This window comes from Cygnus atratus, unplaced genomic scaffold (genome assembly GCF_013377495.2).
Source record: "Cygnus atratus isolate AKBS03 ecotype Queensland, Australia unplaced genomic scaffold, CAtr_DNAZoo_HiC_assembly HiC_scaffold_53, whole genome shotgun sequence".
In the NCBI taxonomy this organism is placed as follows: domain Eukaryota; kingdom Metazoa; phylum Chordata; class Aves; order Anseriformes; family Anatidae; genus Cygnus; species Cygnus atratus.
The window spans coordinates 1-53,076 of record NW_026110139.1 but is presented as its reverse complement, the minus strand read 5'-3'; the positions used below and the strand labels follow the sequence as shown (position 1 = coordinate 53,076).

Here is a 53,076-nt window from a genome sequence, read left to right as displayed (position 1 = left end):
AGGCACACCCACGTGCTTGTGCATGCGCAGCCCTCCCCCCCCCCCAGCAGACGCCCTCTCCCCAGCTCCCAGGCACATCCCCTGCCCCTCCCAGCCCTTCCCAGTGCCCCCATTACCCCCCAGCCCCATCTGCCTGCCCGGTGGTGGCACAGCGCATTCCAGTCCCCGCCCAGCCCCATGGCACTGCCAGCACCATCGGGGTTAGGGGACCCCAGGGCCACCCCCACGTCCACCCCCCAGCTCCCTACCGCTGTGTGTGTCCGGTGGCTGCTGCCCGTCCTCGTCCCCGTCCTCGTCCTGGTCCCTGCTGGCCGCTGTCCCCCAGCAGGCGCCGGGCGCTGCTTCGGGCCCCTCCCGCGGCCCCACTGTAAGGCAAAGCTCTTGGACCGTGAGCCCCCGCTGCCGACGGGGACACAGCCCCACAGCACCGCGTGGCACGGCACGGCACCCACCCGTCCCGCTGCCTGCCCATGGCCTCCCCCTGCGCCGGGCAGGGCACGGGCGCTCCGGCCGTGATTACGTGCAGCACCCGGCAGGGGAGAAGGGGGCGATTCCCTCGCTGAGAGCACGGACAAAGGGCCTCATTCAGCACCACGCTCAGCCCCGCGGGCCCCTCGGGACAAAGGTCCCTCACGCTTGGCACCAGCAGCACCAGGCTCCCCCCGCTCAAGGCCGATGGCCGGCAGGGCCCCATGGGGCACAGCAGGGTTGGAAGGGGGCCCCCAGCCCCACGCGGGACAGGGTGCAGAGCCCCCAGCCCAGCTGCATTTTGGCACCCCGGGGCCGGGCTCCTACCTGTGAGGCTGCCGGCGGCGGCGCGCTTCCCGACCGCTTCCCTGCAGGAGCAAAGCGGGAGCAAGCGGCTCGGTGCTGGCACGTGAGGAGTGCCCCAGCGCCGCTCCCCGCCCCGGATCCCGGCACCCGCCCTGCCCGGCCGGAGCTGGGCACTGGCAGCGCTTCCACGTGCGGATGCGACGCCTGCCCTGGGTCGTGCCCAGGAGGAGCTGGTGCCAGGTACTGGCGCTGGCGGCGCGGGCACGCTCTCGTTCACGCTGCCGGTTGTGCCCACGGTGCCGTGCCCAAGCAGACAGCCCCACCGCCTGTCCCCGGCATGCGCTGTGGGCACGGCTCCGTGGGTTCACCCCAGCACAACCCAGAGGTGCCCTCGCGTGGGAGCCACCCTCCCCCTGCCCACACCGCGGGGTCCCATGGGGTGTGGGGGGGGGTTCAGCAGCCCCCTGGTGCCGCTCACCCTGTGGGGACAGGGAGGGCCAAAAGCCGGGGGCTCCTACAGGAAGGGGCCGCCGTAGGATCGGCGCAATGGGAACGGGGCTCGCCCTGGCGCCGCCGTGCCCCTCGCCCCCGCTGCCGCTCCCCAGCTGGAATCCGGCCCCAGGGAGCTGGGAGGAAAATCCCACGGCCCCGTGCTGCCAGGGGCCGGCTGGGGGCGGCCCCGCGGGGCCATCGTGCCTGTGCCGCCTCCCGCCACGTGTCACTGTGTCCCCATGCGTCCTACCCGGGGGGCGCGGGCACCGCAGCACGAAGAGCGCCCAGAGGCAGAGGGGGCCCAGCACCGAGGCCAGCACCCAAAGTGCCCGCAGCCACGCGGGGTCCCCCGGCGTCCCCGGGCTCGGCGGGGCCATGCGCGAGCCCCGGGAATTCGCGGCCCCGTCCGGCTGCTGCAGGACGGATCCAGATGTGCGGCCTCTCCCCGCTGACTCACTGCGGCCGGCGGGGACGCCTCCAGCTCTGCCGCGGAGCCTTAACCCTCGCGGGGGCCGCGTTGGGGATCCCCCAGCTGCAGGCACTCCCCCGGCCCCTGCGCTCCCTCACCTCTGAATGCCCTCCGGGAAGGGGACCCCGTTTGTGGCTCGACTGCGTGGGGCTGGATCCTGGCACCGGGAGGGTGCGGTGCTGCCATCCCCTGGCCGTGCCCCCTGCGTACCCCCCCCAACATCCCCTGGGGCCCCCAGACCCCCTGTATCCCATGTCCAGCAGCCGCACCACATGGCCCCGTGTCCCCTACATTGCCCGTGTCCCCTACACCCCCTCTCACCCCCACCCCCGTGTCCCCTGCACCCACTGTCTGAAGGCAGCTCCAACGCGCAGCCCCATCCCCTGTATCCTTCATGGCCCCAGCACCCCGACATTGCTCATGTCCCCAGACCCCTCACGTCTTGCAAGGACCTCCCCACACCCCTGTCCACTGCACCCTCTTTGTCCCCTACACCCCCCCATGTCCCCTGCATTCCCCACGTTCCCTGCATCTCCTACACCCCCTGCACCCCCCATGTCCCCCGCATCCCCCATGTCCCCACCCCTGGCACTGCTCTGGGGTGCCCCCCGGACAAACACATCCCCAGGCAGTGGCTCCATGCCCGCAGCCCAGCTCCTGCCAGCTCCAGCAGTACCCGCGGCCCTGGCAGTCCCGGCCCTGTTTCAGCTCCCCCAGGACCCCCTGGTGCTGGGCTCTGGGGACTGGTGCCCCTTCAGTGGCACCCCCTGGGCAGGCAGCATGGGGGAGGGAGGCCCTGCCCCATAGCCAAAGGGACCCCCAATCCCCAAGGGTCCCCACTGCAGGCCAGCAGACACCCGTGCTGCCCAGTGCCTGGGGCTGTGCCCGCTGCTGGCACCATGCCAATGGGCTGGGGGTAGGCAGCAGAGCCCCCCTGAGACCCCCAGGGTGCCACGGGGCCCTGCTGGTGGGGCAAGTACAGGCAGCTGCAGCGCAGGCAGGAGACAGGCAGGGTGCAGGCAGGGTGCTCAGGGTGCAGGCAGGACACAGGCAGGGTGCAGGCAGGGTGCTCAGGGTGCAGGCAGGGTGCAGGCAGGGTGCAGGCAGGGTTAACCCCCCCGCACGGAGGCACTGCCCGCTCAGCCCCCGGGGCGCTGTGCCGGGGCCAAGCAGCGCCGCCGCTCCGGATCCGCCCGCGGCCCCCACGGGCCCCACGCGAGGGGGGAGCGGGGCCGGGGCCAGCCCAGCCCGGATGCCCCGGAGCTGCCGGTGCCAAGGTCCGGAAAACCCTGCTGAAATCCCCCGGGGTTGCGAAACGCCGAGCGGCGCCGCCCGGACCCGGCCCCCCTGGGGCCCCAGTGCCCGGCCCCCCCCCCCCGTGCCCCCGCCCGGTCCCTGGCACCGGGGGGGGCCGAGCCCCGGGACGCCCCCCCCCGTGCCCACGCGCGGGGCCGGGCCCCGTGGCCGTCCCCTCGCGGCTGCTGCCATCGTGCGGCCACGCGCGGCACCAGCGCCACGGGTGGCACCAGCACCACGGGTAACATCAGCGCCACGGGTGGCACCAGTGCCCAGGGCCACCCAGCTCCAACCCCACGGGCTCGGGCCCCCCCGGCCCACCCACGGAGCCCACCCTAGGGGTGGCACCTCCCGACTCCCCCCCCCCCCAACCCACAGATGCAGACAGGTGAGGGGGGGACCCCCTGGTCGCCCCCCACCCCAGCAGGGCCCCCCCAGGTTCCTGCCAGCCCCACACCCCCAAGGGGCCCGGTGAGCCCCCCAGCCCCCTCAGCCCCCCCAGTCTCAGCACACAAGGAGCCGTCCAGTCTTTATTCCAAATCCCGTATGCGTTGCACCCGCGTCCCTGCGCCCCGCACCTGTCCCTGCCCCCTGAGGCCAGCCCGGGGCCATCCCCACGTCCCCGACCCCCGCTGGGACCCCCCCGCAGCCAGTCCCGGGGGGCCGCCGGGCTCAGGCCCCCAGCTTGGAGCGGCGGCAGGTGATGAGGTACTGGGGGTAGGCCTGCGTGTCGTTGAAGATGACGAAGATGCTGGGCTCGGACAGGTTGTCCACGACGCTGTCGTAGCGCCGCGGGGCGCCCGCCGCCTCCCGCAGCGGAGGTGCCCGCATGTCCCGGCTGCCCAGCGTGTAGTCCCCCGTCAGCGCCTTGGCCACGAAGATGTACTTGTTGCCGTCCGTGCCGCAGGGCGAGTACTGCTCCTGCGCCGACACGGCCGCCTTGGCCGCGAAGTACACGCCGAGCCCATAGAGAGCAGCTGCGGCAGAGGGGTCAGCCGGCAGCGCCGGGGGCACGGGGCCGGCACCCAACACTGGCGCGTGGTGCTGCGCCCGTGGTCCTCCCCCCCACCCCGTGCTCACCGTTCTTGCCACAGAAGCTGCGGTTGAAGCCGTGCAGGCAGATCTCGCGGCTGGACTGCTCCGTGGTGCCGTGGAAGAGGACCCGCTCCACGGCCCGGCTGCGGCACGCCTTCTCCATGCTGGCCTTCTTCAGCTGGTACTGCTTGTAGAGCAGCGGGTGGATCAGCTTCTCCACCTGCCGACAGCGCGCAGCGTTCAGGCCCTGTGGCTCCAACCCCCCGGGACCCCCACCAGGACCCTGCTTCGGACCCCAGCCCCGCGCCACCCTGCAGGGACCCCACCTTCACGATGTGGATCTTGTTGTACAGCTCCTCCAGGGTGGCGTAGAAGAGCTGCACGGTGTCCCCAAACTCCTCCGAGTCCTCGGCCAGCGGCATCAGCCTCACCTCCTCGTCCAGCCCCGACGCCTCCGGCCCTGCGGAACAGACGCGGCACCGGTGAGGGGGGGGCAGCCCGTGGCGGTGCGGGACCCCCGTCCCTCTGCGGCACGCACCGAGCAGGTGCCAGGCGCTCTCGCTGGGGGGCTCGCTGCGCGAGATGGGCAGGGCAGAGGCAGTGCTGATGTCGTACTCCTCCATCTGCTCCAGGTCGACGATGACGGGCCGCCCGTCCAGCAGCACGTCCAGATGCCTCTCGCGGCGCTGCCAAGCCGCCTCCAGCAGCGCGGCGGTGGCGGGCTCGTAGGGCACGGCCGTGCCCGTGGGGTCCCAGCGCACCCAGCGTGCCGCCGCCCCGGGGGGCCCGTGCTCTGCTGGCCTCAGCCGCTGCAGCAGGACGGCGAGGTCGCGGGCGGCAGCGGCGGTGTAGCCGGCGAAGCCGTGCAGCGTGGCCGTGGAGTCACGCAGGCAGAGGCGCACGGCGTGCCGGCGCTGCAGCAGGGCCAGGCAGCGGCGGCAGCCGGCCGGCAGCGCCCGCAGCCCCGCGCTCTCCACCTGCTCCGTGCGCAGCCGAGCCTCCAGAGCCTGCTCCAGCTGCCGGGGCAGCGCGCTCACGTCCTGCTCGAAGGAGGCGTACAGCGTCACCCGTGCCGTGTCGGCTGCCGGCAGGGCCTCCTCCAGCGAGGCCTCCAGCGCGGCCAGGAGGCCAGCATCCTCCTCTTCCGAGGCGGGGCCGGGGCCAGCCCGCTGCTCCTCCTGGTAGGAGTGCAGGGACAGCGCGGTGGCGCGCTCCAGCTCCTCATCCTCGTGCCGCGTGCTGTCCATGGACTGCTGGATGGCCAGCAGCATCTGCGCCTCCTCTTCCTCTGCCTGGCCCTCCAGCTTGCCCAGGAGCACGTCCTCGGTGCCATAGCTGTCAGACATCTCCCAGAGCTCCTGATCCTTGCCGAGGAGCTTGAGCACATCGCTGGGGTCCAACTCTTCGCCAAAGCTGCCCTCGAGCTGCTCCAGAGCTGCCTCATGCAGGGCGGGCAAGGGGGAGCCTCTGCCCTCCTCATCCTTGTGGGCGCCGTCGGTGCGCAGTGCTGCCAGCAGCGCCTTGATCTCCTCTGCGAGGAGAAGTCGGCGTCAGCCAGACCTGACCCGGGGGTCACCACGCCCCCAGCACCCTCCTGCACCCCGCTCACCGATGTCGGGGGGCAGGCTGTCTCCTACAGTGCCGTCGGGCAACTCCGGGCGCTTGGAGCCGAGCGTGGTGGGCAGCGGCTGCCGGCGGCAGCTCGGGGGGAGCAGCTCCGCCAGCTCCAGCTGTGGGGACGGATGGGAGGCGCTGCACACGCAGGCAGCACAGAGCCGGTGCCGCTGGCACCCTCCTCCCGGCCTCCCCGGGCAGCATCAGAGCCAGCGCCGGCCGTACCTGGGGGTCCGGGGGGCTCCACTGGATGTTGCCCAGCTCGAGGACACACTGGAAGCGGCTCTCCAGCTGGCGCAGGATGCTCTGCCCACCCTTGTCCAGCAGGAAGCGGGCGACGCCAGGGTAGTGCAGCGTCACCGTCTGCGAGCTGACGGTGCCCAGGAGGCTCTGCAGGAACTCGGCGGCGGCCTGGCACCGCCCGGCCTCCCCGCTCACCTGTGGGACAGCACCGCGGGGTCAGCCCTGCCCACGGCAGCACCCCCCGGCCCCCCGCCGGCCCCACACTCACCCTGAAGCCGGCGACGTCGTCGCCTTCCAGCGGCAGCATGGAGACCTCGGGGATGCTGGCCAGCAGGTCCTGGTAGTGCCGCTGCAGGTAGCGCAGCGCGCCCCGCTCCATCGACACCAGCGTCTCGTCGGGCGCCGCGTCCCGCAGGAAGTCGCGCAGCTGCTGCCGGTTCTCCTGCTCCGTGCCGCGCAGCGCCAGGCCCTGCAGCCGCCCGGTGCCGGGGGCCAGCTGCATCTCGCAGCACCGCAGCCGCTCGCGCAGCTGGTGCCAGCGCGGCGAGCACAGCGCCAGCGCCTCGCGCGCCGACAGCTCCACGGTGAAGGGGCTGAGGGCGTCCTGCAGCAGGCGGGCGGCATCGCGGGCGGCCGCGGGGCTCCGTGCCGTCACCACCACCTCGCCCTCCGCCACGGCATAGCCGGCCGGTGCGGCGCAGCCGGCCAGGAGCTGCCCCAGGTGCGCGCGGACGTCCTCGCGGCGCAGGAAGAGCAGCGTCGGGGCCGGCAGTGCCAGGCGCTCCTGTGCCATCGCCTCCGTCACCGTCTGCAGCCGTGGCTCGGACTCAGCTGCTGACGGCACCGGGCTCGGCTCCAGTGGGAGCTCTGCCGGCTCCGGGCTGCTCTCCTCATGGCCAGGAGCAGGCGGCTCAGCGTCTGTGGGGTCCAGCTCCTCCGCCGGCTCCAGGAACTCGTAGTAGGGCGAGACGGCCAGCTCGCTGTCCTGCAGCTGGTGCGGCTGCTGCAGCACCCGCGCTGCCACTGCCGGGAGAGAGACGTGGTGCAGCCGGGGACCGTGCGCGCCCCCGCTGCGGGGACAGGGATGGGACAACCAGGATAAGCTGCAGGAGGGGGCAAAGTAGAAAGCGGGGCCCCCCCAGGCCATGCCAGCATGCGGCCGCTCACCTGCGGGCTCCTGGAAGGAGACGATGGCCGTTCGGCTCCCCGGCAGCACCCGCACGGTGCGCACGCAGCCGCCACCGCTGCGCCGGTTCTCGAAGTAGAGCTCCAGCAGGTCCCGGTGCAGCCCCGGCGCCCGCACCCGCACGCTGTCGGTCTGTGGCAGCCGCTGCACGGCCAGCACGGCCCCCTCCAGCCCGCGGCACCGCACCCGCTCCTCCACCGCCGCCAGCGCTGCCGGGGAGGCGGCGGTGACGCCGGGGCTGCATTGGGGCATGCACCAGCACCTCCCCGCCCAGCCCTCCCAGCGCCCACCAGTGCTCCCAGTCTCCCGCCGCTGGGATCAGGGGCTGCGGCACCCCCAGCACCACGGCGCCGGGCAGGGAGAGGGGGCAGCCAGCCCGGCACGGCCGCAGCGCCCCCAAACCGCCGCCACGGTGCCCTCACCAGCATCGTCGAGCGGCTCGTGCAGCCGCAGCAGCGCCCAGTCCCCGGTGCGGTGCAGGCTGTAGGTGCCGGGGGGCCGCTCCAGCACGTGCTCCACGTAGAGCTCCAGCAGCTCGGGGGGGGTCTGGGGGCTGACGCCCTGCAGCAGGAGCCCGGCCGGGTCCCAGGCAGGGGCCGGGCGCACCCGCAGCTCCGCGCCCTGCAGCCGGTGGGGGCCCCGGGCCAGGACGCCCTGGGCATCTGGGGAGGGCGAGCGTCACTGGGGGGCTGGGGGCAGCACCCACGACCCGCACCCTGCCCCATGCCGCACAGCCCCGACCTCGGGCTGGTGGTGCAGCTCACCAGTGCTCCCAGTTTGGACCAGGGCCCCCAGTGCCCAGCCCAGCGCTCCCAGTTTGGACCAGACCTCCCCCCCCACCCCCAGTGCTCCCAGTTTGGACCAGGGCCCCCTCACACCCCAACCCAGTGCTCCCAGTTTGGACCAGGGCCCCCAGTGCCCAGCCCAGCGCTCCCAGTTTGGACCAGGGCCCCCTGCACCCCAACCCACTGCTCCCAGTTTGGACCAGACCCCCCTCACACCCCAACCCAGTGCTCCCAGTTTGGACCAGGCCCCCCCAAACCCCAACCCAGTGCTCCCAGTTTGGACCAGGCCCCCTCACACCCCAACCCAGTGCTCCCAGTTTGGACCAGGCCCCCTCACACCCCAACCCAGTGCTCCCAGTTTGGACCAGGGCCCCCAGTGCCCAGCCCAGCGCTCCCAGTTTGGACCAGGGCCCCCTGCACCCCAACCCACTGCTCCCAGTTTGGACCAGACCCCCCTCACACCCCAACCCAGTGCTCCCAGTTTGGACCAGGCCCCCCCAAACCCCAACCCAGTGCTCCCAGTTTGGACCAGGTCCTCCAATGCCCAGCCCAGTGCTCCCAGTTTGGACCGAGGCCCTCTGCACCCCAACCCAGTGCTCCCAGTTTGGACCAGGCCCCCCCACACCCCAACCCAGTGCTCCCAGTTTGGACCAGGTCCTCCCAGCAGCAGCCCGGCCCCGACCCTCTCACCTTGGGGGCTCTCGAAGGTGAGGAGGAAGAGCGGCCCCAGGCGCTGGCAGCTCCGCACGGGGCCCCCCCCCGAGCGCCGCCGGCTCTCGAAGTAGAGGACGAGGAGGTCCTCCTCGGCGTCGGGGGGGGCGCCCCCCACCTCCAGCACCCCCTCCGCCATCCTGCGCGAGCCTCCTCTGGGGGGGGGCCGCTCAGCCCGGCGACCCCCAACACCCCCACCCCGTGCGCCCCCCGCACCCGCACGGCCCCCCCCGACCCACGGCGGCACAGCTCCGGGGGACCCCGGCCCCCCGCGCACCCCCCTGCGCCCCCCTACTCCCCACGCCCCCCGCGCACCGCTCCGGGCCCGGCCCCGCCCCAGCACGGAACCGAAACCGAAACGGGACGGGGCGGGGGCGGGGCAGCGCCCGGGCTCCGCCCGTAGCCACGCCCCTTCGCCGAGGCCCCGCCCCGCCATGCCCCGCCCCCCCCCTCGAGGCCCCGCCCCTCCCGGCGCGGCGCGGAGCGGAGCGGCGCTGCCTGCACGGCGCGGTGAGCGGGGGCGCGCACCCCGGCCCCGGGCTGGGGGCTGGGGGCCGGGGGCGGGCAGGGGGCCGGGAGGGGGCCCCCACGCGTGTCCGCGGGCCCGGGCGGGGGGCGCAGAGCCCGGCACGGCCCGGCCCGGCCCGGCCCGGCCCCGCTGCGGCGGCGCTGCGGCGGCGCAGCCCCCCCCCGGCGCTGCGGCACCGGAGAGCCCCGGCCCGCAGGGTCCCGCCGGGCCCCGCAGCCCCCGGGCCCCCGCCGCCCGCAGCCCCCGGGATTAGCAGCGGCCGGGCCGTAAATAGGCCGCGGTGGGGAATTACGGGCGTTAGGGCAAAGCGGCTTATGGCCGGGCTGCGTGACACCCCCGTGACATGTCCCCCCGCCGTGACATGCTACTCCCCCCGTAACATGCCACCCCCCGTGACATGCCCCCCCGTGACATGCCACCCCCCCGTGACACGCCACCCCCGTGACGTGACACCCCCGCACCGCACCCCCCCTGTGCCTTCTGCTCCTTGTCCCCACAGCAGGGCTCCCGGCTGTCCCCAGCAGCGTGGGCAGCCTGCCAGGGTGCAGGGACGCAGCCCTATAGCAGGGGACGGTGGGGACACTTCCCCTTCCCGGAACCCAGCAGGGGTTTCCCCGTCCTGGCCCGGGTGTGGGTCTTGGTCTCTGCCCCGCGGGGCAGAGCTGTGCTGTGGGGCTGTGTGGGGTGCCAGTGCAGCCGTGCCGTGGGGCTGTGTGGGGCCGTGCCGTGGGGCTCTGTAGGGTGTGATGTGGGGTGCTGCTGGGGCACGGCTATGGGGCTGTGTGGGGCTGTGCGGGGAGCGATGCGGGGCGTCAGCATGGCCTTGCTGCGGGGCAGTGCGGGGGGCGGTGTGGGGGGCCAGTTCAGCCCGCTGTGGGGCTGTGTGTGGGGCACTGTGGGGCCATGTGGGGCTGTGTGTGGGGTGCTGTGGGGCCGTGCTGGGCGCTACGGGGCCATATGTGGGGCTGTGTGGGGCTGTGTGGCGCTACGGGGCCATGTTGGGCGCTATGGGGCCGTGTGGGGGGCTGTGGGGCACTGTGGGGCCGTGGGGGGGGCTCTATGGGGCCGTGTGGGGCCGTGTTGGGCGCTATGGGGCCGCGCAGACCCCGACGCAGGCCGCAGCCGCGGACATCCCAGGCCCTGCGGGGGTGGCGCAGGCGCGGGTCGGAGCCAGGCCTGAGCTGGGCCGCGCGGTGCCCGCAGGCGGCGGGGGCCAGACCCGGGCCATGGCGGGGGGGGCCCGGCGGCGGCGGCCTCACCGGGACCGGGCCGGGCCGGGGGGGGGGGGGGGAGGGGGGCGGCGTCGCCATGGCAACGTCCCCGCCGCCGGGCCGCCATCTTGTGCGGAGGGGCCGGGGCTGCCCCGGGCGATGTCCGCCGGGCCTCACCGGGGCTCTGCCCCCCGTTCTCCCCCCTGCAGCGCAGCGGCGGCCCCGAGCCCCAGCCGGGCGAAGATGTCCCACGAGAAGAGCTTCCTGGTGACGGCCGACGGCTTCCCGGGCCCGCAGCCCCCGGCCCCCGCGCCCTACGGGCAGCCGCCGTACCCCGCCGGGCCCTACCCGCCGCCCCCGTTCGCCCCCGCGCCCTACGGGCAGCCCGGCTTCGCGCCGGGGCCGGGGCCGTACCCCGCCGGGCCCTACCCGCCCGCCCCGTACCCCGCTGGGCCGTACCCCCCCGCAGGGCCCTACCCGCAGGGCCCCTACGCCCAGCCGCCATATGCCCAGCCGCAGCCCATGGTGCCCGGGGACCAGGACTGTAAGTGGGGGGCACGGGGCGGGGGGGGCGCGGAGCCCCCCGGGCAGGGGGTGGGCACGGGACGATGGCACCCGGGCTCTGGGAGGGGGGCACAGCAGGGCCAGGACCCCCAGTGCCTCAGCAGAGGTGGGACCCCCTTTGGCTGGCTACGGGGGGAGTGTACTCAGCCCCCACAGGCCGTGGTGGGGGGCACAGCGGTGTGGGGGCACTCCCAGCACCCCAGGAGAGGAGGGATCCCCACTTTGGCTGGCTGTGGGGGGAGCGTACTCAGCCCCCCCAGGCTGTGGGAGGGGGGCACAGCAGGGCCGGGACCTCCAGCACCCCAAGGCGAGGAGGGATCCCCCCTTTGGCCAGCCATGGGGGGAGCAGAGCTCGCCCCCCCAGCCCCGCCACCTCTCTTCTCTCCCCCACCGCCGCCAGGCGCCGCGCGGCCACACCGCGTGCCGCGGGGCTCGGGCGTCCGAGTGGGTGAGCGGCTGCCCCCGGGGGCTGGCGGCGCTGTGGGCCCCGCGCCCCTCGCTCACCGCCCGCCCCCCCCCCCCCACAGCCCCGCTGCACAGCACCTACCACGAGGACGGGCCGCCCTCCTACTACGACAACCAGGACTTCCCCTCGGCGCACTGGGACGACAAGAGCATCCGGCAGGCCTTCATCCGCAAGGTGGGGGCGCGGGGGCCGGCGCCCAGCGCTGCCGGCGGGGCTGGGGCTCGGGCGTCCCGTGGTGACCCGTGCCGTTCCCGCAGGTGTTCCTGGTGCTCACCCTGCAGCTCACCGTCACCTTCGCCTTCGTGGCAGTGTTCACCTTCGTGAAGGGCGTGAAGGGCTTCGTGCAGCGCAATGTCTGGACCTACTACATCTCCTACGCCGTCTTCTTCATCTCGCTCATCGTGCTCAGCTGCTGCGGGGACTTCCGCCGCAAGCACCCCTGGAACCTGGTCGCACTGGTGAGCTCCTGCCCGCCCTGCCTGGCCCCACGGCTCGCGAAGCGTGGGGCTGAGAGGAGCCCATGGGGCTGAGAGCGGCTTGTGGGGCGGAGGGCAGCTCGCTGGTGCCTCGAGGCTTCCCCAACATCTTGGGAAAGCGCGGGGCCCTGCAGCCTGCCTGCTGTGGGGAAGGGACTGTCCTGGAGTGGGGCTCATCTGGCGTGGTCTGGGCAGCGGGGGGGTCTGTCTGTCCCAAAACAGCAGAGCCCAGTGCATGCAGCACCTTCTCCGGGGAGTGAGCAGCCAGAGCGCGTGGCGAGGGGCAGACGGGGCTGGCTGGGCCCGGCTGATGCATTGTTTGTCCCCCCCAGTCCATCCTGACCGTCAGCCTGTCCTACATGGTGGGGATGATCGCCAGCTTCTACAACACTGACGCTGTCATCATGGCCGTGGGCATCACGGTCGTCGTCTGCTTCACGGTCGTCATCTTCTCCCTGCAGGTGCGCGCTGGGGGTGGCGGCGGGCGGGCGGCCCCCGGCTCCCTGTGGGGCTGGGGCAGTGCTGGGGGGGCCGTGCTGGGGGGGCCGTGCCGGGCCGGGTGGGCTCGGGGCAGAGGAGACTCGGGGACCCCCGGCTCTCCTCCCTCCATGCGGCCGGCTGACCCTGCGCTGTCCCGCAGACCAAGTACGACTTCACCTCCTGCCGGGGCGTGCTCATCATCTGCCTCGTCGTGCTCATCCTCTTCTCGATCCTCTGCATCTTCATCCGGAACCGCATCATGGACATCATCTACGCTTCCCTGGGGGCCCTGCTCTTCACCTGTGTAAGTGCTGGCGTGCTGGGGAGGGAGCCCACAGCCTCCCTGGGAGTGGGGACGCCAAAAAGAGGGTTCGAAGCGGTCGTTCCCTGGGGGCCGAGCCATCGGCAGGATCCCCGTGGCAGCGAGGGGGTGACCCGCTCGTGGGGCGCTGCCTCCACCCCGTGCCTGCCCGTCTCTTGCAGTTCCTGGCGGTGGACACGCAGATGATCCTGGGCAACAAGCAGCTGGCGCTCAGCCCCGAGGAGTACATCTTCGCCGCCCTCAACCTCTACACAGACATTATCAACATCTTCCTCTACATCCTGGCCATCATCGGCAGGGCCAAGGAGTAGGGTCCCCACCGCCACAAGTAGCCGTGCCCCGCGGTGCGCGGCGCCCTCCCCTCGCCCCAGCACGTTCCGTTCGGTGTTCTCATCGCCCCCCCCTTGTCCGTTCCCCTCTTAGAGTCTCTCTGCCCCCTGCCACCTCCCTGCCCGCGGCCAGGAGCTGCCGGGGGGGCGCAGGGTGCCCGGCACCACGGGTGGCAGCCTGGGCCCCGTGCCGGGTGCGCCGCCCCCCGCTCAGCCCCCGCTTCCTCCCCCGCTGTGAATAAGGCGCCCCCCCCCTCGCGTTGAATGACAATTGGAAGCACTTTCTCACCCAGCCCGCGGTGGAGCTCGCCCCGTCCGTCCTTCCTCCCCGCACGCGTGCTCTGCCCTCACCCCCTGCCCCTCCCCACGGCCATGCAGGCCCGGGGGGGGCTCCTGCACCCCCGGCTCAGGCAGAGCTGCGAGCAGGGTCCCACCGGGCCAGGCGCCGCTTGCTGCCGGAGCGTCCCTGCGGGGCCCCCACCACCCCCGGCACCCCCAGCCCCTTCCGCGCGCGGCCAGAGGCTCCGTCCTCACCCCGTTCTGTGGCTCCGGTTCTGCCGTTAATAAAACTGTTTAGTTCACCTCTCCGGTGTCGTCGTTCCTTTCCTGACCCCCCCCGACCCACCTGCACCCTGGGGTGCAGCCCAGGCCCCCAGCTCCTCCCTCCCATGCTGCTGCCCCCTCCCCATGCGGCTGCCCCCTCCCCACGCTGCTGCCCACACACGCCCCACGAGTGCTGGGGGCTTGCCCGGCCCTGGGGGCTCTCCGGGCCCCCAGCCGTGCGTGGGCTCCGGATGCCACCGTGGTGGAGAGCCTTGGAGCCAGAGGCTGAGGCTGAGACCCCCGAGGTGGGAGGAGGAGACCCCTCCTCACCCTTAGCTCCTGGCTCGTTCCCCAGCCAGGGTGGCATGGGGGCGAGGGTGGGCACAGCCGTGTTTGGGGCGGGGGTCTCAGGGTGTCCCCGCCTGGCGGGCAGGGTACCAGCGTCCCCCCCTCGCCCACGCCACATCCTCCCCGCAGCGCACAGCCGTCGGGCTCAGCCGCCTCGGCCCCTTTATTCAGCGCTGGCTCCGTCCGCTCCGCTCGCCCTCGGCGCAGCCCGCGCCCTCCAGCCCCCCCCGGGCCTTGCAGCCGCAGCAGGGCTGAGCTGCCCCCCGTGCCCGGCCGCACTCGGGGCGCAGCGAGCCCCTGGCCCGGGGGTGCCCTCTGCAGCACCCAAGGGAGCAGGGCCCCCGGGGCTCCTGGGGGGAGGTTTCCAACATCCCCCCCCCGCGACAGAACGGGGGCCGCCGGTCGCGCTCGGCTTGGGCGGCGTCGCGCTGCGCCCGCAGCTCGAAGGTCTTGGCGATGAGCTGCACCGTGTTCACGGCGCCCGGGCGCTGCTGCGGGGGGGCCCAGGCCACCGGGCCCTCCGGCTCCCCCCCGGGGTCCCGGCCCCGCGCCAGGGTCCCCGCTGGCTCCCGGTGCCGGTGGCGGCTCCGCTCCCCGTCCGGCTCCCGGCACGGCTCCTCCGTGCTCCTGCCCCAGCTCCAGCGCGGGGGGCAGCCGCAGCCGCAGCCACGCAGGGGGCTGGTGCCCGGCTCTGCATGGCTGCAGCTCGGCATCCCGGGGGGGCCCTGCAGCCAGGAGGCACAGAGCTGCTGGTGCTGCCACATGCCAAGCGTCCTGCCCGGCCGCAGCCGGCTCTGCGCCGCGACGCCTACCTGGTTGTCCGTGGGGGGCTCGCAGTGCGGGATCCTGCCCGCCCTGATCACGGTGGTGGCAGCTCCGTGGCAGATCCGCGACTCGGGGCTCAGCATGGCGCAGGCGGCAGTGGTGCGCGTGGCCCAGCCGTGCGTGGGGCTGCCCGCGGGGCCGCGGGTGGGCCGAGCGCCTGGCGCGTCCCGCTGCCTGCCGGCACTGCCGCAGCACCGCTCCGGGGCGCCGGGCGGCTCGCCCTGCCTGCACAGCCACGGGCCGGGGCCGTGCGGCACCGGGTGCCCGGGCAGCCCCCAGCCGTGCCCGCACTCCCGGCACGGCGCAGCTCCGCCGTCCCGCTCCCAGGGGCAGGCACTGCTCAGCACCTCCACGGTGGCGCAGCAGCCGTGCAAGGCGTGCCAGGTGGGACCGCGGCACAGCACCTCGCCGCCCTGCCCGCAGCACCCGCTGCCGTGGCTCCCCCAGGGCGGGCCGTGGCGCGGCTCGGGCCGGGCGCTGTGGCGGGGTGCTCCCCCGCCGCCCCCCTCCGGCCCGGCCGCCAGCGCCTGGCCCGGGCTCTCGCCGTGGCCCTGGAAGCGCGCCTTGGCCCGCTGGAAGCGGCGGTTGTGGTGGCGCAGCCTCTCCAGGGAGGCGGTGTGGGCCACGGGGCCTGGCCGGTTGTTCTCCTCGGGGACGTCCTCGCGCACCGGGGGGACCTCGGTGGCCGCCGCCGGCACCTGCTGGCTCAGGAACTCCTCCAGCATCTGGGCGGCCAGGCTGGTGGTGATGAAGGAGCGGTCGATGGCGGGGCCTGGCCCCGACGGCCCCGGGCTGAGCTTGCAGGAGGCCGCCAGCATGGTGCCCAGCGCCTCCTCCGTGCCCGGCTTCAGGCTGGCGCTGCCGGCAGACGAGGAGGCATCAGCAGAGCCCCCGGAGCCCCCCAGGCTCTCGGCAGAGCGTGTGGATGCGCTGGGGCTGCCGGGACGCTTGGCGGGGCCGGGGCAGGGCAGGGAGCTGCCGGCGCAGCCCCCCCGGGCGTCGCAGCAGCAGGAGGGGCTCGCACAGGCAGCGGGCGGCCGCGCATCTGGCTCCGGCACGCTGCTGCCTGCGCAGTGGCTGCAGCACTTCATGGCAGGCTGGCGACGGGGGGGTCCTCCTGCGGGGCGGGGGGAAAGCAGGTGGAGAGGGGTCAGGCCTCTCTGCGCCGGCCTCAAGCGCAGCTGGGATGCGGCACCCGCAGCCACCGCACCGTGCCAGACACTGCCCACCTCGTGCAGCACAAGGGGACTGCGGGGCGGCGGGTGTAGCTCCTCCCAACCATAACTGTAACCGTAACCATAACCACAAGCACAACCATAAGCACAAATATAACCACAGCCATAACCACAAGCACAACCACAACCACACACATAACCATAACCATAACCACAGCCATAACAATAACTGTAGCCAAAGCCATAACCATAGCCACGACCATAACCATAAAACCATAACAACAACCACAACCATAGCTACAGCCACAACCACAAACATAACCACAACCACAACCGTAACCGTAACCGTAACCATAACTGTATCCATAACCACAACCATAACCACAGCCACAGCCACAACCATAACCATAGCCGTGACCACAACCACAGCCATAGCCATAACCGCAGCCACAACCACAACCATAAAACCACGACCATGACCCTCCCCACACTCCCCACGCCTGCCGCCGCCAGCCCCCAGCACCCCCGCGCCCCGCGGGTGCCACCTGTACCCTCCTTGCAGGGGCTGCACGGGTGCCTGCCAGGACCAAGCACCATGGAGCCGGGGGGGGGGTGTCACGTGCCGGGGGGGGGGTCCTCTGTGACATCCCCCTCGGAACCACACGTCCCCCGGGATGGAGACGCCCTGGCAGCTGCTGGCACCCTCGTCCCGTGCCTGACCACCACCGAGGGGCTTCCCATGCCCGGTGGGAGCAGCCCCCCGGCCCCCGCACCCAGCGGGGGGCTGGGGCAGGGGGCCATGCAGCCGCTCCCCGCCATCCGCCCCTCGCGCACCGGGCTGTCCGTCTTCGCCTGCTACGACCAGCTGCGGCACGAGATCCAGGCGCTGCTGGCGGAGAACGAGGAGCTGGCTCGCGTGGTGAACCTCATCAAGGAGCACCAGCAGCTGCGGCACATCCTGCGCGGCCACCCCAGCATCCAGCCCCTGCTCGTCTCCACGCCCCGCGACAGCCCCGGAGACCCCGCCGGCGGCACCGCAGGTCAGGGGCGGCCGGCACCGCGGTGAGCCGGCTGCGGGGGGACAGGGGCTCAACGCCTGCCCCCTCCTGCAGCGAGCGCGGCGTGGGACAGGGAGTCGGCGCAGAACCAAAGCGTCCCGCTGTCACCCACGTGGTTCAACCTGCAGCCGCAGAGCATCACGTCTGAGACGTCCCTGCCCGGCACGGAGATCGGCACCGTCCTGTTCTCACCCATCACCGGGAACAAGAGTAACCGCAGGGCCTGGGGCGCGTGCGTGCGGCCGTGTGCGGGACCCGCGGCCGGACCCTTCCCCCGTGGGCACCCCCAGCCAGGGTTCCCTGCACCACCCCCGCCCTGCAGCCCCCGTGCTGTGCACACCCATGGGGGCGTCCCACAGCACCCGCAGCCCCGGAGTCCCCAGGTGGAGGCAGCAGCTCCCTGTGTCCCCGTCCCTGTCCCCTCACCACGGCCTCACGTGTGCCCCCACTTGCAGGAAGGGGACGGGAGGTGCTGGGGGCACAGGGCACAGGGCAGGGACCGAGACCACCGTGCCTGTCTCTGCAGCCGTGCCAGTGAATATGTATGGCAACCCTTCCGTGGGGGGCAACTACCTGCGGCTCTCCTGCCCCCCCGAATTGTATGGCAACTTCAGCCTGCCCCTGGAGCGCCAGCTGCCCCCTGAGCAGCCCCCAGACCCACAGAAGCCAGAGCAGAGGAGCCCCAGCGTGCAGCAGCCGGACCTGCAGAGCCCCGGCCCCCCGGTGACCCCGGTCCCAGTGACCCCGATCGCGGTGACCTCGATCCCGGTGACCCCGGTCCCGGTGCCGCCGGAGCCGCTGTCCCCAGGAGCAGCAGCAGAAGCCGCTGGACCTGCGGCTCCCCGACGTCCGGCGCAAGGAGCCCTCACGGAAGTCACCCAGAGCTGCCGAGCGCCCACCCGCCACCCCGCAGACACCGCATGGCGCCAGCCAGCGAGGTACAGGCCGGGGGACGGGGGTCGGAGTGCGCTGGGCCACCCCCCGATGTCCCCACTGCCCCCCGGACAGAGCTGCTCCCACCACCCCTGGCTCCCGCCTGCCCCAGTGCTCCCAGTATGGAGCTGGCCCAGCTGTGCGGGTGGGATCACCTTTGGGTGGGATCAGTGGGTGGGGGCTCCCCCTCGTACCCAACATATCAGACCCCTGCAAGTGCCCCCAAATCCCCTCTCCATGGGGAAATCCCGCCTGTGAGCAGCCCCAAGCCCCTGCGACCCCAGAAGCAGCCCCACGGCTTGGAAGGGGGTCCTGGGGTGAGGGGCTGTGGGGGCAGGACAGCCGGGGGGCAGTGGTGAGAACCTGCCCCCCCCCCCTCCCGCAGATGCCCGGCACTGGGAGCGCCTGGTGGGGGAGATCGCCTTCCAGCTGGACCGCCGCATCCTCGCCAACATCTTCCCCGAGCGGTCCCGGCTCTACGGCTTCACCGTCAGCAACATCCCCGAGAAGATCATGGCGGTGGGGGAAGGATGGGGTGTGGGGGATGGAGGGGATGGGGATGGGGATGGGATGGGATGGGATGGGGACGGGATGGGGATGGGGATGGGGATGGGGATGGGATGGGATGGGATGGGGACGGGATGGGGATGGGGATGGGATGGGGATGGGGATGGGATGGGATGGGATGGGATGGGATGGGATGGGATGGGATGGGGATGGGGATGGGATGGGATGGGATGGGGATGGGGATGGGGATGGGATGGGATGAGGATGGGATGGGGATGGGATGGGATGGGATGGGATGGGGATGGGGATGGGGATGGGATGGGATGGGATGGGATGGGATGGGGATGGGATGGGATGGGATGGGATGGGGATGGGATGGGGATGGGATGGGGATGGGGATGGGATGGGGATGGGGATGGGGATGGATGGGATGGGATGGGATGGGGATGGGGATGGGGATGGATGGGATGGGATGGGGATGGGATGGGATGGGGATGGGATGGGATGGGATGGGATGGGGATGGGATGGGGATGGGATGGGGATGGGGATGGGATGGGGATGGGATGGGATGGGGATGGGATGGGGATGGGATGGGATGGGGATGGGATGGGATGGGGATGGGGATGGGATGGGGTGGGCTGGGGATGGGGATGGGGATGGGATGGGATGGGATGGGGATGGGATGGGATGGGATGGGATGGGGATGGGATGGGATGGGGATGGGGATGGGATGGGGTGGGATGGGGATGGGGATGGGGATGGGATGGGATGGGATGGGATGGGGATGGGATGGGATGGGGATGGGATGGGATGGGATGGGGATGGGATGGGGATGGGGATGGGGATGGGATGGGATGGGATGGGATGGGGATGGGGATGGGGATGGGATGGGGATGGGATGGGATGAGATGGGGATGGGGATGGGGATGGGGATGGGGATGGGATGGGGATGGGATGGGATGAGATGGGGATGGGGATGGGATGGGATGGGATGGGATGGGGATGGGATGGGAATGGGATGGGGATGGGATGGGGTGGGATGGGGTGGGATGGGATGGGGGCGGGACGGGATGGGGATGGGGATGGGATGGGATGGGATGGGATGGGATGGGATGGGATGGGATGGGGATGGGATGGGATGGGATGGGGATGGGATGGGGATGGGATGGGATGGGGATGGGATGAGGATGGGATGGGATGGGATGGGATGGGATGGGGATGGGGATGGGATGGGGTGGGATGGGGATGGGGATGGGGATGGGATGGGATGGGATGGGGATGGGATGGGATGGGGATGGGATGGGATGGGATGGGATGGGATGGGATGGGGATGGGGATGGGGATGGGATGGGGATGGGGATGGGGATGGGATGGGATGGGATGGGATGGGGATGGGGATGGGATGGGGATGGGATGGGATGGGATGGGATGGGGATGGGATGGGGATGGGATGGGGTGGGATGGGATGGGATGGGATGGGATGGGGGCGGGACGGGATGGATGGGGATGGGATGGGATGGGATGGGATGGGATGGGATGGGATGGGATGGGATGGGGATGGGATGGGGATGGGATGGGGATGGGATGGGATGGGATGGGGATGGGATGGGGATGGGATGGGATGGGATGGGATGGGATGGGATGGGATGGGATGGGATGGGATGGGGATGGGATGGGGATGGGATGGGATGGGGATGGGATGGGATGGGATGGGGATGGGATGGGATGGGATGGGATGGGATGGGATGGTCTCCATGCAACCCCTGGGCGCTCAGTGTCCCAGCACCACACATGCTGACCCTCCGCACCTCTCCCCCCACAGTCCATCTTCAGCAGCTCGCCGGGTGTCTTTGATGAGCAGTACTGTGCCGCCATGGCGCGGCGCTACGTCACCCTCATGACGCGCCTGAGGGCGCTGGGCTACAACCCCGAGGTGCACCCGGTGCTGGCTGAGTCCCTGGTCAACACCTTTGGCATCCTGCGGGAGCTGCCCGAGACGGCCGGCTCTGACGCCTGCGCCACCCCCAGCCCCAACCACCTGCGCCGGGTGGTGGCCGAGACGGTGCCGCCGGCGGTGCGGGCGGACGCGCTGGTGCTGCTGGAGTGCCTGCAGGAGCTGGCGCGTGAGGACGGGAAGCCGCTCTTCCTCAGCTGAGCCCCCCGCAGCCATTAAAGCCCCCCCCCCAACTCGCTGGGCACTGGTGTGGCAGTGATATAACAATAACGTGGTGCCGGTGCCCCCCCCCCCACCTTTGTGTCAGCACGTGCAGCAGGGGGCATGCGAGGCGTGAAGCGATGTGCATGGCCGTGGGCACGAGCGTGTCTGGGCACTGCTGGCCCACAGAGCAGCCGGCTGTGGGGTCGTGAATGCCCCCCCTGTGATGTGTATGACTCAGGGAGCGCCCCCGGCTGGCTCCAGCAGCGGTGCCATGGCCCAGGCAGCCGGCTGGGGGGCTGGGGGGTGGCAGTGCCCTTGGGTGCAGGCAGGGTGCAGGCAGCAGTGCCGGGGGCAGCAGCAGTGCCGGGGGCAGCAGTGCAGGCAGGGTGCCAGCAGTGGGGCTGCGGCCATGGGGCCGTGCGGGGGGAGCAGCTCGTGCCTGGAGGCTGCTGTCCTTTCACTTTCACTTCTGCATGGCGGCAGCGGCTCTGACATGGATGTGAGAGCCGGGGCAGCCGCTGCCGCCGGTGGGAACGGGCATCTGGGACACCTGTGGCATGATGGCACGGGGGGGAGAGGGGACAAGGTGCCTGCCCCCCGCCCCCCCGGCGTTCCCTGTCCCCACAGCCACGGCCTTGCCTGGGGCCTCGCCCCAGCCCCGCGGGTCCCCTGGGGCACACAGGTGACGTTGACGTCGGGCGTGCAAGGCAGTGCCGGGGTGCCAGGGGCCCTATGCACAAGTGGGGGTGCACAGCGGTGCACAGGCCCCACGGCTCCCCAGTCCCCCCCCAGAGTCCCCCAGCACCCCCCAGCACCTCCCAGCTGTGCCAGGGGACAGGGGCTGCACAGGGAGCCGCGGGTGGCAGTGACCTGGGGGCTGGGGGCAGCACGTGCCATGCCCCCTGCCCTCGCCGTGCCCCCCGCCCTCCCCACGACCCCAGCCCTCGCCGTGCCCCCAGCCCTGCTGCCGCCGTGGGAGCCGCTGACCGCAGCGGGAAGGGGAAGGAGCACAGGAAGAGGCGCTGCTCGAGCCAAACCGCCTGAAACGCGGTACCTGAAGTGGGGCTGACGGCTGAACGGCCTGGGGAGAGGTGGGGAGCGCGGCGAGGGGACGGGGAGGGGACGGGGAGGGGGACGGGAATTGGGACGGGGACAGGGATGGGGATGAGGACGGGACAGGGAGCGGGATGGGGAACGGGGATGGGGACGGGGAGCAGGGTGGGGATGGGGACAGGGAGCAGGAATGGGACGCAGGGTGAGGCCGTGGGGGCCCCCTCCCACAAGTGCAGGCTGGAGCCCCGGCACCGTGCCAAAAGGCGCTGCAGCCGCCGCTGCCCCAGTGGGCGCTCACCGTGACGCCGGTGCCCACCCCGTCGGCCATGATGGGGGGCCCAGGACAGGGACAGGGGCAGAAATGTGGGGGTGGGGGGGCAGGGTGGGGGGATTTCCCACCCTGGGGGCAGCACTGGCCCCTGGCAATCAGTCGTTCCCCCACGTTGGTGGGACCCGGCCCCGCGTCCCTCTGCCCCCCCACCTTGTGCAATGGCTCCGAGGCTGCTGGGGGGTGGGGGGACACCTGTGGCCCCCCCAGTCCTGAGGGCAGCAGGAGGGCAATGGGCAGCCAGGATGGGGTGGACACAGATGGGTGGGGGGTCGCCCCCTCCCCATGCAGAGGGGCAGGCACTGCTGCCTGCTGAGGGGGGATTTGGGGGGGGTCTGCAGGGACCTGCTCTGCACCCCGTGTCTGCCCCCAGGGGACAAATTGGGGGGGGGGGGGGCTGCCCCTGCCCTTGGGGACAGGGCTGCTCACGGTCCCCAAGGCGGAAACGGCCTCCTGCGGCCCCCCCGCCCCGCCCCGAGCCTTATCTCTCCTTCTTATCAGCACCGGGCGCCATTGCTCCCGGCGGTGCCGCCAGCCCAGGACTCAAGGGGTTACCGCTGCGGGCGTTGGCGCTGGGCAAGGTGCAGAGCAGGGGACGCGCCGCCGCCACCTCGGCCTCGCTAGCCCCGGCGCATGGAGGCGGGAGCCGCGGTGCCGGGCAGGGGCCGCGGTGCCGGGCGACCTGGGCCACGCATCCCGGCAGGAATGCGCCCATCCGGCCGGGGCAGGCGGCAGCGGGTCACGGCCAAGGCCGCGGGTCATTAGTCGGCGGGGCGGCCGGCGCCGAGCGGATGTTTGCGAGCTGTTGAGCTCCGAGCGCGCTGCGGCACGCGCGGGCAGGTGGCGGCGGCGATGGCGATGGCCCCCGGCTCCGCAGGGCGCGGAGGTGAGCGCGGGGACGCGGGCGGTGGCGTGGCCCCGGGGGAGCGCGGGCAGGGAGCCAGGGAGGCAGCTCAGGGACGGAGCCGTGCTGCAGGCAGCAGGGCACGGCGCCGCCGCCACCTGCGTGGCCTGGAGTGACCCGACCGCAGGGGCAGAAGCAGCACCGCGAGGGGGGCCCGGGGGCAAACGGGGGATGGACGGGGGCAGAGCTGCCAGCACCACAGGTCCACGCCTGCAGCGCTGCTGGCTCCGAGCCCGCCGCGGGCAGCCTGGGCAGGGAGCACTGGGCAGGCCCAGGCCATCGTCAGCCAAGCGTGGCTGAGCCACGGTGTCCCTGTGGGATGTGACCCGTGGCTGGTGACGGAGGTGGCTCAGGGGTCACTGCTCATGGGGACAGCGGGGCCTGGCTGGCTCGGCCGTGTCCCGCAGCGAGCACAGCCTGGGGACCCCGTCATGGTCCCGGTGCCCAGTAGGGGGGCAACACCGCCTCCTGCACAGCAGGGCAGGGGCCGCGTCCTGCTCGCACTCATGTGCTCGTGACCGCAAATTAACTTCCCTGTGGGAGTCAGGGCTGCCCCGAGCGAGCACCGTGTCCGGGAAGCGCCAGGACAGGCAGGACCTCGGCTGAGTCACCCCCTGCCCGTGCCTCTGCCTGTCCTCACGCCCACGGCACCGGGCAGAGCTGGTGGGGCAGGGGTCACACCACAACACCCACTGCGCCGCAGAGCACGGGACAGGCTGGGGCTGCTCCAGCCCCACGCGGAGGGGCAGGGTGATGGGACGCACGGTGGCCGCGTGCCTCGCGGGGGTTTTGGCGAGGAGCAGGTCTGAGGCACCAAGGTGTCCCCGGGCTGGGGACGCTGCTGCCCAGTGCGGTCCCGGTGGCTCCATGTGCCCTGACTGTGGGATGGGACGGGGATGGAGCAGCTGCGGCTGAGCCTCCCTGGTCCGGTAGGGGAGCACAGGACCAGCCCCACCACAGCAGCGTCCCCGAGCGCCCCGTGCACTCCCAGGGTAGAGGGCAGGACAGACGAATGGACAGACGGATGGATAGACGGATGGAGGGGCTGTCTCACAGCATGGGGCTGTGGAGTCAGGCAGGAGTCACCGGCCCCGGGCGAGACGGGCAGGAGGATGTGGGCACGGGACTGGGGCCGTTTCCCGTCTGGGAGCGCGGCTGCGGGGCACGGCGGTGCTGGGGAACTGGTTGGGCCAGGCCGGCCGGTCCTGGTCCTGGTCCTGGTCCCGGCTGCGCACGGCTCACCTGGCCCCAGCTCACCACTGTGAGCCCAGCAGCAGCCGGTGCCCGGGGTTGGCAGCGCGGGGTCGGCAAGGGCCTGGCGGGCAGGTGAGGGGCGGCACGGGCACGGAGCAGCCTCGAGGGGCGCAGGCAGGGGCGATGCCCGGCGGGGATGCGCTGTCCCCAGGCTCCCTCTGCCCGGGGGTCTGGGGACACCGCAGCCGGGCAGAATGGTGCCAGGAGCTGCGCTGTGCCACGGCGGGCACAGAGCTGCCGGCACTCGGGCAGGGGACACCATGCCACGGCTTGGGGGGAGCCCAGCAGGGGGCTGCGAGGGCGGGGGGCTTGGGGCTGGGGTTCCCTGGCCATGAGCCGGGGGCGGCGGGGCCACGCGTGCCGTGCTGTCCCATGTGCCACCAGCCCCTGTGCCGCCCTGCGTGCCGTTGTCCCCTGTGCCGCCCTGTGTGCTGTGCCACCCCCGGTGCCATCCCCGGTGCCACCCTGCGTGCTACCCCCCCGTGCCACCCCCCCCATGTCACCGTCCCCGTGTCACCCCCGGTGCCAGCCGGGGTGCCACCGTCCCCGTGTGCCGTCCCGCGCGCCCCCATCCCCCTGTACCACTGCGGGTGCCCCCGGCCATGGCCCCCCGTGCCCCCCCGCGCCCTCTTGGATGTGGTGGCACTGGGACAGGGTCCTGCACTGGGGGTGCTGCACTGGGGCAGCCCCGCGTGGGGCCGCGGCCGGGCCGGGGACACGCGGGGCCGCGGGGGGGCTCCCCCAGCGGGGCGGGGCGGGGCGGGGGCGGGGGGGCGGGGCGGGGCGGGGCCGTCCCCGGGAAGTTCCCACGGTGGTGGCGTGGCCGGGGCCGGGGCCGGGTCGGTGCGGCGGGGGGGTCCCGGGCCCGGCCGTGCCCGGTGCAGCCGGAGAGGGGTCCTGGTCCGTACCCGGTGCGGCGGGGGGGGGGGTCCTGGTACGTGCCCCGTGCACTGGGGGGGGGTCCTGGTCTATGCCTGCTATCGGGGGGGAGGTCCTGGTCCCGTGCCCAGTGCCCCGGCGGGGGGTGGGGGGGTCCTGTTCCATACCGGTGCGTCGTGGGGGGTCCCGGTCTGTGCCCAGCGCATCGGGGGGGTGGGGGGGTCCCGGTCCTGGCCGTGCCCGGTGCCGCCGTTTCCCCGCTGCCGCCCGCAGCCCTGACCCTGCTCTCTCCCCCCCAGGCCCCGCTGTCGGCGCCGGACCCGGCCCCCCCCCCGACAGAGCAGCAGGACGCCTGCCCCGGGACCCCCCTGGTGCCCCCCGCCATGGTGCTGCGGGAGTCCCCCTTCCCCAGCCGGGCGCTGGCAGCCCTCGACGGGCTGGCGCAGGGGCTGCTCTGCCCCGGCTTCTGGGCCCTCAACCGGCTCCTGGACCTGCAGCCGACGACGGCGGAGCGGGAACGGGGCCGCCGCTGCTGCGGCTGCACCGGGCGGGCGCTGGCGGGGCTGGCGTGCACGGCGCTGCTGCTGCTCTCGCTGCCCCTGACCGCGCTGGGGCTGCTGCTGTGGCTGCCCACGCAGGCGGCGCGGCGGCCCTTTGCCTGCCATCACGCCACGACGGCCGCGGCCCCGCCGCCCTGGGACCTGCAGCAGCGCCGCAGCTTCACCTTTGTCACCGCCAACCTGTGCCTGCTGCCCAGCGGGCTGGCCAAGTTCAGCAACCTGGGCCAGACGCTGCAGCGCGCCGCCTACGCCGCCCGGCAGCTCGCCCCCGAGCCCCCCAGCGCCCGTGCCAGCCTCATCCCGCCGGGGCACGGCGAGGCCGCCGGCTACGGGGGGACCCTCTGCAGCCCACCGCGGCCCCACGGCGAGGGTGGCCCCTGGCACTACGGCAGCGTGGCGGTGGAGGTGGAGGGGGACGCGGCTGAGCACACCCCGGCAGGCACGGCCAAGCTCCTCCCGGCGGACGCGTCCCAGCACTTCCCGGCGGACCTCTCCGAGCGCTTCCCAGCAGACGCGGACTTCCTCTGCCTGCAGGAGGTGTACGACGCGGGCGCTGCTGCCCGCCTGCGCCAGCAGCTGGCCAAATCTTTCCCGCACATCGTCTACGACGTCGGGGCCCGCGGGCTGCAGGGCTGCGGGCTGAAGCTCTTCGGCAGCGGGCTCTTCCTGGCCAGCCGCTACCCGCTGCTGGCCGTGCAGTACCACTGCTACCCCAACGGCGCCCGCGAGGACGCCCTGTCCGCCAAGGGGCTGCTCTCCGTCCAGGTGACCGCAGCCCATGGCCCTGGCCCCCCCCGCCACCTCCCACCCTGCCAGGCGGGGACCAGGGATCGGTGCCGCGTCCCCTGCCTGGCCGTGCGCTGACAGCTCCGCATCCCCCCAGGTGCTGCTGGGCTGCGCGCAGGGGCAGCGCATCGTGGGGTACCTCAGCTGCACCCACCTGCAGGCACCCGCACGTGAGTGGGGGGACCGGGGGGGGACTGGGGGGGTGTGGGGGGCCGGGCTGCCCGGTGACGCTGTGTCCTCGCGCAGCCGACGCCGCCATCCGCAGCGAGCAGCTGACGCTGGGGCTGCACTGGGTGCAGCTCTTCCAGGACGCCCACGAGCAGCACGGGGACATCGTGGCCTTCGACGTCTTCTGTGGGGACCTCAACTTCGACAACTGCTCCCGAGGTGGGGACGGGGGCACGGGGTGGGGGGGCCGCAGGACGCCACCTGCGGGTGACGCGTGCTGGGCCGGGGGCTGTCGGGGCCGGTGGGGTGGCAGTGACGTGTCCCCTGCTCCCGGCAGGTGACGAGCCCAACCAGAGCCACGAGATCTTCAAGCTGTACCGGGACCCCTGCCGCGTGGGGCCCAAGCAGGATGAACCATGGGCCATGGGTAGGACCTGACTGCGACCCAGCCGCTGGTTTGTCCCCATGTGCCAGCGCTGGTCCCTCGGGCATGGCCATGGGGATGCGTCCCCACTCCCCGTCCTGTTGCTCTGCTCTGCCCCAGGCTGGCTGGGGACGTGGCACAGGGCAGCGCAGCCCCCGCTGACAGCCCTGCCCGTCCCCGTCCCGCAGGCACCCTGCTCGACTACCTGAAGATCTACGAGGAGCCCGTGTCCACCCCCGAGAACATGAAGAGGTGACAGCCGGGGGGCATGGCCAGGGGGAGGGGGGATGGCTCTGGGCACTGCGGGTCCCCAGGAGGCCACCGGCGTCCCTAGGTGGGCGATGGGGTGGAGGAAGAGGGAAGAGGGACGCCCCTGCCCAAACTGCCCTGGCCAGGGGAGGGGGCTCGATCCCAGCCACAGGGCTCCCCCCCGTGTCACTACACCCCATGTCACTGCACCCCTGCACCTGCATGTCCCCCGCCACCGCACACCCATCGCCACATCCCCATGCCGCTGTGTCCCTGTCACCGAGTCCCTGCGCCGCCACATCCTCGTGTGACCGCATCCCTGCGCCGCCACATCCTTGTGTGAACGCGTCCCCGCATCACCGTGTCCGTGCCACGTGCGCCTGTTTGACCACAGCCCCATGCTGCTGTGTCCCCGTGCCACCGCGTCCCTGTGCCACCACATCCATGTGTGAATGCATCCCGGTGCCACCGCATCCCCGTGCCACCGCATCCCAGTGCCACCGTGTCCCCGTGTCTTGCTGGACAGGATGCAGGCTCGGGTGGTGCTGTGGTGCCCGTCCCCTCCTGTGTGGGACGGTGCCCCCCACCCCAGTGCAGGACCCCAGGCCCCCCACGGCCCCCTGTGCAGGACCCTGTCCCCCCCCCCCGGTGCGGGACCCTGGGGGCTCCCCTCACCCCCGTGCCCCCCCAGGACGCTCTCGCAGCCCGGGGGCCGGCGGCAGTTCCTGGCGGGCCCCATCCTGTCCAGTGGGCAGCTCGACCCCGAGGCCGGTGACGCCTGGCAGGGGCGGCGCGTGGACTACGTGCTGTACCGGCTGCACCGCGACGACCGGCAGCTGCGTGAGGTGAGTGCCAGAGGGACGGGGCTGGGGGGTGCCGCGGGCACCCCCCCCAACATCCACTGCTCTCCCTGCAGGAGGTGGAGGGCATCTCCTTCATCACCCAGCTGGCCTCGCGCTCCGACCACCTGCCTGTGGCGCTGCGCCTCGCCGTGGGCCCCGCAGCCCCCTGAGCACCGGCAGGGGCACGCAGCCTGGGGGGGGGGGGCATGCAGCCTGGGTGGCAGCCGGAGCCGTGCCCCCCTCCCTGCAGCTCGAGTGCGGCCAGGGGCCTTGCCATGCACAAGGGGGTGCCGGCACCCACAGGGCTCCTGGGCCACATCCGTGGGGCTGGGGGCTGCCGTGGGGCAGCACAGCCCCATGTGTGTGAGCCTGGGCTGGGGGGGGGGGGCAGCCACCCCACCCCCCCCATGTTTTTTTTTTTTTTAATCAACTGGAGAGAAATAAAAGCGATGTGGGCAGCGGGGCCGTGCGCGGAGGGGATGCAGACAGTTGGGGAGGGGGCGCAGAGGGGCCGCGGGGCCAGCCTGGGGGGCATGGGACCAGGCAGGGCCCCCTGGGGGACATGTGCAGGTTGTGCCCCCCCACCATTGTACAATCGCCCCCATTGTGCCACCCCCCCCCCCCCACTGCATTGTCCCCAGCCCCAAGGGCCACAAAGAGCCCTTGGGGCTCACCAGGTGGGGGGACACTCGGCACTCGGGGTCTGCGCCATGGGGACGGCTCCGCGGGGCCCCCGCCACACGCTGCCACGCCGGGGTGGCCGAAAGGCTCCTTTATTCGAAGGCACTGAGCTGGTGGGGAGCAGGGAGGAGCTGGTGCTGTGGGGCTGAGCCCTGGGGGGCACGGGCAGGGGTCCTGGGGCTGCGTGGGGGCCGGGGGGCGGTGAGGCGCAAGCGTGGGGGCACGGAGGCGGTGTGGAGGGACACGGGGGGAGAGGCTGCCCCACAGCGGGATCCTGAGCCTTGCCCCGCAGCGGGGGGACCCTCCGGTCCCCTCTGCCTTGGAGTGGGGGGCAGAGGCCAGGGGACGCCCCTGGGAGTGTGCAGAGCTGGGACCGGGGGGGCTGCCCCAGGGAGTGTGCGTATGGGGATGGGGGGCTGCCCCCCGGGGTGTGCGTACGTGGGGACACGGGGCTGCCCTCGGACTGTGCGTACCTGGTCCCGGGGGGCTGCCCCCCGGGGTGTGCGTGTGTGGGGCTGGGGGCTGCTCCTCGGCGGGGGTGTACCAGGGGCTGGGGCTGCCCCACGGGGTGAGCGTACCTGGCCTTGGGGCTGCCCCACGGGGTCTGCCTACCTAGGGTGGGGGCTGCCCCATGGGGCACGCGTAGCTGAGGCTGGGGCTGCCCCACGGCCCCCGGCTCGGGGCCCAGGGCCCTCACACGGCCTCCTGCGCCCGCCGGTACTCGAAGAGGCTCCCGCGCTCCGCAAAGCTCCGGGGAGCCGGCGGCTCCGCACCATCCTCGGCGTCCCCGGCACCCCCAGGGGGCCCGAAGCCACCCCCACCGGGGGTCTGCAGGCAGAAGACGTCCTGCGGAAGGGAGAGGAGGCAGGCGGTCATGGGAGGGAGGGGACGGACAAGGGGCACAAGGGCCTGGGGGGGCACACGCATCTCACCCCCGGCTGCACCGGCACCGATGTCTTGGCGCCCAGGTTGATGGCTCGCCCGTCGCGGCGCAGCAGCAGGTTGAGGCCCAGGGCGCCGGGGCTGCCGCCTGCCGGGGACAAGGGGGTGAGCGGGGCGCCGTGGGGCACACCGTGGGGCACGCCGTGGGGCACGCCGTGGGGCACGCCGTGGGGCGCAGGGCTCACCTCGCAGGCCGTAGGGCTGGATGGCGCGGCGCTCGCTCAGCACCGACAGCACCATGTCCTGGCGGAAGAGCAGCTCCCGGCACACGCCGTCGCCCCCCCGGAAGCGCCCGGCACCCCCCGAGCCGCAGCGCAGCTCGAAGCGCTGCAGGACCACGGGGTACCTGGGGGGGCGCGTGGTCAGGCGGCGCAGGACCGAGCGCGGCCCCCCCCCCCCGGCCCTGCACCCACCGCTGCTCCAGGACCTCGGGGTCGGTGATGCGCGTGTTGGTCATGTGCGTGTGCACCCCGCTGCGGCCGTGCCAGCGGGGACCAGCCCCCGCGCCCCCCGCCACCGTCTCGTAGTAGCCCACGCGTTCGTTCCCGAAGGTGACGTTGTTCATGCAGCCCTGGGGAGAGGTGCCATGGGAAGGGGCACACCCCCCCCCCCCCCCCCAGCTGCCGGGTCTGGCCCCGCGCCCCCTCCCCGGCCCCTGCCCTACCTGGGAGGCAGCGCAGACCCCGAAAGCCTTGAAGATGACGTCCACCACCCGCTGCGAGGTCAGCACGTTGCCCCCCACCACGGCGGCATCGGGCGAGGGGTCCAGGATGGAGCCCTTGGGGATGACGACGTGCACGGGGGCCAGGCAGCCCTGGGGGGGGGGTTGGGGAAGGGGAGAGACACAGCTGGGGGTGAACACCCAGTCCCATGGCTCCACCTGCCTGCAGAGCGGGGCCCCCAAAAGCCCCTGCCCCAAGAAACAAGGTCCCAGGACCCCCTACCCAAATGTCCCTCATCCCCCAGGGCTCTGCCCTGCTCCTGTGGGCAGCCCAGTGGTCCCGGTGCCCAGGGGTCCCTATGTGCTCAGGGGTCCCAATGTGACCAGGTATCCCCAAGACGGGAGTCCCTATGTGACCGGGTGTCCCCACGCCGGGGGTCCTGGTGCTTGGGGGTCCCTATGTGACTGGGTGTCCCCACGCCGGGGGTCCCGGTGCTGGCCGCGGTGCCCACCTGGTTGAGCGGGATGTCCTGCCCCACCATGCAGCGCAGGCAGTAGATGAGGGCCGAGAGCGTGATGGCGCGGGGCGCGTTGCAGTTCCCGTACACCTCGTGCCCGGAGCCCGAGAAATCGAACACGGCGCTGCCCTGCACGGACAGGGTGGGGGACACGGGGTGGGGGACATGGGGTGGGGGACACGGGGTGGGACGTGGCAGGACACAGTGGGACGCGGGGGGACGCTGCCTCCCGGCCCCGCCACCCTGTGCGCACCTCCTGGGGGTCCACCTGCACCCGCAGCCGGATGGGGGAGCCGTCGTCCATGCGGTCCTCAGCCTCCACGGCTGCGCCCCAGCGGGCGGCGAAGCCCCTCAGCATCTCGCGCACGGCCAGCTCCGCGTTGGCCTGGGGACGGGGACAACGTCAGGAACGGGGTGGCAGCAGCGGTGCGGGGAGGGGGCGCGGGCCCTACCTGGATGTGGCCCATGTACGCCTGCACCACGCCGAGGCCGTAGAGGCCGATGAGCTCGGCCACCAGCTGGATGCCCTTCTGGTTGGCAGCCACCTGCGCCCGCAGGTCCGAGAGGTTGTCCTGCAGGTTGCGGGTCCCGCTGCAGCCCGCCACGCGGCCCGGCGCCATCAGGGCCTCAGTCACCGCTGCGGGGACGGGTGAGCAGTGGTGGGGCGGTGGCGATGGCGCCCGTCCCCGTCCCCGCACCCCGCCGGACACCCACCTTCCTCCTGGAAGACGCCGTCCTTCACCAGCTTGAAGGAGACGAAGACGGCCCCCTCCTCGTGCAGCGCCTTGGAGTGGGGGGGCATGGAGCCGGGCGTGATGCCCCCGATGTCCGCGTGGTGCCCGCGGCTGGCCACGAAGAAGACGGGCTTGGGGACGCCGGGCCAGAAGACCTGCGGAGGGGCTGGCGCTGAGCCTGGCGCCCAGGGTGTCCCCAGGGTGTCCCCAGTGCGTCCCTAGGGTGTCCCCGGGGTGTCCCTGGGGTGTCCCCAGGGTGTCCCTGTGGTGGCCAAGGGGTGTCCATGGTGGCCCATCACCATCTCCATGATGTTCTGGGGCTGTCCGTGGGGTGCCCATGGGGCCACCTCCAGGGTGTCTGTGGGGTGCCCCTGGGGAGCCCCCCAGTGCCCCCACCCCGCGTGTCCCCGGGTGCCGCACTCACGGGGGTGATGACGGTCAGGTCGGGCAGGTGGCTGCCCCCGGCGCAGGGGTGGTTGCTCAGGAGCACGTCCCCCTCCCGCAGGTCGTCCCCCAGCCTGCGGATCTGCGATGGCAGTGGGCAGGGGGGCTCAGCCCCACGGGGGTTGTGGAGGGGCCTGGGGGGGGTGGAGCGCGAGGCACCCCCTTACCTGGAACTGGACGGTCTCCTGCATGGCGCCCAGGTGCACGGGGATGTGGGGGGCGTTGGACACCAGCCCCCCGTCCGGCCCAAAAAGGGCGCAGGAGAAGTCCAGGCGCTCCTTGATGTTGGTGGAGATGGCCGTGCGCTGCAGGATCCGGCCCATCTGCTCTGCGGGGGCACCGAGGGGCCGGGAGGGCCCTGAGCGGGGGGCGCAGGCCCCCAGCAGCCCCCCCAGCAGCCCCCCAGCTGCACCGGAGCCGTCCCCGAGCCCCGCTGTCGCCTCCCTGTCCCCACCAGATGCATTTTACCCCCCCCGGACGAGCCCCCCGCCCCAGTGGCTGTGCCCACCTGCGATGCTCATGAAGCGGTGGGAGAAGATGGAGAGCTGCACGGGGTCGAGCTGCGTGCCCACGGCGCTCGGCCGCCCCGAGCCCACGGCGATGCAGACGTCGCCGAGCTCCGTCAGGCTGGCGGTGCAGCCCGGCTCCACCAGGATGGTGCTGGGGGCGGGGGGGGGGATGGCGTGGGGGGCTGGCCCTGGCCCCACAGTGAGGGGCAGCACGGAGCCGTGCCCAAAATGGGGACAGGGCTGGCTCGCTTCCACTCCTTGGCCCCACAGGGAGGGAACCCTGGCGTCCGGGTCCCCATGGTCCACGCAGAATCCCATCCTGGGGTCCCACCAGCACCCTGGGGTCCCACCGGCTCCACAGGCCCCCTCCCCTGCTCTCTGGGGACCCTCCTCCAGCACCCTGGGGTCCCCACCAGCTCTCCAGGGACCCCACCAGCTCTCCAAGGTCCCTGCCAGCATCCTGATGTCCCTCCGGCCATCTCAGATCCCCCCAGCCCCCTCAGGTCCCCCCCAGCTCCCCAGGATCCCTGCCACCTCCCCCGGGTCCCTGCCACCTCCCCCGGGTCCCCGCCAGCCCCCCGGGATCCCCCCAGCCCCCATCTCCTGCCTGTTCTTGTCGATGATGATGGCAGGGCCGGGGATAGAGTGGTCGCAGGAGAGCTGCTCCAGCAGGAACACCGGCGTCTCCAGGTACCCCTCCTCGAAGTAGCACCGCGTCACCTGCGGGGCCGGCGCAGCTCCAGTCCCACCGAGCCCCCCCTCACCCAGAGCCCCACGGGGGGCCGGGGCCGGACCCCGCACCCCCTCTCACCGCCTCCACACGCGGCGGCTCCCCGCTGGGTGCCAGCGGGCTCTCGCAGCTGATGCTGGTGCTGCCGGTGCCGCGCACCCGCACGTCATCCACCACCACGGCGCGGTCGGGGATGGTGAAGCCAAACTCCGTCCTGTACCTGTGGCATGGGGAGGGGGTGAGCGTGGCCGGGTGGGGGATCCCCCCCCGAACTGGGGGTGCCAGTAGGGACGCACCGGCTGGTGAAGGCGGTGGCGAAGTCCCCGGCACGGCAGGAGCGGGGGGTCGGGGGGTGCCCCTTGGCCGAGCACATCAGGGCGCAGTCGGTGCGCTCGTAGCGCAGGTGCAGGAACGCCTCGGTCCGGATCTGGTCGCTGCGGGGCCGGGAAGGGGTCAGTGGGCTGGGAGGGGGGACACACGACATGGTGGGGGCGCGTTGGGGACCACCCCTCACCTGGAGAAGCCCTGGGCTGCCAGCGCCTGCCGGCACTCCTGCTCCAGCGCGGCGATGCGCTCGTCCAGCTGGGCGAAGGCGGCTGGCTCGTAGCGGAGGGCGCACGGCACCTGCGCCTCGTGCACCACGTCTGCCAGCGCCATCCCGTACGCCGACAGCACCCCGCTGTACCTGCGGGCACCCAGCGCCGGCGGCAGCTTCAGCGCCCACCCCGCACCCCCAGACCGGGCTGGGGGACCCCGTCCTAGCCCCCCGCGTACTTGTGGATGAAAACCTTCTTCATGCCCAGGGCACGGGCGATGGCGCAGGCGTGCTGTCCCCCCGCGCCCCCAAAGCAGGCCAGCACGTGGCGGGAGGTGTCATGGCCTCGCGCCTGTTTTGGGGGAGAAAACGGTGATTTGGCACCAGCAGGAATGGAGATGGAGGGACCCCCCTGCGGCACGGCACTCACCTGCGTCAGGGCGCGGATGGGCCGGCACATGGCCTCGTTGGCCACGCGGATGAAGCCCATGGCCACCTCCTCCACCGACATCGGCTGCTGGCCGGGCGCGCCGGCGCCCACCCGGGCGGCCAGGCCCTGCAGCGCCCGCAGCGCGGCCTCGCGGCACAGCGGCTGGTCCTCGCCCGGCCCGAAGATGCGGGGGAAGAACTCGGGCAGCAGGCGGCCCAGGCACAGGTTGGCGTCGGTGACGGTCGGCGGCCCCCCCTGCGTGAGGGGATGGGATGGGGATGGGGACGGTGAGGGCGGCCCCACGGTATGGCCCCCACTGCCCCGTGTCCCCCGCTCACCCTTCCGGTAGCAGGCGGGGCCGGGGTGGGCACCGGCTGACTCGGGGCCGACCACAAAGAGCCCGGACCTGGAGGGGGAGACAGCGGCGTGGGGAGGGGGACCCCCCAATCCCATCCCACCCTGCCCCATCCCACCCCGCCCCGCCCCACCCCGCCCCACCCCATCCCATCCCCATCCTGTCCCCACCCCACCCCACCCCATCCCCATCCCATCCCATCCCACCCCACCCCACCTCATCCCGTCCCCATCCCACCCCACCCCACCCCATCCCCACCTGAAGAACAGCATGGAGCCCCCCCCGGCCGCCACCGTGTTGATGTCGAGCTGCGGTGCCTGGATGCTGACGCCGGCCGTGGTGGCCTCGAAGACGTGCTCGTACTCCCCGGCGTAGCGGCTCACGTCCGTCGAGGTGCCTGGGGAGCGCGGCTCAGCCCCGGCCCCGCGCCCCCCGCACCCGGCCCCCAGCCCCACTCACCCCCCATGTCGAAGCCGATGACGGGCTGCCCGTCCTGGTGCCGGTACGTGGTGACGGCGTAGCCCACCACACCGCCCGCAGGCCCCGACAGCACGGCGCGGGCACCGCTGAAGTGCTGCATGGGTGTCAGGCCGCCGTCGGAGCGCATGAAGAGCACCGGGACGCCCTGGGGGCGGGCAGGCGGTGGGGTGAGTTATGGGGCCGGGCACCCCCTACCCCTGCACCCAGCCCCAACTCACCTGCAGCCGCTCGGCGAAGCCGGCGCAGAAGCCGTCGAGGTACCGGCGGATGCAGGGCGTGAGGTAGGCGTCGGCGCACGCCGTGTGCCCCCGCGGCACCGCCCGCGCCATCGCCGTCACCGCCGAGGACAGGGACACGTGCTGGAAGCCCAGCTCCCGCGCCAAGGCCCCCACCTGCTCCTCGTGGCCCGGCCAGCTGCCGGCGAGAGGGGACGGGGTGGGACGGGGTCCCCGTGTCACCCAGTGCCCCCCGTCCCACGGGCACTCACGCGTAGGAGTGCAGCAGCAGCACGGCCAGGCTGCGGATGCCGCGTGCCAGCACCCGCTCCAGCTCCCGCCGCAGCGCCGTCAGGTCCAGGGGCCGCCACAGCAGCAGGGTGTCCCCGGTGCAGCCTGGGGACAGGCGGGCATCCGGGGGGGCTCGGCATCGCGGCCCCCCCCGGTGTTCCCGGCCCAGCACCCACCTGCCAGCCGCGGCAGCGCCTCGGAGCCGGGCAGGCGGCAGCCAGGCTGCTGCGGGATGAGCCGCTCGTCCACCTCGATCACCTCCTCGTACAGCGCCGCGGGCATCGCCGCCTCCTGCGCCGCGACACCGGGCTGCGGGCGGGCGGCACCGGGCGGGCACGGGGGGGCCCTGCCACGGACACGGCTCCGGGGCGTTGGGGCCGGCGGTGGCCGTGGGGTGGGAGTGCCCGCGCCGGCCGTGACCGTGACCGCGAGCGCCGGCGGCGTGGGGAGGGGGGGGGCGGGCGCTGGCTCGGGGCCGGGGCTGGCGCGGGGCCGCGCTGGGGCCCAGCGGCGCTGGCGGGACGCGGCCACGCAGAGCCGGGGCCTTCAAGGACGTCTGCGCCGGGCAGAGGACGCGGCGCCGCGTGGGCGCGGGGTGTGCGGGGAGGCGGCAGCACGAGCACCGGCCGGGACGGTGACCGGGACACGGCACCGCCAGCACGGGCAGCGAGGGACACGGGGACACGGCGCGGGTGGCGAGGCCGTGCCACCCAGCCCGGATGCTGAGGGTCACAGGGACGCGGTGCCGGGAGCCCCGAGGGCGTGGGGCACTGCGACACGCTGCCCGGAGCACGGACAGCGCGGGCAGCAGGGACCTGCCACCCCGATCCCGGTGCAGGTGACGGGGACACGGCACCCAGATCCTGGTGCAGGTGACGGGGACACAGCACCCCGACTGCAGCGTGGGTTATGGGGACACAGCACCCCAATCCCGGTGCAGGTGACAGGGACACGGCACCCAGATCCTGGTGCAGGTGACGGGGACACGGCACCCTGGCCCCGGTGCAGGAGATGGGGACACAGCACCCCGATCCCAGTGCAGGTGACAGGGACACGGCACCCCGATCCCAGTGCAGGTGATAAGGACGCGCCACCCTGATCCCGGTGCAGGTGGTGGTGACACAGCACCCTGATCCCAGTGTGGGTGACGGGGACACGGCACCCCGATCCCGGTGCAGGGGATGGGGACATGCTACCTGGACCCTGGTGCAGGAGATGGGGACACGCCACCCGATCCCAGTGCAGGTGACAGGGACACGCCACCCCGATCCCGCTGCAGGTGACGGGGACACACCGCCCCGATCCCGGCGCGGCGCCGCCTCTCACCAGGTCGAAGATGCGCGGGCGCGCCTGGGTGCCGATGTGCAGGAGGTCGCGGAAGCCGCGGGTGACGAGCAGGGCCACGCGCTCGCCCCGGCGCTCCAGCAGCGCGTTGGTGGCCACCGTGGTGCCCATGCGGATCCACTCGATGCGGGACGTGTCCAGCGGGCGCTCGCGTGGCACCGGCACCCCGCTCTCCTGCCACGGCCCCGCCTCAGCCCCGCGGCCCCGAGGACGCGGCTCAGCCCCGCGGGGGTGCGGGGTGGGGGTCCCAGCACCCCACCGCCCCCGGGGACACGGACTGGGGGTCCCACCACTCCCAGGGGTGCCGAACGGGGGGGGGGGGGTTCCACCACCCCCGGGGACATGGAGAGGGGGTCCCACCGCTCCTGGGGGTGCAGAGCTGGGGGTCCCGCCGCCCCCCTGCCCCTGGGGACATGGAGTGGGGGTCCCACCGCCCCCAGGGGTGCGGAGCAGGGGTCCCACTGCCCCCCTGCCCCCAGGGGTGCAAAGTGGGGGTCCCATCAGCCCACCACACCTGTGGACATGAAGTGGGGGTCCTACCACCCCAGGGGGCAGGAGTGGGGGTCCCACCGCCCCCAGGGATGCAGAGCGAGGGTCCCACCGCCCCACCACCCCACCGGGCATGGAGCAGGGGTCCCGCCACCCCACCGCCCCCCAGCAGCCACCCTGGCACTGGGGGGGACACGGGACCAGTGCAGGGAGTGGGGTCCAGCACCGGGGGACCACGAGGAGGGAGCTGGGAGGGTCCCGGTGGGTGTCCTGGGGGGACGGCCCGAGGGTGTCCCCGGGAGAGTCCTCAGGTCCCCGGGGGATCCCACGGGGAGGGACCTGTGGGGGTGCCGGTGCTGCCGGGAGGGGTCCCCCCCCCGCCCGGTGCCGGGGCTGCGGGGGTCCCGGGGCGGGCGCGGCGCCGCACCTCCTGCAGGACGCGGCGGATGCCCTCGGTGGGGGCGTCGCCGTAGCTCGGGTCCTCGGAGAGCAGCTTCAGGACGCGGACGCGGCCGCCGGGGCAGCGGGCGAAGACGTCGGTGAAGGTGCCGCCGCGGTCGATGGCGAACTGGAACCCGGCGGGGACCGGCGCCGCCATGGCGGGGCGGTCCTGCCCGGTACTGCTCGGTCCTGCCCGGTCCGGCCCGGTACTGCCCGGTCCGGTCTGGTCGTGCCCGGTACGGCCCGGTACTGCCCGGTGCGGTCCGGTACGGCCCGGTCCGGTCCGGTACTGCCCGGTACTGCCCGGTCTGGTACTACCTGGTCCGGTCCGGTACTGCCCGGTGCTGCCCGGTACGGCCCGGTCTGGTCTGGTACTGCCCGGTGCTGCCCGGTGCTGTCCGGTACGGCCCGGCGCGGTCCGGTCCGGTCCGGTACTGCCCGGTCCGGTACTGCCCGGTACCACCCGGTACTGTCCGGTACTACCTGGTCCGGTCCGGTCCCGCTCGGTACTCCCGGTCCTGCCCGTCCCGTCCCGTCCCCTCCCCTCCCGTCCCGTTCCGTCCCGTCCCCGCCCCGCCCCCGCCCCCTCTCCCCGGTCCCGGTCCCGGTCCCGGCCGGGCAGCGCGTCGCTCCGCCCCCTCGGGGGGCGTGGCCAGGGAGGGGGCGGCGGCTCGGGGGCGTGGCCGCGGGGCACGCCGGGAGCTGTAGTCCGGCGCGGGGTGTGCCGGGAGCCGTAGGCCGACGGGGGCGGGCCGGGGCGGCGATGGCGGCGCTGGAGCTGCTGTCGGACGAGGGGTACCGCGCCGACGGGCGCCGCGCCGCCGAGCTGCGCAAGGTGCGGGCCCGCATGGGCGTCTTCGCGCAGCCCGACGGCTCGGCCTACATCGAGCAGGGCAACACCAAGGCGCTCGCCGTGGTCTACGGCCCGCACGAGGTGAGCGGCGCCGGGCGCCGCGGGGGGGGATCGGCTCCGTGCGGGGGCGGCTGGGGGAGCCGGGGGGGTTCAGCCCGGGGAAGAGGAGGCTCGGGGGCGACCTCACCGCTCTCTGCAGGTACCCGACGGGAGGCTGCAGCGAGCTGGGGGTTGGGCTGTGCTCCCGCTGACAGGACGAGGGGAATGGGCTCAGGTTGCGCCAGGGGAGGTTTAGGATGGGTATTGGGAAGAACTTCTTTACCGAAAGGGCTGTGAGGCGTTGGGACGGGCTGCCCAGGGAGGTGGCCGAGTCACCATCCCTGGAGGTCTTTAAGGGACGTTTGGATGCAGAGCTTAGCGATGTGGTTTAGTGGGGGACTTGTTAGGGTTAGGCCAGAGGTTGGGCTGGGTGATCTTGGAGGTCTCTTCCAGCCTCGGTGATTCTGGGATCCTGTGACCCATGGGTGCAGGGGGACAGCCTGCTCCACCAGGGGCCTCTCCACAGGCCGCGGGGAGGGGAACTGCTGCTGCGTGCCTGGGGCGCCTCCTGCCCCCCTGCTGCGCTCACCTGGGGGCTGCAGGGCTGGTGCCCGCTCCTCTCCCTCCCAGCCGCTGTGCGGCAGCGTTTTTTTTTTTTCCCTTTTCTTAAATCTTCCCGCACAGAACAAACAACGTCACGCACTGGTCAGCAGCGGGGCCCTTCCCTAGCAAGGGGCAGCTTCTGGATGCCTCTCACAGAAGCCACCCCGATGGCCCCCTGCTACCAAAACCTTGCCACGCAAACCCACCGCACCCCCCTGACCTGCCCCCCCTGACCCTCTTCCCCCCCGTCCCGCTCCCCCCTGACCCTCTCCCGTGCCCCCAGATGCGCGGCCCCCGCAGCAAGGCGCTGCCCGACCGGGCGCTGGTGAACTGCCAGTACAGCATGGCCACCTTCAGCACGGGCGAGCGCAAGCGGCGGCCCCACGGCGACCGCAAGTCGAGCGAGATGACGCTGCACCTCAAGCAGACCTTCGAGGCCGCCATCCTGACCGAGCTGTACCCCCGCTCCCAGATCGACATCTACGTGCAGGTGGGCACGGGGGTGGGATGGGGCAGCCCCCCTGTGGGACATGGGGACGGGGACGGGATGGGGACAGGGCGTTCCCACTGCAGGACGTGGGGATGGGGACAGCACACCCCCCCTGTGCACAGGGATGCAAAAGGGGACAGCCTCTCCATGGAGAACAGGGGGGATTTTCCCTTTACAAGGGTCGGGGACAGCCCCTCTGTGGGGGACAGGGAGGGGATGGCCCCTCTGTGGGAGGCAGGGATGCAGGGGGGGGTGCTCCCTCTGTGGATCATGGGGGTGGGGGGACCCAGTTCCTCCGTGGGGGATGAGGATGGGGAGAGGATGGAAAGGGGAAGGAAAGGAAAAAGGGAAGGGAAGGGAAAGGAAAGGAAAAAGGGAAGGGAAGGGAAAGGAAAGGAAAAAGGGAAGGGAAACAGGAAAGGGGAAGGAAAGGAAAGCAAAGAGAAAATGAAGGGAAAGGAAAGGAAAAGGGACAGCCCCTCGAGGTGTGGCCATGCCCCACTTGCTCCTGGGGGTGCTGGGGGCAGCGAGGCCCCCCACCGGGAGCCGCCGGCACCCCCCCAGCGCTGCCGCTCCCCAGATCCTGCAGGCGGACGGGGGCAACTACTGCGCCTGCGTGAACGCCGCCACGCTGGCCGTCATCGACGCCGGCATCCCCATGCGGGACTACGTCTGCGCCAGCTCGGCCGGCTTCGTGGAGGACACGGCGCTGGCCGACCTCAGCTACGTGGAGGAGGCGTCGGGGGCCCGCAGGCGGCCCTGGCGCTGCTGCCCACCTCGGGGCAGATCGCGCTGCTGCAGATGGACTCGCGCCTGCACGAGGACCACCTGGAGGCCGTCATCGAGGCGGCCAGCGGCGCCTGCAGGGCCGTGCACGCCGTGCTGGACGGCGTGGTGCGCGACCACGTGCGGGAGGTCACCGCGCTGCTCGGGGACTGAGCGGGGGCGCCCGGAGGCAAATAAAGGGCGGCCCCGAACACCGCCGCTGTGTCACCTCCCTCAGGGCGCGGCGGGGACGAGGTTGGGAGCCCCCCCCCCCCATGTCCCCCTGCCCCGTGGAGCTTTTGGGCTGGGCCCCGCCAAGCCATTCTGCTGCGGGAGGGGGGGAGTGCTGAAAAATGGGAGAGGGGCGATAACGGACAGAGGGGAGGGCAGCTGGGGAGGGGAGGGGATGTGCCCCCCCGTGATGTGTCCCCAGCCTGGGGGCTCCTCCGTGTGCCCCCCACTCCCCCAGGCCCCCCCAGCCGTGCCCAGCCCCACCCCAGGGGGTTCGGGGAGCCCCCCGGAGCAGCCCCCAGCCCCCGGTCCTGGTGCCAGGGCTCCGGCACCCGCCCGGCCCAGCAGTCCTGGGCCCTCGGCGGGTCCCCCCGCCCGGCACGGCCGTCCCCAGCGCCTGGCGCCTTGCACTGCCACATCGCACACCTGCCCCCATTGCACGCCCGCCCCCCCCCACTCCCCCGCGGCACGGCTCCTTGCACACCCCCCTGCATCCCTGGTGCTCGGCTCCTTGCTCACACGCACACGCAGCGCCCCACCTTGCACGCTCCGGAGCACAGCTCCTTGTGCACACCCCCGCTGCGCCCCCCCAGCCCCGCGCCCCCCCCCGGCGCCTTGCACACCCCGTTACACAGCCCCTCCCCTCCCGCCTGGCACGGGCCCTCCCCCTGCAGGCCCCACGCCCCGCCCCCTGGCAAACCCCGCCCCTCACGAGCCCCGCCCCCCTCTCACGCCCCGCCCCCAGGGCTCCCCCCGCCCCCCCCCCCAGCCGCGCACGCGCGGGGCGGGGCCCGTCGGTGTCTGCGGGCTCCTCCCCGCGGCCGGGCCGGGCGGCGGGACCCGGAGGTGGGCGCGGGGCAGGGGGGGGGCAGGACCGGGGGGCGGGGGGTGTGCGGGGTGTGGGGGGCAGGCACGGGAGCCATGGGGTGCTTGGGGCCGGGTGTAGGGGCTGGGGGGCGCACGGGGGGCAGGCGCGGGGGCTGATAAAAGGGCTGGGGGGCAGCTGTGGGAGCCGTGGGGGGCGGGTATGGGGGCTGGGGGGGCGTTTGGGCAGGTATCGGGGCTGGGGGGTCCATGGGGGGCAGGTGTGGGGGCGGTGGGGTGCTTGCGGGGCGCTTGGGAGGCAGGTACGGGCACTGTGGGGGCGTGGGGGGCAGGTGGGGGGGTTAGGTGGGGGGGCTGGGGGTGCATGGGGGCAGGTGTGGGAGCCGTGGGGTGTGGGGGGGGCAGGTGTGGGCACTATGGGGTGCGTGGGGGGCAGGTACGGGGGTCGTGGGGTGCTTGGGGGGCAGGTACGGGCACCGTGGGGGGTGTGGGGCAGGTATGGGGGCTGGGGGGTTAGGTATGGGGGCTGGGGGTGCATGGGGCAGGTACGGGGGCTGTGTGTGTGTGGGTAGGTGTGGGAGCCATGGGGTGCGTGTGGGGCAGATATGGGGCCCTTGGGGGCTGGGGGTGCATGGGGGGCAGGCAGGGGGCTGGGGGGTAAGCAGGGGGCTGTGGATTGCTTGTGGGGTGGATGTGGGGCCATCAGGTGCATCCATGGGGCACAGACGTTGTGCTTGGGCACGGGGCCGTGGTTCCTCTGGGGGTGCCCAGGGGGCACCGGGGGGGCCTGGGGGCAACCCTGGGCCTGTGGGGACCCCCTCGGTGCTCCCCCCCCAGCCATGGGGCTGCTGTCGGACCCCCACTGCCGGCGGGCGCTGTCCCGCCTCGTCGTGCGCCTCAACACCCCGCTCTGGTGAGTGCCGGCCCCGCGTGCCGGGGGGGTCCCGCACCCCGGGGGGGTCCCGCTCCCCTCACGGCCGTGCCCTCCCGCAGCGTGCTGAGCTACGTGGCGGGGCTGGGCTGGTTCCTGGCCATGGCGCTGCCGCCCCTCGCGCCGCGCACCTACATGTCGGAGAACGCCATGGGCTCCACCATGGTGGAGGAGCAGTTCCCGCACGGCGAGCGCGCCCTCGCCTACGCCCGCGACTTCGCCGCGCAGAAGAAGAAGGCGGGGTGAGGGCCGGGGACAAACGGGGGCACCCCCCCTGCTCGCCCCCGCTGCGGCTCGGGGCAGGGTTTGGGGCCGGGGGGTCCCCGCACGGCTCCATCCCCGCCTCTCCCCAGGGGCATCCCCGTGGCCTGGCTGGAGAAGACGATGTGGGGCCTGGGGCTGGAGGTGTACAAGCAGCCCTTCGCCCGCACGCTGCCCTTCCCCGACGAGAGCCGCGAGCGATACGTGCGTAGGGGCCGTGTGTATGGGGCTGCCGGGGCTCCGCGGGGCCTCCGCCTGCACGGAGGGTGCCGGGGTTTGGTGGTGCCGGGGTTTGGCTCTGCCGAGCACCGCAGCAGCGGGTGGCCAGGAGGGTCCGGCTGTAAGGAGAAATGCAGAGAGGGACCTGGGGGTGCTGGTGGACAGAGCTTGGACACAAGGCAGCACCGTGTGCTGGGGGCCCAGAACCCCCCCTTTGCACCCTGGGCTGTGCCAGCAGCAGCGGGGCTGGGGGCGAGGGGGGGCTCGTGCCCCTCGGCCCCGCTCTACCGAGCCCCCCCTGCAGCGCCCGGCCCAGCGTGAGGACACGGAGCTGCTGGAGTGGGGCCGGGGCGGCCGCGGGGTGCCCGGGGCTGGAGCAGCTCCGCCGTGGGGCCGCCTGAGGGCTGGGGGTGCTGGGCCTGGGCAGGAGAAGGCTCCGGGGGCACCTCCCGGCGGGCTGCTGTGCTGAAGTGTTTGGGGGTCGCTCTCGGGTTTAGCTCTTGGGTTGCCCCGCGTGGAGCTGGGGGCCGGGCCGGATGATCGCCGGGGTCCCCTCGGCTCAGCCCGTTCCCTTGCTCCGCAGATGGTGAAGGGCACCAACGTCTACGGGATCCTGCGGGCACCGCGGGCGGCCAGCACCGAGTCGCTGGTGCTGAGCGTGCCCTGCAGCGAGGGCACGCAGAACAGCCAGGCCGTGGGGCTGATGCTGGCCCTGGCCGCCTACTTCCGAGGTGAGCCCGGCACCGTGCTTCTGCTCTGTGGGGCCTGGGTGGCCAAAGCCCCCCTGGGGGCTCCCGGCTTCCCGGAGGGGGCAGCACCCAGAGCGTGCCCCATGGCTGACGCCCGCACTCAGGTCAGATCTACTGGGCGAAGGACATCATCTTCCTGGTGAACGAGCACGACCTGCTGGGCATGGAGGCCTGGCTGGAGGCCTACCATGATGTCAACGTCACCGGTAAGGCCGGGGAGGCCGGGGGCCACAGCCCCGGGAGCCCCCCGTGCGCTGAGCGTCGCGGTGCCCGCAGAGATGCAGTCCTCGGGGACGCTGGGCCGCGCCGGGGCCATCCAGGCGGCCGTGGCGCTGGAGCTGAGCAGCGACGTGGTCACCAGCTTCGACGTGGCGGTGGAGGGGCTGAACGGGCAGCTGCCCAACCTGGACCTGGTCAACCTCTTCCACGCCTTCTGCCAGAAGAACGGGCTGCTCTGCACCATCCAGGGCAAGGTGAGCTGGCGGCGGCGCGGCGCTGGGGCTGGTGGTCCCCGTGCCCGCTCCGACACGGCCGTCCCGCAGCTGCAGCGCTCCGACTGGGACACGCTGCCCGCCTACGCGCACAGCCTGCAGACGCTGCTGCTGATGGTGCTCAAGCAGGGCTCGGGGCGGCCCCAGGGCGACCACGGCCTCTTCCTCCGCTACCACATCGAGGCCATCACCGTGCGCGGCATCAACAGCTTCCGCCAGTACAAGTACGACATGACCACCGTGGGCAAGTGAGTGCGGGGCTGGGGGGGTGCCCGGGGCTTGGGGGGGTACCCAGGGCCGGGGGGACCCGCGCTGAGGCTGGTCCCTGCAGGACGCTGGAGGGAATGTTCCGGAAGCTCAACAACCTCCTGGAGCGGCTGCACCAGTCCTATTTCTTCTACCTGCTGCCCTCGCTGTCCCGCTTCGTCTCCATCGGTGTCTACATGCCGGCCTTCGGCTTCCTCATCCTCGTCCTCGTCCTCAAGATATCCTTACTGGGGGGAGGACCCAGGCCGGGTCCTAGGGGACTGTGGGAGGGGGGGTCCAGGGGCTGGGGGTGTTTGGCTGGGGGGGCTCTGCTGGAGCAGCTCCGCTCGTTTCCCTGACTGCATGCCCATGCCCTGGACCTGTGGATGCAACTCAACAAATGTGAGGCGGCCTCGGCCGAGCGGCTCTGGGACGGGGACCAGGGGGCTGCCCACGCTGTGGCAGAGGTCAGGGGGCTTCTGTGTTGCGTTCCCCCCTTTTCCTTCTTGTTTTTTCCCCCTTCCTTCCTTCCCTCCCCACCTGCAGTCCCGGTGCCCGCGGACCCTTTGTGGCTCAGTTCCCTGAGGCAGGGCCGGGCCCTGCCCCAGCACCGGCCCCACCGCTGCCCTCTCCCACAGGAGCCGCGGCCGGGCCTGCTGGCCCTGGTGCCGCCGCTGCTGGTGTGCCACGCCGCCGGGCTCGCCCTCTACCTGCTGCCGGTGCTGGGGCAGCGCGTGGCCACCCAGCACTTCCCCGTCTCCGAGGCGGAGGCCGTGGTGCTCACCCTCATCGCCATCTACGTGGCCGGCATGGCGCTGCCCCACAGCGCCCACAGGTCAGGGGGTGGCCGCGGGGTGCCGTGGTGCTGAGCCCGTGGTGCTGAGCCCGTGGTGCTGAGCCCGTGGTGCTGAGCCCGTGGTGCTGCCTGCAGGGCACTGCCGGGTGGGGGAAGCGACCGGGGCTGGATGACACTGAAGCTGCTGGCGCTGCTGTACCTGGCCGCCCAGCTGAGCTGCGCTGCCCTCCTCAACTTCTCCCTGGGCTTCCTCCTGGCTGCCACCATGGTCCCGGCCGCCGCCGCCGTGCGTCCCACCGGCCCCAGGTGAGTTGGGGCCCCGTGGGGTAGGACGGGGACGGTCCCCGGACCCCGCTGAGCCGCGCTCTCCCTCCCCGCTCAGGCCGGTGCTGGCGGCGCTGCTGGTGCTGTCGACGCCGGCCGTGACGCTGCTGCTGGGCATCTTCCTGCACCGCGAGCTGGAGGAGCGGCCGGCGGGGCTGGCCGAGGGCTGGCAGCTCTTCCTGCAGGCGCTGGCCGAGGGGCTGCTGCAGCACCACCTGTACGGCGCCCTGCCCTTCCCCTTCCTCGCGCTGCTCACGTACCCCTGCTGGCTGCTGCTCTGGAACGTGCTCTGCTGGAAGTGACCGGCGGGCATGGACACGCGGGTACAGACAGACACATGGACGGATGGACACACGGACAGACAGCCTGGCACGGACGGACACAGCCAGGCATGGACGGACACATGGACGGATGGACACACGGACAGACACCGTGGCATGGATGGAGGGACAGATAGACACGGGCAGATGGAGGACACGTGGACAGATGGACACGGATGGACACACGGACAAGGGGGGGAGTGGAGGTGTCTTGGGGTGGGCTCAGCCCCCTGGGGAAGTGCTGGGGGGTGCCCACTGCGCGCAGGCCCGGTGCCCCCAGTCCTGTCCCGATTCCTCCCAGTTCCCCCCGGTGCCGATACCCCCCGCTGCCCCCGGTCCTGTCCGGCTTCTCCCCGGTGCCAGTACCCTCTGGTCCCCCCAGTCCTGTGCCTGTACCCCCTGGTGCCGGTACTCCCTGGTCTGGTCTCAGTACCCCCCGGTGCCGGTTCTGTCCTGTGCCGGTCCTGTCCCCGTGCCCCCCCGGTCCGGTCTCGATACCCCCCGGTGCCGGTTCCCCCCAGTCCTGTCCCGGTTCCCCTGGTCTGATGCCGGTTCCGTCCTGTCGCGGTATCCCCCGGTCCTGTCCCGGTCCTGTCCCCGTGCCCCTCCCCCCCCTCCCCCCCCGGTCTGGTCTCGGCACCCCCCGGTGCCGGTTCCCCCCGGTGCCGGTTCCCCCCGGTCCTGTCCCCGTGCGCCCCCCTCCTCGGTCCTGTCCTGGTCCCTCCGGTGCGGTGCCGGTTCCCCCCGGTCTCCGTCCCCGTGGCCCCGCTCCCTGTACCCCCCTCTCCCCCCAATAAACGCGGCCCCGCCCGGGGCTCAGCCCCCCCGGTGCGCGGGCGGCTCCCCCCGCCCCGTGCCGCCCCTTCCTGCTCGCGTCGCGTCCGGGGCGGGCCCGCGGCGTCCCCTCGACCTCGGGGCGGGCGGAGCGGGGCCGAGCGGAGCGGAGCGGAGCCGAGATGGCGGCGGTGGCGGTGCGGCGGCTCCCGCTGAGGCCCGGCGGCCGCCTCCTGCTGGCGCCGCGGCCTCGGGCAGCGCCCGCCGGGGTGAGCGGGGGGGGAGCCGGGAGGGGACGGGGGAGGAGGGGAGGGGACGGGGGAGGAGGGGGGGGGAACCGGGCCGGGCCCCGCGGTGCCCTTGCCCCGTCCCGCTGACGGCTCTGCCCCTCCCCAGGCCCGCGCCGCCTCCTCGTGGGGGCGGCCCCGCGGCGCGGCGGTGGCGCTGGGGGCGCTGGGGGCGCTGGCGGCGGGCGGCGGGGCGGCGCTGGCCCTGCACGGAGCCCTGAGCGCCGGCGAGCTGGAGATGCACCCGCCCAGCTTCCCCTGGAGCCACGGCGGGCTGCTCGCCGCGCTGGACCACGGCAGGTGCGGGGGGACGGGGGGGGACACGGAGGGGCCCGGGGGGTGGCCCGGGGGGGTGGCGGGGGCGGGGGCAGGACCCGGAGGGGGTCGGGGAGGGACCGGGGGAGGACCCGGAAGGGTCCCGGGGGGGACCCGGAGGGGTCCCTGGGGGAACGGGGAGGGGGGAACGGGGAGGGGGGACCGGGGGGGCCCAGAGGGGTTCGGGGGGAGACCGGGGAGGTCCTGGAGGGGTCCCGGGGGGGCCGGGAGGGACCGCGGGGGTCCCGGGGGGATCTGGGGGGACCCAGAGGGGACCGGGGGGTCCTGGGGAGGTCCGGGGGAGGGTCTAGGGGGAGACCCAGAGGGGTCCCGGGGGGTCCCGGGATGGCCGCGGCACTGAGCGCTCTCTCCTGCAGCGTGCGGCGTGGCTACCAGGTGTACAAGCAGGTGTGCGCGGCCTGCCACAGCATGGAGTACCTGGCCTTCCGCAACCTCATCGGCGTCACGCACACCGAGGAGGAGGCCAAGGCGCTGGCCGAGGAGGTGAGCGAGCCCCGGACACCCCCCCCCCCGCCCGCTGCCGTCCCCCCACCGCCTGCCCGCGGCTCAGCGCCCTCCCGCCCGCAGGTGGAGGTGGTGGACGGCCCAGACGAGAACGGGGAGATGTTCACGCGCCCCGGCAAGATCTCCGACTACTTCCCCAAGCCCTACCCCAACCCCGAGGCGGCACGAGCCGCCAACAACGGGGCGCTGCCCCCTGATCTCAGCTACATCGTCAACGCCCGGTAAGGGGCCGCCGTGGCGCGGGCACTCGGCTCGGGGGGTCCGGACACACGCGAACCCATTGATGCAAGGAGGACCCCAGCACCACCGCCCACACCCGGGGTCCCTGCAGCCCGATGCTGACATCCTGGGGTTTGCGTTGCAGGCATGGGGGCGAGGACTATGTGTTCTCCCTCCTCACCGGCTACTGCGACCCCCCGGCCGGCGTCACGGTGCGTGAGGGGCTGTACTATAACCCCTACTTCCCGGGACAGGCCATCGGCATGGCCCCCCCCATCTACAACGAGATCCTGGAGTTTGATGACGGTAAGTGGGGGCCGTGGGGCGCGGACCCAGTGCACGGGGGGTGCTCAGCTCCCTCCTCCCTCCCCAGGCACTCCGGCCACCATGTCGCAGATCGCGAAGGACGTCTGCACGTTCCTGCGGTGGGCGGCGGAGCCGGAGCACGACCACCGCAAACGGATGGGCTTGAAGGTCAGAGCCAGCCTGGGGCCTGGGCGACGGGTGGGCAGGGGGGAAGCCCAGGGGAGCAGTGCTGCCCCCTCCCTGGTGCTCCAAGGGGCCCCAAAGCCATGCAGTGCAGAGGGGGCCCCGTGGGGCAGAGAGCTTGATGCCTTCCTTCCCCCAGATGCTGATGATCTCCAGCCTTCTGATATCCCTCACCTACTACTTGAAGCGCCACAAGTGGTCGGTTCTGAAGAGCAGAAAAATGGTCTACCGGCCTCCCAAGTAGGGGTGGGAGAGGGGTGCCCCCACCTCCGTCCTGCGGCCCCCCGGGGGCACGGGGAGGAGCGTGCAGCGGGCATCGCGTGCTCCCCGCTCGCACGGCAGCTCGGTTATTTAACATCGCGCTCTGCACCTGCAGGCACTGCTGGCCACACGTGGGGTGGGGGGGCAGTGCCTGCGTGTTTACAGTTTGGGGACGTGGAAATAAAATCTGAATCGCCAGCTGGGAAGTGTTGTGTGGTCTGTGCGTGCTGCGGGTCTGTTGCATGGGGAGAGGCTGTGCAGGAGCTAACCCCATCGTGCCCATCTCTGGTGCTGAGGCAGGCCCCAGTGCTGTGACAGGGCTGAAGGTAACACCATGGCACGCAGACAGCTTTATTAGGATGTCACACAGACATGGCACACAGACAGCTTTATTGGGATGCCCTGCCCCGCCAGGACGCGCCACTCGCACCCGAGGAGCTCTGCTGCCAGCAGAGGCTGCGTGGAGGCCCTGCGGCACCGCGTGCCCTCCGGCCCCGCATCCCTCCTGTCCATCCCTGGCTGCCGCCAGCCTCGAGGGGGATGTGGCCCCGCCGCCATCCCTGCTACTGCAAGCGTCTCTCTAGGCCCTGCTGGGGCCCTGCTGCAGCTGCGCCAGCTCCAGCGCCCCCCGGGCCATCCCCGGGGGTGAGGAGCACGGCTCCCGCCCGGCTGCTTGGAGCCCCCATCCCACGGGGCTGGGCCAGGCCAGCGCTCAGTGGCAGTTCTGGCAGCGCGGGTGGCACCTCTGGCCGTTGACGTTGCAGCGGCACCCGCCACTGGTGTCCCCAGGACCCTGGTGGGGAGGAGAGCGGGTCAGGGGGGCCCAAAGCACCCAGTCCCGGGCCTCCAGACCCTGCTGTGACCAGGCATGAGGACCGTGACCTGGGAAGGGACTGGTGTGCAGGGAAGGGGGGGGGGGGGGGGGGTCCACCCCAAGGCGTGCTTACCCCCGGCCCCCAGCGTGGCCCCTTCGTCACCCAGCAGATCTCGGTCTGGCAGACGGTGCAGCGGATCCAGTCACAGCCGTCCTTCTTCTGCACAATGATGTGGCACGTGGGGCAGTGCATGGCCTCCCCGAGCTGCACCAGGGTCTGGCGGGGAGAGGCAGCAGTCAGGGAGGCGGGGACGGGCCCCGCACCCTCCCCGTCAGCCCCGGCACCCTGCGGTGCTCCCACCTGCAGCATGTCGCTGGTCTGCCGGGCGGCCGCGTCGTTCTGCGCCCGGAGCTGCAGGTCGTCCTGGTACTGCCGGCAGTTCTTCCCCTCGTGGATGGCCTGGGGGGGGCAGAGGTGCAGCGCTCAGCCCCGCCGCACACCCCGGGCATGATGCTGAAGGGGGCAGCGCGGCCGCCCCGCTCACCTTGCAGAGCAGGCAGTTGAGGGCCTGGCAGATGGGGCAGCGGAACTCGTTCACCGAGTCCTCGTAGATGCACCAGCCGCGGCAGTCCGTGGTCTTGCAGTGGAAGCTGTTCTGCGTGCGCCGCTCCGCCAGCACCAGGCTCCTCTCCAGGAAGCGCCGGTACTCCTCCGGCGACACCAGCTGCGGACGGGGCAGGGTCAGGATGCGGCCCCGCGCACCCCGGCGCTGCCCGCGGGCACCGGGCGCCACTCACCGCCCGGATCTCGCGCTCCTGGAGGTGGCTGCTGCAGGCGTAGGAGTCGTCGCGGAAGGGACAGGCCACCTCGGGCTCCTCGCTGTAGTTGATGACCTGGCGCAGGCAGTCCCTGCGGGAACAGGCGCGCCGTCACCGCCGGGGCAGGGCGCTGGAGGCCGGACCCCGCGCCGCTCGGCCCCGCGGTACCTGCAGAAGTTGTGCAGGCACTCGCGCAGCAGCACCCCCTCTCCCGGGGCGACCTGCTGGTAGCAGATGCGGCACTCCAGGACCTCCCGGTTGGGCACCAGCACCTCCTCCTCCAGCTGCAGCAGCTGCTGGAAGTTCCTCAGCCGCTCGGCCTCCAGCGCCTGCGGGCAGGGAGCGGCTGGGTGAGAGCGGCCCCCACCCGGCCCCCGCGCCCCCAGGCCCCCTCTGCCAGCACCGGGCGCCCTGGGCAGGTCCCTGGGGCAGGGCTGGGGGGGCTGCATTCACTCTGCCCCTGCAGGGCCCTGCTCACGCGGAGGCCGCGGGGCTGCTGTCCACACAGGGAGGCGACGCGGAGCCCTGGGATTTCTCTGTGCGGCTGAGGCCAGCGCACAATGCAGCCCCCATCTCCCCACGTCTGATGCAGAACCACGGAGCGCTTTGGGTCTGAGGGCCCCTCACAGAGCACCCCGTCCAGCCCCAGCCATGGGCGGGGACATCTCCCACCCCCTCAGGCTGCCCAAAGCCCCGTCCGGCCCGACGTTAACACTGCCAGGGCTGGGGACCCCCAGCTCCTCTGGGCAGCCAGGGCCAGGGCCTCACCATTCCCAGCATGGAGGATTTCTTCCGTGTCTACTCTAACCCCCCTCTTTTAGCTTAAAGCCATCCCCCCTGTCCTGTCACAGTCATAGGAAGGCCTGGGTTAGGAGGGACCTTAAAGACCATTTAATTCCACCCCCACCGCGGGCAGGGTGCCACCCCCTAGGTCACTCCCGTCCCCACAGCCCCACAAAGGGCCCCCCCGGCTCTCCTGCGGCCCCCTCGGGCACAGCAGCCCGCCGGGAGGTGCCCCCGGAGCCTTCTCCTGCCCAGGCCCAGCACCCCCAGCCGCCCCACGGCGGAGCTGCTCCAGCCCCGGGCACCCCGCGGCCACCCCAGCCCCACTCCAGCAGCTCCGTGTCCTCGCGCTGGGCCCGGCGCTGCAGGGGGAGCTCAGGAGAGTGGGACCAAGGGGCACGAGCCCCCCCCCTTACCCCCAGCCCCACTGCTGCTGGCACAGCCTGGGGTGCAAAGGGGAGGTTCTGGGCCCCCAGCACACGGTGCTGCCTTGTGTCCAAGCTGCTGCTGACCTTACCCCCTGCTCAGGGAGCGCTGCAGCCCCAAACCCGTTCACTCAGCGTTTCTGTGCGCACACAGGGACCACACTCGCCTGCCCCGTGCCCCATCCCAGCCCCAGCCCCAGCCCTGCCCTGGTGTAAGTGACTGCGGCGCAGCAGCACCAGGCCTGGTGCGGGCAGCTCAGGATGGCCCCATTGCCCCTGCTCTTGTGCAGTCCCGTGAGCCAGCCCCCACCAACTGCTCTGACGTTTAATTTCATGAAACCCACCCAGAACAGCAGCCCCCCCCCCACAGGGCAGCCCGTCAGTGAAGGCGGCGCAAGCAGACGGCACAGCAGCGCTGGTGGGATAAGGCTTTAATGAGGGAAGGGTTTCTCTGCACCCCTGCAGCGTCGCAGCGCGGTCACGCATGGAGCAGAGGGGCCCGTCCTTCCCTGCAGCCCAGACCCGCGGGGCGAGCCCACAAAGTACAACGGGGAACCACCAAGTTCACTGTGCGTGACGCAGGGCAGCGAGTGCTGTAGGGCTGGGGGCTGGCCCTGCTGCCGTGACCCCATCCAGCTCCCAGGGCCACCACAGTTCCTTGGGCCACTGGCACACTGCTGCCCCGAGCCACTGTGGCACCGCACGGCACCGACCGCTTCCCCCGGCGCTGCTGCCTCTGCCCTGAAGCCCTCACAAAGGGGACATGGCACGAGCACGGCCACGCTCACCTCCAGTCATCGCCACTCTAGAGGGGGCCCAGCCCGCACGCGAGCCCAGCGGGGCTGCTGGTAGCAGGGGCTGTGTCCAGGTGGAGGGCTGGGGGGCCAAGGGGAAAGCAGAGCCCCGACGGCACACCAAGGCTCCCCTCGTCCGGCGCAGCCCCAGGGGTCTGGTGGGGGCCGGGTTCACAGCCCACAGCGCTCCCCCCCAGCCAGCACCATGGGCACAGCCTGGCCCCGTCCCTGCAGTGTCCGACCCCGCGATCAAGGGTCCCAGCCCCTCGTGCTCCCTGCTCCCAGGGGAGCCCAGCCCCTGCGTGGGGCAGGACCCTGCGCTCCCCAGCTCCCAGCCGGGCCCAGCCCCTGGCCCGCGGGGAGGTGCCGTGTCTACAGCCCGGACCCGCAGGTGGCCAGCGGCCGGCGGAGCCGCTGAGCGCACGGGGGCAGCGCGGCGGGCACTGGGCCCTGGCCGGCGGGGCGGGAGGGGGCATCCGGGTCGGCCAGGCACGGGGCGGCTAGCAGAATTCGGAGGACAGGTGGATGAAGTCATCCAAGGAACCCGAGCCCAAGACGCAGTGCGCAGCTGAGCCATCCTCTCTCCTTCCCTTTTCCTAGTGGGGTCCCAGCACAAGAGAAAAAAGAAAGAAGAGAAGGTTTGGTCAGTGGC

The 53,076-nt window shown here is 72.7% G+C and overlaps 8 protein-coding genes across 8 annotated transcripts; 5 read left to right on the top strand and 3 right to left on the bottom strand.

The window, feature by feature from the left end:
* Positions 1–3,557: 3,557 nt before the first annotated feature.
* PARP10 (poly(ADP-ribose) polymerase family member 10) lies at positions 3,558–8,744 on the bottom strand. The gene is made up of 10 exons (XM_035570164.2): positions 8,585–8,744; positions 7,532–7,771; positions 7,091–7,318; positions 6,192–6,946; positions 5,906–6,118; positions 5,676–5,796; positions 4,605–5,597; positions 4,393–4,526; positions 4,112–4,286; positions 3,558–4,008 (listed from the first exon to the last, which is right to left on the bottom strand). Exons 1-10 carry the CDS (start codon positions 8,742–8,744, stop codon positions 3,704–3,706), a joined length of 3,324 nt encoding a protein of 1,107 aa, XP_035426057.1. The 3' UTR covers positions 3,558–3,703.
* Positions 8,745–9,064: 320 nt separating this feature from the next.
* Positions 9,065–13,561, top strand: GRINA (glutamate ionotropic receptor NMDA type subunit associated protein 1). The gene is made up of 7 exons (XM_035570128.2): positions 9,065–9,115; positions 10,555–10,889; positions 11,437–11,549; positions 11,633–11,833; positions 12,184–12,312; positions 12,492–12,635; positions 12,815–13,561. Exons 2-7 carry the CDS (start codon positions 10,589–10,591, stop codon positions 12,962–12,964), a joined length of 1,038 nt encoding a protein of 345 aa, XP_035426021.1. The 5' UTR covers positions 9,065–9,115; positions 10,555–10,588; the 3' UTR covers positions 12,965–13,561.
* Positions 13,562–24,866: 11,305 nt separating this feature from the next.
* Positions 24,867–28,373, top strand: LOC118260116 (sphingomyelin phosphodiesterase 5-like). Its single transcript, XM_050716929.1, has 8 exons — positions 24,867–24,969; positions 25,248–26,273; positions 26,392–26,464; positions 26,541–26,681; positions 26,800–26,889; positions 27,075–27,138; positions 27,827–27,980; positions 28,052–28,373. Exons 2-8 carry the CDS (start codon positions 25,332–25,334, stop codon positions 28,145–28,147), a joined length of 1,560 nt encoding a protein of 519 aa, XP_050572886.1. The 5' UTR covers positions 24,867–24,969; positions 25,248–25,331; the 3' UTR covers positions 28,148–28,373.
* Positions 28,374–29,351: 978 nt separating this feature from the next.
* On the bottom strand, positions 29,352–37,933 carry OPLAH (5-oxoprolinase, ATP-hydrolysing). Its single transcript, XM_035570166.1, has 26 exons — positions 37,763–37,933; positions 36,829–37,020; positions 35,679–35,793; positions 35,484–35,607; positions 35,215–35,410; positions 34,976–35,141; positions 34,775–34,913; positions 34,503–34,567; positions 34,162–34,418; positions 33,971–34,083; positions 33,711–33,881; positions 33,493–33,630; positions 33,278–33,416; positions 33,074–33,186; positions 32,466–32,617; positions 32,125–32,285; positions 31,938–32,039; positions 31,494–31,668; positions 31,232–31,416; positions 31,033–31,164; positions 30,774–30,908; positions 30,265–30,414; positions 30,014–30,171; positions 29,786–29,946; positions 29,591–29,688; positions 29,352–29,504 (listed from the first exon to the last, which is right to left on the bottom strand). Exons 1-26 carry the CDS (start codon positions 37,931–37,933, stop codon positions 29,352–29,354), a joined length of 3,861 nt encoding a protein of 1,286 aa, XP_035426059.1.
* A 549-nt stretch (positions 37,934–38,482) lies between these two features.
* EXOSC4 (exosome component 4) lies at positions 38,483–40,742 on the top strand. Its single transcript, XM_035570121.2, is given in 4 exon segments — positions 38,483–38,710; positions 39,555–39,761; positions 40,342–40,498; positions 40,501–40,742. Coding segments are annotated over 4 exon segments (735 nt in total). The 5' UTR covers positions 38,483–38,539; the 3' UTR covers positions 40,701–40,742.
* A 789-nt stretch (positions 40,743–41,531) lies between these two features.
* GPAA1 (glycosylphosphatidylinositol anchor attachment 1) lies at positions 41,532–46,486 on the top strand. The gene is made up of 13 exons (XM_035570117.2): positions 41,532–41,603; positions 42,420–42,495; positions 42,576–42,755; positions 42,867–42,978; positions 43,577–43,724; positions 43,847–43,948; positions 44,019–44,215; positions 44,285–44,481; positions 44,565–44,718; positions 44,851–44,946; positions 45,118–45,314; positions 45,411–45,581; positions 45,658–46,486. Exons 2-13 carry the CDS (start codon positions 42,422–42,424, stop codon positions 45,899–45,901), a joined length of 1,872 nt encoding a protein of 623 aa, XP_035426010.1. The 5' UTR covers positions 41,532–41,603; positions 42,420–42,421; the 3' UTR covers positions 45,902–46,486.
* Positions 46,487–46,808: 322 nt separating this feature from the next.
* On the top strand, positions 46,809–48,987 carry LOC118260130 (cytochrome c1, heme protein, mitochondrial). Its single transcript, XM_035570167.2, has 7 exons — positions 46,809–46,962; positions 47,090–47,280; positions 47,673–47,799; positions 47,884–48,041; positions 48,185–48,345; positions 48,413–48,513; positions 48,668–48,987. Exons 1-7 carry the CDS (start codon positions 46,876–46,878, stop codon positions 48,770–48,772), a joined length of 930 nt encoding a protein of 309 aa, XP_035426060.1. The 5' UTR covers positions 46,809–46,875; the 3' UTR covers positions 48,773–48,987.
* A 177-nt stretch (positions 48,988–49,164) lies between these two features.
* LOC126913748 (ranBP-type and C3HC4-type zinc finger-containing protein 1-like) lies at positions 49,165–50,751 on the bottom strand (the record flags this gene model as incomplete). Its single annotated transcript, XM_050716930.1, has 6 exons — positions 49,165–49,582; positions 49,737–49,880; positions 49,965–50,063; positions 50,149–50,328; positions 50,402–50,513; positions 50,591–50,751. Coding segments are annotated over 6 exons (777 nt in total), but the record flags the coding sequence as incomplete, so codon positions are not given.
* Between the last annotated feature and the right edge of the window lie 2,325 nt (positions 50,752–53,076).

Excerpts from the sequence above, each read along its gene's own strand:
- PARP10 (XM_035570164.2), bottom strand. The coding sequence starts at position 8,744 with ATGGCGGAGGGGGTGCTGGAGGTGGGGGGCGCCCCCCCCGACGCCGAG. Across the intron at positions 7,772-8,584 it reads CACCTTCGAGAGCCCCCAAG|ATGCCCAGGGCGTCCTGGCC; the intron begins GTGAGAGGGTCG and ends CGCCCTCCCCAG. Across the intron at positions 4,009-4,111 it reads CAGCTTCTGTGGCAAGAACG|CTGCTCTCTATGGGCTCGGC; the intron begins GTGAGCACGGGG and ends CCTCTGCCGCAG.
- GPAA1 (XM_035570117.2), top strand. The coding sequence starts at position 42,422 with ATGGGGCTGCTGTCGGACCCCCACTGCCGGCGGGCGCTGTCCCGCCTC. Across the intron at positions 43,725-43,846 it reads CCTGGCCGCCTACTTCCGAG|GTCAGATCTACTGGGCGAAG; the intron begins GTGAGCCCGGCA and ends GCCCGCACTCAG. Across the intron at positions 44,482-44,564 it reads GACATGACCACCGTGGGCAA|GACGCTGGAGGGAATGTTCC; the intron begins GTGAGTGCGGGG and ends TGGTCCCTGCAG.
- OPLAH (XM_035570166.1), bottom strand. The coding sequence starts at position 37,933 with ATGGCGGCGCCGGTCCCCGCCGGGTTCCAGTTCGCCATCGACCGCGGC. Across the intron at positions 35,411-35,483 it reads CTGCTGCTGCACTCCTACGC|CTGGCCGGGCCACGAGGAGC; the intron begins GTGAGTGCCCGT and ends TCTCGCCGGCAG. Across the intron at positions 33,417-33,492 it reads GCCACCGCCTTCACCAGCCG|GTACAGGACGGAGTTTGGCT; the intron begins GTGCGTCCCTAC and ends CCCATGCCACAG.
- LOC118260130 (XM_035570167.2), top strand. The coding sequence starts at position 46,876 with ATGGCGGCGGTGGCGGTGCGGCGGCTCCCGCTGAGGCCCGGCGGCCGC. Across the intron at positions 47,281-47,672 it reads GCCGCGCTGGACCACGGCAG|CGTGCGGCGTGGCTACCAGG; the intron begins GTGCGGGGGGAC and ends TCTCTCCTGCAG. Across the intron at positions 48,346-48,412 it reads GATCCTGGAGTTTGATGACG|GCACTCCGGCCACCATGTCG; the intron begins GTAAGTGGGGGC and ends CTCCCTCCCCAG.
- GRINA (XM_035570128.2), top strand. The coding sequence starts at position 10,589 with ATGTCCCACGAGAAGAGCTTCCTGGTGACGGCCGACGGCTTCCCGGGC. Across the intron at positions 11,550-11,632 it reads GGCAGGCCTTCATCCGCAAG|GTGTTCCTGGTGCTCACCCT; the intron begins GTGGGGGCGCGG and ends CCGTTCCCGCAG. Across the intron at positions 11,834-12,183 it reads CCTGGAACCTGGTCGCACTG|TCCATCCTGACCGTCAGCCT; the intron begins GTGAGCTCCTGC and ends TGTCCCCCCCAG.
- LOC118260116 (XM_050716929.1), top strand. The coding sequence starts at position 25,332 with ATGGTGCTGCGGGAGTCCCCCTTCCCCAGCCGGGCGCTGGCAGCCCTC. Across the intron at positions 26,682-26,799 it reads CTTCGACAACTGCTCCCGAG|GTGACGAGCCCAACCAGAGC; the intron begins GTGGGGACGGGG and ends TGCTCCCGGCAG. Across the intron at positions 27,139-27,826 it reads ACCCCCGAGAACATGAAGAG|GACGCTCTCGCAGCCCGGGG; the intron begins GTGACAGCCGGG and ends GTGCCCCCCCAG.